The sequence below is a fragment of the Hemiscyllium ocellatum genome, chromosome 1 (assembly GCF_020745735.1).
Source record: "Hemiscyllium ocellatum isolate sHemOce1 chromosome 1, sHemOce1.pat.X.cur, whole genome shotgun sequence".
Taxonomy (NCBI): domain Eukaryota; kingdom Metazoa; phylum Chordata; class Chondrichthyes; order Orectolobiformes; family Hemiscylliidae; genus Hemiscyllium; species Hemiscyllium ocellatum.
In genome coordinates, this window is record NC_083401.1 from 20,506,813 (window position 1) to 20,578,901 (window position 72,089).

General features: G+C 44.3%; 1 protein-coding gene across 1 annotated transcript; it reads right to left on the reverse strand.

Moving 5' to 3' along the window:
- Positions 1 to 11,276: 11,276 nt before the first annotated feature.
- On the reverse strand, positions 11,277 to 52,697 carry LOC132820879 (5-hydroxytryptamine receptor 7-like). The gene is made up of 2 exons (XM_060833241.1): positions 52,234 to 52,697; positions 11,277 to 12,048 (listed from the first exon to the last, which is right to left on the reverse strand). Exons 1-2 carry the CDS (start codon positions 52,695 to 52,697, stop codon positions 11,277 to 11,279), a joined length of 1,236 nt encoding a protein of 411 aa, XP_060689224.1.
- Positions 52,698 to 72,089: the final 19,392 nt, after the last annotated feature.

Here is a 72,089-nt window from a genome sequence, read left to right on the forward strand (position 1 = left end):
CAGACAAAGCATTGCAAACGTTACTTGCCACACATAAGCCCAAGACTGAAAGTTGTCCTGACCTTGTTGTATTTTGACAAGGACTGCTTTAGTACGTGGAGTCTGAAATGGTGCTGAACATTGTACAGTCATTGGTGAACGTCCCTACTTCTGACCATATGGTGGAGTGAAGGTCTTGATGAAGCAGCTGAAGATGGTTGACCCTAAGACACTTCCCTGAGGGACGCCTGCAGAGATGTCATGGAGTGAGATAACTAGCCTCCAACAACCGCAATCATCTTCCTTTGTGCCAGGTGTACTGTAACCATCAGAGAGATTTCCCCCTGATTCCAGTTTTCCAAGGGTTCTTTAATGGCTCATTCAGTCAAACACCACCTGATGTCAAGGGTTGTCCCTCTCATCTCACCTCCAGAATTCAGCTCTTTTGTCTATGTTTGAACAAAGACTGTAATGATTTGATAGGATTGGATTTATTGTTGTCACATGTACTGAGACACAGTGAAATGTTTTGTTTTGTGTGCTATCCAGGCAAATTACACCCTACATAAGTACATCACAATATAATACAGAATATAGTGTTACAGCTACAGAGAAGATGCAGAGAAAGATCAACTCTAGTATATGAGAGGTCTGTTCAAAAATCTGATAACTCCGGGGAAGAAGCTGTTCTTAAATCTGTTGACATGTGTTTTCAAACTTTTATATCTTCTGATGGATGGAAGAGGGTGGACTAGAGTATAGCTGGGGTGGGAGGGGTCCTTGATTATATTGGCTGCCTTTCTGAGGCAGTGAGACATGTATATGGAGTCAATGGTTTGAAGGCTAGTGATGGACTGGGCTGCATTCACAACTCTCTGCAATTTCTTGCCGTCTCAGGCAGAGCAGTTTCCATACTAAGCTTAAGTTTCTGGATAGGATGCTTTCTATGGTGCATCTGTTGGTAAGACTCATTGTGGACACACCCAATTTCCTTAGCCCTCTGAGGCAGTAGGGGCATTGGTGTGCTTTCTTAACTGCAGCATTGACATGGATGGACAAGGATAAATTGTTGAGGCCAGGAGCTGAGTGGCCCTGGAGGAACCTAAACTGAGCACTGAGGTTATTGCTGAGCAGGTGCTGCTTGATAGCCCTATTGATAACACCTTCCATCACTTTACTGATGATGGAGAGTAGGCGGATGGGGTAGTTAATAGATGTGTTGGGTCTGTCCTGCATTTATGTGTTCAGGATATAGCTGGGTAGTTTTTCATTTTATTGGTTAGCTGTCAGTGTTGTAGCTGTATTGAAAGAGCTCGGCGAGGGGAGAGGCAAGTTCTGGAATACAAGTCGTCAGTTCTCATGCCAGAAAACTGTCATAGCAGTATCTAGTGCTGCCAACTGTTTCTTGATGTTGCATACCTTGAGCTCAAGGCTTCATGGTAAGTTGTTCTGGGAACCGCATAAAATAAAACATTTTTTTAAAAATTAATTCACACTAAAGGTAGCATTTATCACCCATTCCTAATTGCCCAGAGGGCAGTAAAGATTCTACGACATTGCTGCGGGCCTTGAATCACATGTAGGGCAGACCAGGTAAGGAGTGCATATGTCCTTCCCTACAGGACATTGGTGAACCAGATGAGTTTCTCCTGATAATAAAAAATGGTTTGATGTTCATATCAGAATCTTAGTTCCAGATTTTGTTTTAAATTGATTCAAGTTCCAGCAGCTTCCACGGCCGAATTCAAATCCAGATCCCCAAACCATTAACCACTGGATGAACAGTCTGATGACAATACCACTGGACCATCATCCGCCTGCCATAACTGGACTTGAAAGACATCACAGGGGTGGGGGAAAGTAACTAATGAAGTGAGTTTGATACAAAGCAAGATCTCATTGGTCGCCATGGTAAAAGCCACTCCAAAAATTTCAACACAGCAGACCCTTACCCAAGAAAATCTGAGACAAGTTGAGGGCAGCTAGGGGTTCTGCATTAATCCTTATGTTACCCCACAGGTCATATTCTGCCAACCCTGAATGACTATCTCTATTCTTTTCTTTCTGCCTGTTAATCAATACTCATTCTATTCCAGTATATGATCCATAATCCAATGCGATTAATTTTGTTTACTAACCTCTTCTATGACACTTTATCAAAAGCCCATTGGAAATCCAAATACATCACATTTATTGGGTCCCCTTATCGATTCTGCTGGTAATATCATCATAAAGCTCTATCAGGTTTACCAACATGATTTCCCTTTCATAAATACAATTATGACATTTAAAAGGCATCTGAATGGGTACATGAATAGGAAGGGTTTAGAGAGAAAAGGGGCCAAATGTTGGCAAATGGGACTAGATTAATTTAGGATATCTGGCTGGCATGGATGAGGTGGACCAAATAGCCTGGACCATGCTGCCCAAAACTATGACTCTAAATTCAAGTTGACTCTGCCCAATCAAACAATTATTTCTAAATATCCAGTATCCACATTCATGAAAATAAATTCTAGCATTTTGCCTACTACTAAGAAAAAGGCTGGGATGGCCTAACGATATTATCACTAGACTAGTACTCCAGAAACCCCGCTAATGTTCTGGGGTTTAATCTCTCCCATGACAGATAGTGGAATTTGAATTCAATTTTTTTTTCTTAAAAATACCTGGAATTAAGATTCTACTATTGACCATGCAACCATTAACAATTGTCAGAAAAACCTATCTGGCTCACTAAAGCCTTTTTAAGAGAGAAATCTGCCATCCTCACCTAGACTAGCCTACCCATTGCTCCAGACCCACAGCAATGTAGTTCATTTTCCACTGCTCTCTGAAATGGCCAAGGAAGCCATTCAGTTCCAGGGCGGGTAAGGACAGGCAATAAATGCTGGCCAGCCAGAGACAGGCACATTCAACAAGTGAACAAAACAACTTAGGCTAACAGGTCTGTACTTCCCTAATTTCTCTGTCACCCATTTTATTTTTAATCTGTAACCTTCCAATCTGCACATACCATTGCAGAATAGATAGAATGTCAAAGATGATCATCAATGCAGTGACCATCTCTGCAGCCAACTCTTTCATTGTTCCAGAACAAAGGTCAGGACATCAGGTCCGAGGGAATTGTCACCTTTCAGCCCCACTAATTTCTCCAAACAATTAATTTCTCCAATAATATTTGCTTTTATTAATATTAATTTCTTTCAGTTCTATGATCTCACTAGATCCTTCAATCTTAATTACTTCAGGGAGACTTTTTTGAGTTATCCTCTATGAAAGCAAATGCAAAATATTTATTTTATCTCTGCCAATTCGCCATTAAGATTATAAATTCTCCTCCTCTCTCTGCCTGTAAAAAATATTTTTGCATAGCTATAAAAGATTTTGCAATCCATTTTTGTGCTTCTTGCCAATTTATGTTCATATTCTACTCTTTCTTTCCTTGTTAAGTTGTTGAGCCACCTTTACTGAAATATATAATTCTCCCAGGTTTATGGCTTTTTTTGCAACTTTATATACCTCTCCTTTGTTCTAATACTATCTTTAACTTTCTTGTTAGCCATGGCTCTCTCATTTTTCCTTTTCTATATTTTTATGCTTATAAAATGTATGGTTTTTGAAAACCAAGGATTAATTCTTTAAATTCTAACTTTAACCTACCTACTGTCAAAGCTTTTAAAATATTGTACCAATCCACCACAGCCAATTCCCTTTTCGTACCTTTATACTTCCCTAGTTTAGATTTAAGATCTATGTTTCAGACTGAAATACATCTTTTTTCAAATTTGATGCAAAATTCCATCATGCTATTGGCACTGTTAAAGGTTATTTTATAATACTATTAATTGGCCTTTGATCATTGCATAACACTAGATAGATAGATATTCGAGTTGGTTCCTCATCAGAAACTATCTCAAACACGTTCTAGGAACTCTCCGTCAGTGAGGTATTGGAAAAGGTGATCAAACGTGCTTTAAAACTGTCATTATTCAGCAATAACCTGCTCATCCATACAGAGTTTGGGCTCTTCCAGGACCACTCAAGTCCCAGCCTCATTTCAACCTTGGTTCAAAAGTGCATAAAAGACCTGAACTCCAGATGTGAGGTGAGTCACAGCTCTTGACAGCAAGACAGCATTGACTAAATGAGGCATCAAGGATTCTACCAAAACTAGAATCAATGGGAATTAGGGGGAAACTCTCCACTGGTTGGAGTTATACTTAATACAAAGGAAGGTGACGCAGTTGTTGTCATCAGTCATCTGTGTCAGTCATCTGAGATCCAAACCATCCCTACAGGAGTTCCTCCAGGTAGTGTCCAAGTAAAAAGAAACACCAAGATAGTGAATTAGCAGCACTGAGAGAATTGGGTGAGAGGAGACAGTAAGACAATAATGTTAGCATCAACTAGAGGAGAAGGCAAGGAAAAGACTTCAAGATTAGTAGTCCAGACAGTCCAAGACAGACTTCAGGATAGGCAGCAATGCAAAGTGACCGAGCAGAGGCTGATATCCAAGATCACTACTCATGGGGATGGCCTCAACCAGGACCTTGGGTTCATGTCACACTACAGGTGACCCTACTACACTATACACTCTGTCACACACACAAGCACAAATACATACACACTCTTACATACTCACACACTCGCGTAAACTCTTTCTCATACACATGCTCTCTCTCATACATACATATGCACCCCCCACACTCACACCCACGCAAATACCCTCTATCACATCTACACACACACTTTACCAAACTTTCACACATGCAAACACCCTCTCTCATGTTCATTCACACTTATATGGGCATATTCACATGCATACACTTTCTCTCTCTCTCATGTATCTGCACACACATATAAGTCTACGGGGTGAACTTGCATTTGCAGAATTATATTTGCAGACGCATTCTATTTTGCTCAAAAAACACACAATCTGCAGGCAGTTAATGCAGGCAGTTAATCCATCTAATACCTTGTAAATTCCACTTTGGAAATAGAACCAGTCTGACTCAGGATTGGGATACAGATAGACTCTAACCTAAGCTGAAAATGTGTTGCTGGTCAAAGCACAGCAGGCCAGGCAGCATCTCAGGAATAGGGAATTCGACGTTTCGAGCATAAGCCCTTCATCAGGAATGAGAGAGAGTAGCCAAGCAGGCTAAGATAAAAGGTAGGGAGGAGGGACTTGGGGGAGGGGCGATGGAGGTGGGATAGGTGGAAGGAGGTCAAGGTGAGGGTGATAGGCCGGAGTGGGGTGGGGGCGGAGAGGTCAAGAAGGAGATTACAGGTTAGGAGGGTGGTGCTGAGTTGAGGGAACCAACTGAGACAAGGTGGGGGGAGGGGAAATGAGGAAACTGGAGAAATCTGAAATCATACCTTGTGGTTGGAGGGTTCCCAGGCGGAAGATGAGGTGCTCCTCCTCCAGCCGTCGTGTTGTTATGTTCTACCGGTGGAGTCCAAGGACCTGCATGTCCTCGGTGGAGTGGGAGGGAGAGTTAAAGTGTTGAGCCACGGGGTGGTTGGGTTGGTTGGTCCGGGCGGCCCAGAGGTGTTCTCTGAAGCGTTCCGCAAGTAAGCGGCCTGTCTCCCCAATATAGAGGAGGCCACATCGGGTGCAGCGGATGCAATAGATGATGTGTGTGGAGGTACAGGTGAACTTGTGGCGGATATGGAAGGATCCCTTGGGGCCTTGGAGGGAAGTGAGTGTGGAGGTGTGGGCGCAAGTTTTACATTTCCTGCGGTCGCAGGGGAAAGTGCCGGGTGTGGAGGTTGGGTTGGTGGGGGATGTGGATCTGACGAGGGAGTCACAAAGGGAGTGGTCCTTGCGGAACGCTGATAGGGGAGGGGAGGGAAATATATCCTTGGTGGTGGGGTCCGTTTGGAGGTGGCGGAAATGACGGCGGATGATATGTTGTATGCGGAGGTTGGTGGGGTGGTAGGTGAGAACCAGTGGGGTTCTGTCTTGGTGGCGGTTGGAGGAGCGGGGCTCAAGGGCGGAGGAGCGGGAAGTGGAGGAGATGCGGTGGAGGGCATCGTCGATCACGTCTGGGGGGAATCTGCGGTCCTTGAAGAAGGAGGCCATCTGGGCTGTGCGGTGTTGGAACTGGTCCTCCTGGGAGCAGATGCGGCGGAGACGAAGGAATTGGGAATATGGGATGGAGTTTTTGCAGGGGGCAGGGTGGGAGGAGGTGTAGTCCAGGTAGCTGTGGGAGTCAGTTGGTTGATAGTAGATGTCTGTGTTGAGTCGGTCGCCCGAGATAGAGATGGAAAGGTCTAGGAAGGGGAGGGAGGAGTCTGAGACAGTCCAGGTGAATTTAAGGTCAGGATGGAAGGTGTTAGTAAAGTTGATGAACTGTTCAACTTCCTCGTGGGAGCACGAGGCAGCGCCGATACAGTCATCGATGTAGCGGAGGAAAAGGTGGGGGGTGGTGCCAGTGTAGTTGCGGAAGATGGACTGTTCCACATATCCTACGAAGATACAGGCATAGCTGAGGCCCATGCGGGTGCCCATGGCAACTCCTTTAGTTTGGAGGAAGTGGGAGGATTGAAAAGAGAAGTTATTCAGGGTGAGGACCAGTTCAGTCAGTCGAAGGAGGGTGTCAGTGGAAGGGTACTGGTTGGTGCGGCAGGAAAGGAAGAAGCGGAGGGCTTTGAGTCCTTCGTGATGGGGGATGGAGGTGTACAGGGACTGGATGTCCATAGTGAAAATAAGGCGTTGGGGACCGGGGAAGCGAAAATCCTGGAGGAGGTGGAGGGCGTGGGTGGTGTCCCGAACGTAGGTGGGGAGTTCTTGGACTAAAGGGCACAGGACCGTGTCGAGGTATTGGGACTAAAGGGGACAGGACCAACCTAACCCTTTTACTGCATTGGCTGAGCTGAGCTGAGTCCTTTTGTTATAAAACCTTAAGTTTTCTTGAGAATGTGACTTAAAAGAAGTTCTGGGATTTACATATTAATGAACTGAAACCTGCAACCCATTCTAAAAGATGAAAGAACGGCAATTTAGCTTTGTTCAATATATCATGTCAGTTGCATGATACTGTGATCTTTTGCTACAAATTCTGTGTCTAATGATCCTGCTCCACAACCACCTGATGAAGGTGCAGCGCTCTGAAAGCTAGTGCTTCTAAATAAACCTTTTGGACTATAACCTGGTGTTGTGTGATTTGTAACTTGGGGACAATAGGTATAAGGTAAAAGGAGGTAAGTTTAGAGGAGGGTGGTAAGTGACTGGAATGCATTGCCAGACGAGATGGTGGGGGCAGATACGACAGCAATGTGTAAGATGCAACTTGACAGATACATGAATAGGTAGGTAATAGAGGGATACATATCACATAGAGGCAAAAGGTTTTTAGGTGAGAAAGGTGTCACATGTCAGCACAATCTTGGTGGGCCAAATGGGACATTTCTGTGCTATATTCTTCTTTGTTCTAACAAATAGAACCTATTCCCGCTAATTTAGGAGTCTAACACTGAAGGGTGAAAACTATAATGATAATGACACTGGACTAGTAACACAGAGGCCAAAACTAATGTTCTAGAGACATCCTTCTAACCTCTGCATGGCAGGTGGCAAAATTTGAATTCAATAAAATCTAGAATTAAATGCTAATGGTGACCATGTAACCAATGTCAATTGTTGTAAAACCCCATCGAGCTCACTGATACCCTTTAGGAAAGAAAATCTGCCATCCTTACCTGTTCTGGCCTACATGTGACTCCACACACTCAACATGGTTGACTCTTCGCTGCCTCTGAAATGGCCGAGCAAGGCCTTCAGTTCAAGGGCAATTAGGGACAGGTAATAAATGGTGACCTTGTCAGCAGCACCAGTATCCCATGAAAGAATTTTTAAAAATCCAAACCTGTCAGGAGTCATGTTCAGAAAGACTTTCACATGCAAAGGGTGTTGTAGAGTTGCAATTTTCTTCCTTGAATGGAAATTGATGATAGATCAATAAGTTTTCAAACTCAGTCAAACAAAGGTAATAAAAGATAAGTTGCCACAGGCTAGTGTAAGGAATTCAATCACAAGTGAACTGTGAACTGAAGAAAAATGTCCTCTACTGTTCTCTATATTTCTCAATGCTCTAAATGGTGCTTCAACCTATTTTCTCTCCAAATTTAAAACGTACTGGAGGTATTTAGGTTCTCTGAGTCTAATCCCAAGTATCTACAGCCTTCCTTCAACTGGAAGTGCTGGTGTCAAGATTGTGAGCTGTAATGCAGCTACAATGCATTCAATTTCCAGGTGTCTTATTGACAGCTCCTAATAAAGATGGGCTTTCTAGATGACCATCCCACAAAGTGGTCAAAGTTCCACAGTGCTGCAACACAACACTATGTATCAAAACAGCAAATGCCTCAATATTTATTCGGCTTGTCTGGTTAATTCCCCGTGCTAAATGATACAGCTAATTCTTTAGAGATTGAGTCTGCTGCATCTGCAGAAGAGTGAATAACCTCACTGCATCATTACAAACTCTCTGTCATGTTCTACATCTGCCTACATCCTCTGAATGAACTTTACAAATCAACTCTCCTCGGCTGCTACTGCAATAATGTGAACAGATACCTCAGAACACTCAACCGTGAGTTTCACAACTGGATTATTAAGTCCACTGAAGTGGAAACAGTGGAAGCAATAAAGAAATACCTTGGGCAAGTTTGTTTTTTTGAGTTGTTAAAACATTGAAGAGTTTTATTTTCAAAAATGGGATTCAGCTTTGCTTTGATTTCCAGCCGGATCAGAGTCACTGAGGCGGACACTCACCTTTACCTGCCCACACATGAAAGTCTTTTGGATTTCCTGATGTATTCACCTCTCCAGCCTCAGCAACTATCAGGTGAGGCTTTCAACATGATATTCCAAATAAGCAAGAGACTGTTTACATACAAAAAAGCAGGGCTCCTACACACGGTATTGAGAGGCTTAGATCGCAGCTTCCATGGGAGCACTGAAGCCTAACTCAAGAAATAAATCATTTCAGTCTCTCCTGTCATTCCAACAGACCTTATCTGCTAGATATGTATGTGATGGTTGGCCAATTATTGTTACAACTAAGTCAATGGCATTTGATTTCACCTGAGGCCTAGCCTGAAAGGTTACAATAGTCATGGAGTCATACAGCATAGAAATAGGCCCTTTGGTCCAACCAGTCCATGAAGACCATGTTCCCAAACTAAACCAGTCACACCTGCCTGCTTCTGGCCCATATCCCTCCAAACCTTTCCTATTTATGTACTTATCCAAATGTCTTTTAAATATTGTAACTGTACCCACATCCATCACTTTCTCAGGAGGTTCATTCCATACGCAAACCACCCTCTGTGTAAAAGATTTTGACTCTCGTCTTTTTTAAAACTCTCTCCTCTCACCTTAAAGATGTGAACCCTAATCTTGAAATCCCCTATCTTAGGGAAAAGACAACTACCATTAACTCTCTCTATACCTTTCATTGTTTTATAACCTCGATAAGGCCACCTCTCAACCTCTACACTCCAGTGAAAAAAATCCCAGCCTATCCAACCTTTCTTTATAACTCAAACTCTCCAAGCTTGGTGAACCTCTAGCTGGGCATTGCTGATACACTTGGTGTTGTATCTATTTAACGCCCAGCACAAATATTTCCTCCCACTGTAATGAATGAGAGACAGTCTTAGGGAGACAAAGGCTTCAACTGAACCACTGAACAGCAAGGGGTTCTGTTCAAGATTCTCTTCATGGTTTTATTGAGAAATGAATTGTACAAGTTTTTACAATAGCGGAAAACATCAACCTGTCTTACAGGGATTCTGGAACCAAGATCAGCTGTTCAATGCATGTTTTACTATTGCTCAGCTTTGCTGATGTGTGAGATGCAGCTAGTGGGTAGTACAGTTGCATCCAATTCAGAAGGTTGGTTACTTAAAGCCCTAACTCAATGGCTGGAGCACTCCAGTGCATTACTGAGGGAGTGCCACACTATAAGAGATTACATCTTTCAGATGGTCCAATAAACCAAGAGGCTGGCTGGCTGGCTTCTCAGGTGGACATGAAAGATCTCAAGGTCACTCAATTCTGGCAAAACACAGGACTGATTTCAAGTCCTGTCCAATATTGCTCCCTCAACCAGCATTACTATAATGAAAATAAACATGTGGCCTTTATAATGTTTACACAGCAATTTGGCTGCCACACACTTCTGCATTACAACACTGACTCCACTTTAAAATAAAAGGTACTTGACGGGCAGTAAAGCATGTTGGGACATCCTGAAGTTATGAAAGGTACTATGTGAATGTTCATCTTTCCCGTCCAATGGACAGTGTCAATTAGTTCCTAATCCTATGCTCATGCAATGTTTCCTAAAGCCTTGTGATGTATTAACAGCGGCCAAAGCTTTAGCAAGGATCTGACAGCACAGTGTATGCTCTTATGGCATCCAACACTTCTGTGTCCAAACATTAAAAAAGCGCAACAAAATATACATTGTCTTGACATACTGGTCATCATTTTGTGACTGTGAATAGCAAAACAAAAGTAGATGCTAACATCAGTTTGTTCAATAGCAAATATTCAATGGCATCCCAGTCCAAGACCCTAACACCTTTGAAGACCATGAATTTGTCCATAAGGCTATGCTCTAACTTCTGTGGTTTTGATCACTTTTCATAAATAAATCTATGTTTATTTAATACAAGGCATCCTGGTTTTGTATTTTAGAACATTACAAAGTCCCCAAAAAGAAAACTATCAGCTTAGTTCAACAGTCAGATCTTCGTGTTGCTCTCCTGATTTCAATTGCTTTCTAAGCCATGTTCCTCTATCGGTTTTCTCTATCATTCAGTCTCACATTCTTTAAAAGTCAACGATCATGATAATTTGTTAGCAGTTCAGAACGATTCCATTTTTTGCACGGTGTTCTAAACAATTGGCTGATTCACTCGGTCGCTGATTTTGAGCTCCACATTTTCAGACCCTGGCCTTAGAGTCCTGATGGCACTTCCCCCCCCAATCCTCAGATGCCGTTTTGATGCAATTACACTTTCTGGACCGCCGCTCTGTTCCACTCACTTGGCCAGATTTTTGATGTGAAAAGACTTGCCTCAGCTTTCTCGAAGCCTGGTATTGCCTGGAGGACTAACAGCAATGACCGCAGTTCCATTCTGCAGGTATCTACCTCAATAGGGGAATCAAATATTTTGTAATGTCTCCCGGAGAGATATCTGGTCCTGATTTTGCTCTCAAGCATGCTCCTTCTTGGGCTGGCTACTATTTTCCTACAGTGCAATGATTGGGGTTGAAGTTACAATATGCAATCATGTCTCTCAGTGGCCTTGAGTGCCTCATGCATGCTCGCAGCTGAAAGCCTCCTGTTGATGTTTCTGTACTTGCAACGCAGCAGGCTCCAGAAAGTAGTCCTCAGGTCTCGGTTGAAAAAGGCGTAGATGAGTGGGTTGATGAGGGAGTTGGTGTATCCCAACCACAGCAACGTTCTCTCCAACCTCAGCGGCATGCAACTGCATTCGATCCCGCAAATGAAGGGCCGGGCGGCAGAGAGCAGGAAAAAAGGCAGCCAGCAGAAGGTGAAGGCTCCAACAATGATCCCCAGGGTCCGGGCAGCCTTCTGCTCCCTCTTGAAGATAGAAATGTTCTTGCGATCGTGCCTGAGGAGCTTAGATAAGGTGGCACACTCCTCTGCGGCCTTGAACCTCTTGGTGGCATGGTGGGCTCGAATGTCCTCCTCCATGTTGTAGACTCCATCCTGCTCATATTGACGGGGGATACTCATGAACTTGTGCTTTTCCGCACTTACCTTAGCAGCTTTGTATATCCGGTAATACATAATCAGCATGACCGTCATGGGAATATAAAAAGCTACTCCCGTGGAGTAGACAGTGTAGCCAAAGTCTTGGCTGATGAGACACATCCGGTCCACCGTGACATTTTTAGCCCAACCAAACAATGGCGGGAGGGTTATGGATGCTGAAAGGAGCCAAACGGTGATCACCATCTTGGCCATTGATCTTCCATTCTGTCTCACTGGGTATGTCAAAGGGCGTGTTATTCCCAGGTATCTGAAACATACAATTAGCGAAAATGATTTATCAATTCTAACTGCTCTTTAATGTAAAACAGAAGCTGCTGCTTATTTCACATTGTCACTCTTTAAATCACGAACCGATCACTTTTTTTATCGATACCATTCTCTTACATATCTTGTCATTAAACAATGGAATTTGATTAATGCAACAAGCTTTGAGCCTCAGAGTTCATTGAAGGATGGCATGGTGGCTCAGTGGTTAGCACTGCTGCCTGCCTTACAGTGCCAGGCACCTGGGTTCGCTTCCATTCTCATGCAACTGTGTGTGTGGAGTTTGTACATTCTCCCTGTGTCTGTGCGGGCTTCCTCTGGGTGCTCCAGTTACCTCCCACAATCAAAATATGTGCAGATTATGTGAATATGTAGGTTAGGTGCCTAAGTCAGTGGTTAAATAATGTGGCTGGGTAGATTACTCTTCGGAGGGTCAATATGGACCTGTTGGGTCGAAGGGCCTGTTTCCACACTGTAGGGATTCTACGATTCTAACTGCTTGCTTCCATGTTGTTCACAGAAGTTCTGAACTAGATTACTGCTTTCATCTTGCACTCATCAGGACATCTTGCAAGATCTTGCTATCCATGAAAACTGATTGATAGCTAACAGACAGCCTTTGTTAAACTTTCATCCAGACAGGTTGACTCTGATTGGACAGGGCATTCCCTTAGAAATGAACCAGCAAAATAGATGGTATCTATTTTGTTGAAAAAGACATTGATTTGCAGAATATGGAAAGTGGGGTGCTACAAGAGTCAATGCTGTTCCCTAAATGTTTTACAATTTATATCAATGACTCAAATAAAGAGATCAAAGGAATGATAGTTAAATTCACAGACGTCACCAAGAAAGACAGGAAAGCATGTACAAAAAGGCATAAGGAGGCTGCAAGCGCACACACACACGCACAGACACGCACACATAAACACGCATGCACATACACACGCACAGACACACACACACACACACACACACACACGCACACATAAACACGCATGCACACACGGAAAGACACACACACACACACACACACACAAACATGCATGCACACACACACACAAACATGCATACACACACACATGCACAAACACACACACACAAACACATGCACATACACACGCACAGACACACACACACACAGGCGCGCGCACACACACACACATGCACACACAAACACGCATGCACACACACACGCACAGACACACACACATAAACACGCATGCACACACACACAGAGGCGCACACACTCACACACAGGCACAAACACACACGCATACGCATTTAGGTTGAGTGAGTGGGTTAAAATCAATCACATCGAGTATCATTTTTGGAAAATATGAGTTTTATTTTATATTAGCCAGAAGAACGAACGAATAGCGTATTGTTTAAATGAAGAATAGCTGCAGAATGCAGATACACAAAGGGGCAGAGGTGTTCTGATGTATGAGCCACAAGACTTTGCTATGTGCAGCATATAATCAAGAAGCTGGTGGCACGCTATCCTTTATTACAAGAATTGAACATACAAACAGGATGTTCTGCTTCAATAACATATGACACTGGTGAGACCACATCTTGAATAGTCTGGTCACCTTAGACTAGATTGCCTACAGTGTGGAAACAGGCCGTTCGGCCCAACAAGTCCACACAGACCCATTTCCCTCTGAATAATGCACCTAATATGATGGGCAATTTGTATGGCCAAGTCACCTGACCTGCACATTTTAGGATTGTGGGAGTATTCCAGAGCTAGATTAAAGTGGTGCTGAAAAAGCACAGCAGTTCAGGCAGCATCCGAGGAGCAGGAAAATCGACGTTTCGGGCAAAAGCCCTTCAAAGCACCTGGAGGAAACCCACAGTCACCCGAGGCTGGAATCAAACCTGGGTTGCTGGCACTGTGAGGCAGCAATGCTAATCACTGAGCCACCGTGATCACCTTTCAGAAAGGAGAGGTATATGAGAATACAAAAATGAGAAGCAGGAGTAAGCCAGTCAGCCCCTCAAATCTGCTCCATCATTCAATACAATCATGACTGACTGCATCTCAGCCCCAATTCCACTTTCCTGCCTGCTCTCCATAACTCTTTAATCCATTAATAAGTCTATCTCTTTCTTAAACTCACTCACACCTGAGTCCACCACACCCTGGGGTAATGAATTTCACAGATTCTCAACCCTTTGAAGGAAGTCATAGAGTCGTAGACATGTACGGCATGGAAACAGATCCTTCGGTCCAACTTGTCCATGCCAACCAGATATCCTAAATTAATCTAGTCGCATTTGCCAGCATTTGGCCCATTTTCCTCTAAACCCTTCCTACTCACATATCCATCCAAATGCCTTTTAAATGTTGTAATTGTACCAGCCTCTACCACTTCCTCTGGCAGCTCATTCCATATACGCACCACCCTCTGCGTAAAAAGGTTGTCCTTAGGTCCCTTTTATATCTTTCCACTCTCATCCTAAACCTATGCCCTCTAATTCTGGACACCCCATGCCAGGGAAAAGACATTTTCTATTTATCCTATTCATGCCCCTCATGATTTTATAAGGTCACTCCTCAGCCTCTAACACCTCAGCCTATTCAGCCTCAAATTGTCCAATCCTGGCAACTTCCTTGTAAATCTTTTCCTAACCCTTTCAAGTTTCACAACATCCTTCCAATAGGAAGGAGACCAGAATTGCATGTAATATTCCAAAAGCAGCCTAACCAGTGTCCTGAACAGCTTCAATTTGACCTCCCAACTCCTGTACTCAGTGCCCTGACCAATAAAGGAAAGCATACCAAACACCTTCTTCATTATCCTATCTACCTGCAACTCCACTTTCAAGGAACTATGAACCAGCACTCCAAGGTCTCTTTGTTCAGCAACATTCCCTAGGACCTTACCATGAAATGTATAAATCCTGCTCTGACTTGTTTTTCCAAAATGCAGCACCTCGCATTTATCTAAATTAAACTCCATCTGCCACTCCTTAGCCCAGTGGTGCACCTGATCAAGATCCCATTGTATTCCGAGGTAACCTTCTTCACTGTCCACTAGACCTCCAATTTTGGTGTAATCAGTAAACTTACTAACTATACCTCCTATGTTCACATCCAAATCATTAACATAAATGACGAAAAGTAATGGATCCAGTACTGATTCATCCTTCTCATCTCCAGATTGCTCCACAAGATATTATAAGGGAATTGTTTGGTCACCCAGACCAACATCTACGATGAAGTAAACTAGTTGACTGATCATTGGATGTCATGTAGGACTCTTCCATCATTGTGGCAGAAGCAAATCCTGACTGGTGTGTTTTTAAATATGGAGCTCCAGGAAGGATAAGAGAGTTTTATTAGAGTTTATTATTGGATTATTAGAGTTTCCTGAAGAAAGGGTTATGCCCGAAACGTTAATTCTCCTGCTCCTTGGATGCTGCCTGGCCTGCTATGTTTTTCTAGCACCACATTTTTCAACTCCGGTCTCCAGCATCTGCAGTCCTCACTTTCTCCTAGGATTAGAGAGTTGCCAACACATGCAAGGAGCATGGGTAAGAAAGGCAGCTCTGTATTCTCTCAAATAGCCACCATTTTGATTTTATTGTTACGACACGGGGTAAACCCCTCTGCTGATTTAAACCAGCAATACCGAAAAAATTCAATTCATGCTGTAATCTGTTAAATTTTTAGAGGGAAGAACTATCCCAGAGGTCACTATCTAAAGCAAAAATTAATACTTCTATTCTTTAAGTCCAACAAAGAATATTAAAAGTAACAAAAATTTAGAACTCTTTTCTCTTAAACCTATCTTTTACCTCCCACTCAAATATACTGGCCCAATAAAAATCCCGATTAAGATTTTTTTAAAAATCACATTTCAAAAACCAGTCCACTTTGTTAATTCTCTTTTGTAAATTTTCTTTAGGTCAGTTTCAATGTTCTGCTGAAAAGACTTATGGATTTATACCTCTCAGAGCACTGTTCAGCTGGCAGTCTGTACTTGTTGGTGGCTTGGCAGTTCTCCCATTAAATGTTCAAAATGTCCAGTTTTATACCTCAAAACATCGGAGCACTTCATTAGTTGTAATATTATCAAAGTACTAAATTCAAATTTGATTGGAGTTTGGTATCTTGGGGTATAATTTAAACTGATTGGCCAAATTTGAATTTGTTTTGGTTTCATGGCAACCCAGATGCTGCTATTTGTTTTGACCAATTGTTACATTGGTACTGTGTGCTTTGTCAGTCCTTGCTAGCTTTTCAACTCTCTTAAAAGTGCAGTACACCTCTACACCTTCATAAAATTGTAGAACAACTTTGAAAACAGTAGTGGAATGAAAAAGCATGTTCACCTGCTTTGATAGGTGTAGAGTCAATACCCAAACTAAGCCCAAACTGGGCCTTCACTAAGATCCCAGTTTTGATTGCTGTTTTGTGTTAGGTCACACCATGTTCTACTCAACTCAAGAGAATCTAATCTAAACCCTTCCTATTCATGTGCCCATCCTGATGCCTTTTAAACGTTATAATTGTAACAGCCTTCACCACTTCCTCAGAACATTCCAGGTCTGAAGAAGGGCCACCTCAACTAAGCTGGTTAATCATTTATGAGTCAAAGATCACTCTGCAAACATTTGAGGGCTCTGCAGGTACAGTGATAGTATCTCTACCTGTCAACCAGGAGGACCAGGTTAAGTCCCACCTGCTCCTTTGAACAGATTAATTAGACAATATCCACAAATATTTTCAATTGAGTAATTATTGATGCGGCCTTGTAAATATAAAAAGTTCAATGTAGCCCATGGCATCAGGAAATCTATGGTATTGTCACTAACCTGAATTGAGTGTCACTATCTGGTCTGGATTTCATGAAAACTAGATTATGATTAACTTGCACTAGATTATTACCAAACAGAACTCGACTGTCACTAACTGAGAAAGAGTAGTCACTAACCTGGTCATGCTGTTATTATATTGGCCTGACTGTGACTAACCAGGACTGGATTCTCATTAACCTGGTCTATATCGAAGCTGCAAAAAGGAAATTGCTATAGAAACTCAGCAAGTCTGGCAGTATCTGTGGAGAGAGAAATAGAGGTAACATTTTGGGTCCAGTGACCCTTCTTCAGACCTGGAATGTTCTGAGGAAGTGGTGAAGGCTGTTACAATTATAACGTTTAAAAGGCATCAGGATGGGCACATGAATAGGAAGGGTTTAGATTAGATTCTCTACAGTATGGAAACAGGCTCTTCAGCCCAACAAGTCCACATGGACCCTCTGAAGAGCAATCCACCTCACCCCACCCCCATATTTACCCCTGACTAATGCAACTAACACTGTGGGCAATTTAGCATGACCGATTCACCTGACCTGCACATCTTTGGTCCATGGGAGGAAACCCACACAGACACGGGGAGAATGTGCAAACTCCACACTGATAGTCACCCAAGGTGGGGATTGAACCCAGATCCCTGGTGCTGTAAAGCAGGAGCATGGGCAAAGTGCTGGTAAGTGGAACTAGATTAATTTAGGATACCTAGTCAGCGTGGACGCGTTGAACCAAAGGGTCTGTTCCGTATTGTACATCCCTATGACACAATGATTGTAGTCAGGGTTTTCATTAACATGATCCAGATTGTCAATAATCCCATGGAGGCCAATATTTTTAAAAGTTTATCTGAATTCTCAGTGATTAATTGAAATGAATTTCCATGATGAAATTTCAACTTTTAAGCTAATTACTGTAACAAGCAAACTAAATACTACATGAACTGAAAATGATTTACTAGGTAGACTATAAACTGGGGAAAAGATATTTCTGGGTTAACATTTTTAAATAACTGAAAACCCCAAGCCACAGATGTATTCCAGTGCCTGCTATCAGTGGTTTTTACAGGAAATCCATCCAACATTACCCTTAGTGAAAAACTTTCATTTTATTTGTTAATGGGATGCAAATGTCACCAGCTAATGGCACTGATGAGGCAATCACAAGGTTGCACGGTAATTTCTTACACATAGAATCTTAATCTGTTCATTCATAGAATTCCTACATTGTGGAAACAGACCATTTGGCCCATCGAGTCCATTCTGCCCCTCTGAAGACAATCCCACCAAGACCCATGCTCCTCCCATATCCCTGTAATCCAGCATTTCCCATGGCTACTCAACCTAAACTACCCATCCTTGGACACAATGAGCAATACAGCATGGCCAATCCACCCTAACCTGCACATCTTTGGACTATGGGAGGAAACCAGATATCTGGAGGAAACCCACACAGACACGGGGAGAATCTGCAAAATCTGCATCGTCACCCAAGGGTGGAATTGAAACCTAGTGGTGTGACAAAGCAGTGCTGACCATTGAGTCAAAATTCCTGATGAAGGGCTTATGCCCGAAACGTCGAATTTCCTATTCCTTGGATGCTGCCTAACCTGCTGTGCTTTAACCAGCAACACATTTTCAGCTCTGATCTCCAGCATCTGCAGACCTCATTTTTTACCTGACCATTGAGTCACCATGCTGCCCAAGGTCAATTGATCAAGGATCTGGACCTGTAGCTATGTGGTGCTGCCTTCTTACATCTTTAATACTTCAGAACAATTTTTATTTAGGTCCATTCTAATGAAGCAGACCACAGGTCTGGTAGGCCATGAAAAGTGCAGGCAAATCTATTACTAGCATCTATTTTATTTCTTTAAGATTTCTAGGGCAGATATCATCTGCCAGCTCAAACATTTCTCATTTTATGTGAGACACTATTCTAATCTAACGATAACAATTTTAATGGCAACCTCATCTCTTCATGCTGCCATTGACAATCAGTTTCAAGATGGATGCAATACACTTGCTTAGTATTTGAGACTTGATATTCATTTCATCTGTCCTCAAACACTTTGCAAAGATTCAATGTGGGCTTTGATAGTCCTATCTCTTAATATAGCAGATAAAAGCTTTTCATATTACTCCCAGGCACACCATCCTTTTTTCCATTAACCTTTTAGCTGATCTAATAGCAGCCTTGGTTTTCTTTGACTGATTTGCATTTCTTTTTTTATTTTCCTCACTGCCATTTGCTTTCATTCCATGAAAACATTTTTCTTTTCATCCTTATTCGTCATAATACATGACCTCTCAGTCACCTTGGCTTATTTTCGGCATGATTCCTTCAGTTGTCATTTGTATCATACACTTCAGTATGAGAAATCAAAACTCAGTTATTCTAATGTGGGATCCTGTGAATGTAACTATGAAACTTTAACTATCAAATATCAGCGTTCACATTGTCCGCCAACTAGCCTTTCAAAAGCATATCTTATTAAACTGGCGAGGTTTCAAAAACTATTTACCAGGACGCTACCGGGAATGGAAGATTTGAGATCTAATTACAGGCTGGAGAGGCTGGGACTTTTTTTCATTGGAGAGTAGGAGGCTGAAGGGTGACTTTATAAAGGTTTATGAAATCATGAGAAGTATAGATAACATGAGAAAACCTGAGGGTAGTGGATTTCAAGTCTAGGGGGCATATTTTTGAGGTGAAAGGAGAAAGATTTTAAAAAAGACATGAGGGGCAAATATTTTATACAGAGGGTGGTTCTTGCGTGGAACAAACTCCCAGAGGTACGGTGGCACAGTGGTTAGCACTGCTGCCTCACAGCACCTGAGACCCGGGTTCAATTCCCAACTCAGGCGACTGACTGTGTGGAGTTTGCATGTTCTCCCCGTGTCTGCGTGGGTTTCCTCTGGGTGCTCTGGCTTCCTCCCACAGTCCAAAGATGTGCGGGTCAGGTGAATTGGCCATGCTAAATTGCCCGTAGTGTTAGGTAAGGGGTAAATGTAGGGGTATGGGTGGGTTGCGCTTCGGCGGGTCGGTGTGGACTTGTTGGGCCGAAGGGCCTGTTTCTACACTGTAAGTAATCTAATCTAATCTAAAAGGTAGTGGTGGATGCGGGTATAGTTAAAGCATTGAAAAGATATTTGAAAAAATACATGAATAAGAAACGCTTGGAGTGGTATGGGCCAGGCACAGGCAGGTGGGAGTAGTTTAATTTGGGATTATGGTCGTTATGGACTGGTTGGATTGACGGGTCTGTTTCCATGCTGTATGACTCTTTATCACAAGCTAACAAGCAGGATACACACAGGAATATCTCTTTTGCTACATTTTAGATTATGTTAAGAACTTCTAAATCATTTTAAACTTTGAGAGCTGTTCCCTCAGTATAGGGTTGAATTCACCTTCAAATATAATCAGAGCCACAGCTTTTTTAATAAAAAATTGTTCATGGGATGTGGCATTGTTCGTTTCATAGAATCAGAGATCCCTACAGAGGGGAAGCAGGCCATTCAGCCCATCGAGTCCACACCGTCCCTCCAAAAAGCATCCCACCCAGACCCATCCCCTACACTCTCCCTGTAACCTTGCACTCTCCCATGGCTAATCCACCTAATTTACACACATCTGCACACTGTGGGCAATTTAGCATGACCAATCCACCTAAGCTGCACATTTTTGAATATAAAAGGTCAATTATGTTGTAGAGTTGCATGAATAATGCAGATTACCTTCCCTAAGGGGCATTCATGAACCAGATAGGTTATTACATCCAGGGAAGTTATTTGGGTGGAACTGAGGAATAAGAAAGGGATGATCACCTTATTGGGATTGTATTATTTTTCCCCTAATAGTCAGGGGGAAATTGAGAAACAAATTGTAAGGAGATCTTAGCTATCTGAAAGAGTAATAGGGTAGTTAAGGTAGGGGATTTTAACTTTCCAAACATAGACTGGGACTGCCATAGTGTTAAGGGTTTAGATGGAGAGGAATTTCTTAAGTGTGTACAAGACAATTTTCTGATTCAATATGTGGATATACCTATTAGAGAAGGTGCAAAACTTGACCTACTCTTGGGAAATAAGGCAGGGCAGGTGACTGAGGTATCAGTGGGGGAGCACTTTAGGGACAGTGACTATAATTCTATTAGATTTAAAATAGTGTTAGAAAAGGATAGACCAGATCTAAAAGTTGAAGTTCTAAATTGGAGAAAGGTCAATTTTGATGGTATTAGGCAAGAACTTTCAAAAGCTGATTGGGGGCAGATGTTCGTAGGTAAAGGGACAGCTGGAAAATGGGAAACATTCAAAAATGAGATAATGAGAATCCAGAGAAAGTATATTCCTGTTAGGTGAGACAGCATCCAAGGAACAGGAAATTTGAAGTTTCGGGCCAGAGCCCTTCATCAGGACTCTGGCCCGAAACGTCGAATTTCCTGTTCCTTGGATGCTGCCTAACCTGCTGTGCTTTAACCAGCAACACATTTTCAGCTCTGATCTCCAGCATCTGCAGACCTCACTTTTTATTCCTGTTAGGTGAAAGGAAAGGCTAGTAAGTGTAGGGAATGCTGGATAACAAAAGAAATTGAGGATTTGGTTAAGAAAAAGACCCCACCACCAAGGATATATTTCCCTCCCCTCCCCTATCAGCGTTCCGCAAGGACCACTCCCTTCGTGACTCCCTTGTCAGATCCACACCCCCCACCAACCCAACCTCCACCCCCGGCACCTTCCCCTGCAACCGCAGGAAATGTAAAACTTGCACCCACACCTCCACACTCACTTCCCTCCAAGGCCCCAAGGGATCCTTCCATATCCGCCACAAGTTCACCTGTACCTCCACACACATCATCTATTGCATCCGCTGCACCCGATGTGGCCTCCTCTATATTGGTGAGACAGGCCGCTTACTTGCGGAACGCTTCAGAGAACACCTCTGGGCCGCCCGAACCAACCAACCCAATCACCCCATGGCTCAACACTTTAACTCTCCCTCCCACTCCACCGAGGACATGCAGGTCCTTGGACTCCTCCACCGGCAGAACACAACTACACGACGGCTGGAGGAGGAGCGCCTCATCTTCCGCCTGGGAACCCTCCAACCACAAGGTATGAATTCAGATTTCTCCAGCTTCCTCATTTCCCCTCCCCCCACCTTGTCTCAGTCGGTTCCCTCAACTCAGCACCGCCCTCCTAACCTGCAATCCTCTTCCTGACCTCTCCGCCCCCACCCCACTCCGGCCTATCACCCTCACCTTGACCTCCTTCCACCTATCCCACCTCCATCGCCCCTCCCCCTAGTCCCTCCTCCCTACCTTTTATCTCAGCCTGCTTGGCTCTCTCTCTCTTATTCCTGATGAAGGGCTTATGCTCAAAACGTCGAATTCTCTATTCCTGAGATGCTGCCTAACCTGCTGTGCTTTGACCAGCAACACATTTGCAGTTAAGAAAAAGAAAGAAGCATATGTAAGGTATAGACAGGATAGATCGAGTGAATGCTTAGAAGAGTATAAAGGCAGTAGGAGTATACTTAAGAGGGAAATCAGGAGGGCAAAAAGGGGACATGAGATAGCTTTGGCAAATAGAATTAAGGAGAATCCAAAGGGTTTTTCCAAATACATTAAGGACAAAAGGGTAACTAGGGACAGAATAGGGCCCCTCAAAGGTGGCCTTTGTGTGGAGCCGCAGAAAATGGAGGAGATATTAAATGAGTATTTTGCATCAGTATTTACTGTGGAAAAGGATATGGAAGATATAGACAGTAGGGAAATAGATGATGACACCTTGCAAAATGTCCATATTACAGAGGAGGAAGTGCTGGATGTCTTGAAACAGTTAAAGGTGGATAAATCCCCAGGACCTGATCAGGTGTACCCTAGAAATCTGTGGGAAGCTAGAGAAGTGATTGCTGGGCTCTTGCTGAGATATTGTAACATCGATAGTCATAGGTGAGGTGCCAGAAGACTGCAGGTTGGCTAACATGGTGCCATTGTTTAAAAAGGATGGTAAGGACAAGAGCTTAAAAATATGTTGCTGGAAAAGCGCAGCAGGTCAGGCAGCGTCAAAGGAGCAGGAGAATCGACGTTTCGGGCATAAGTCCTTCTTCAGAACAAGCCAAGGAACTATAGACCAGTGAGCCCGATCTCGGTGGTGAGCAAGTTGTTGGAGGGAATCCTGAGGGACAGGATTTATACGTATTTGGAAAGGCAAGGACTGATTCGGGATAGCCAACATGGCTTTGTGCGTGGGCAATCATGTCTCACAAACTTGATTGAGTTTTTTGAAGAAGTAACAAAGAGGATTGATGAGGGCAGAGCAGTAGATGTGATCTACATGGACTTCAGTAAGGCATTCGACAAGGTTCCCCATGTGACACTGGTTAGCAAGGTTAGATCACATGGGAAGACAGTTAGAACCAGCCATTTGGATAAAGGACTGGCTCAAAGGTAGAAGATAGTGGGTGGTGGTGGAGGGTTGTTTTTCAGACTGGAGGCTTGTGACCAGTGGAGTGCCACAAGGATCGGTGCTGGGTCCTCTAATTTTTGTCATTTACATAAATAATTTTGATGTGAGCATAAGAGATACAGTTAGTAAGTTTGCAGGTGACACCAAAATTGGAGGTGTAGCAGACAGCAAAGAGAGTTACCTCAGATTACAACAGGATCTTGATCAGATGAGCCAATGGGCTGAGAAGTGGCAGATGGAATTTAATTCAGATAAATGTGAGGTGCTACATTTTGGGAAAGCAAATCTTAGCAGAACTTATACACTTAATGATAAGGTCATAGGGCGTGTTGCTGAACAAAGAGACCATGGAGTGCAGGTTCATAGCTCCTTGAAAGTGGAGTTGCAGGTAGCTAGGATAGTGAAGAAGGCATTTGGTATACTTTCTTTGAGTTGGGAATTCATGATGCGGCTGTATGGGACATTGGTTAGGCCACTTTGGAATATTGCGTGCAATTCTGGTCTCCTTTCTATTGGAAAGATGTTGTGAAACTTGAAAGAGTACAGAAAAGATTTACAAGTATGTTGCCAGGGTTGGAGGATCTGAACTACAGGGAGAGGGTGAACAGGCTGGGGCTGTTTTTCCTGGAGTGTCGGAGGCTGAGGTATGACGTTATAGAGGTTACAAAATTATGAGGGGCATGGATAGGATAAATAGACAAAGTCTTTTCCCTGGGGTCGGGGAGTTCAGAACTAGAGGGAATAAGTTTAGGGTAGAGGGGAAAGATATAAAAGAGACCTCAGGGGCAACTTTTTCACACGTGTGTGGAATGAGCGGCCAGAGGAAGTGGTGGAGGCTGATACAATTGCAACATTTAAAAGGCGTTTGGATGGGTATAAGAATAGGGAGGGTTTGGAGGGATATGGGCCGTGTGCTGGCAGGTGGGACTAGATTATGTTGGGATATCTGGTCGGCATGGACGGGTTGGACTGAAGGGTCTGTTTCCATGCTGTACATCTCTCAGACTCTTTGACTCTACAACAATTTACAGTGGCTACATGGCCTCCATTCAGCTAACTATTTGTTCCGGATCTTTGAATTGACATTGAATACAAATATCACCATCTATCATGGTGGGAATTAAACCAATGTCCTTGGAACATTATCCCAGGGTCCAAAGCCTGCCTTGGAAAGGTGTGAATCCTTTATTTTCTTAAGCATAAAGTCACATCAACTGGGGTGCTTCTGCACCTCGTGTAATCATTGTATTCTGTATCAACAGCAATGTGTCAAAAAGTGTTATTCTCGGTCTAACGGTTTCAAAGGCCTTTTTCAATATGAATTGTCAACACTTTGATTAAAATTTAAAAAATGATGGGTTAGGTGGAATGGCCACACAAAATTGCTCCATCGTGTTGAGGGAGATGTAGCTTAGCTGGATTAGCTGTGGGAAATGCAGGGCAACAGGGATAAGCTAGGGGTGTGAGTCTGTGTGGAACGCTCTTCGGAGGGTCGCTGTGGACTTGATGGGCCAAATGGCCTGTTTCCACACTGTAGGGATTCTATTCTAGGGGATTCTGCTGGGATTGCATGTGGAGGAGGATGTGTCATTAGGACAGGCCAATGAGGTGAGAGGGGATTTTGAGGGGGGTTAGGAGGATATGCTGGGTCCTTTGTTGGAATTTGGGGAGGTTGGTGAGGGCAACAGGATGATTGACATGGGCCAATTGCCCCCTTCTGATATCTCCATCAGAGGAATCAGTTTTCTCAATTCTTAATGCATCCTAAGCATCTCAGATAGATCACCCCTAATCTATTATACTCGATTGAATACAATGACTTTCTACCATTTTCAGAATTTTCTCAGTCCCATTCATGGAATCATAGAACATCACAGCGGGAGAGCAATAATGCTTGTGCTGACAAAGTGTCAAATGGAACTGTCAGGAAGACCTGTCAAAAGCACTTCTTATGGAGGTGTCAAACTATCAATGCATTTAACAGTCTGAGCTCCATAATCACTGAAAAATGCCAAGAGCCTTAAAAAAAGTGATTGCTTCATATTTCATGGTCTAACACAAACCTGAGGGTTTCCACTACTGAATTATTGCTGCACAACCAAGTTCACAGCTATCTATCATTACAGTTGGATGCCTGCAATTTCTCAATTTGATTGACAGCTGTAATTGGACATAGGCTCTTTCATGTGGGACCATGGCTGCTCATTGTTACAGAGGCGAACAAAAGGGCAGGTTTTAGGGATGGAAACATTGGGTACAAAAGTCGATGAAAAATGGAAGACCTCCAAAAGAGAGATGGATGGGATTAGCAAGGTACATTGAGAAATAAATACAGGGTATCCAAAGCTAGACTACCTGGGATTGCCGATTATGATTATGGCCTGATTGACTAAGGACACCGATGAGAAAATGAGGAAGAAAAGGGAAAGGCATATGATGCACAACAAAATAATAATAGCAATACGAAACAGGAAGAGTGCCTCAACTGCTAGGGATGAGCATTCTCAGATTGTAGACAGGTTAAAAATGATATTCCTAAGGGATCAATGTTGGGACTTTTCCTCTTTCTGATTTATATAAACAATGTGAAGATGGATGCTGAGGGCAAAATCTCTAAATTTGCAATAATACTAAGTTAGGGGGAATAGTGACTTGTGAAGATGATGCTCAGAGAGACATTGGCAAGTTGGCAAAATGGGCAGACATATTAGCAGATGAATCTCAATACAGAGAAATGTGAGGCAATGCATTTTGGTAGAAATGACAGTGGAAGATAGTAGATGATGATATGTTCCTCCCAGACCGTCTCAACACCTTCTATGCTCACTTTGAGCAGAATTTCAGCGGAGAGGCAACACTTATTCCAATAAGTCCTAATGAACCTATTCCAACAGTTACTGCATCAGAGGTCAGATCAGTTTTCCTTCGTGTGAATCCAAGGAAAGCGATGGGACCAGACAGAGTACCAGGCCATACACTCAGAGCATGCGCAGATTAACTGGTAGAGGTCTTTTTGGACATCTTCAACCTCTCCCTGCAGCAGGCCACTGTGCCTGCCTGTTCCAAGAGGACCAACATCATCCCTGTGCCTCAGAAGGCTCATGCAGCATGTCTCAATTACTTCTGGCCAGTGGCCCTAACTTCGGTGGTCATGAAGTGCTTTGAAAGGCTGGTCATAGTATTAATCAACTTCAGCCTCCCCACTACTCTTGACCCACTCCAATTTGCCTATTGCACCACAGATCCACGTCAAATGCCATATCACTTGCCCTTCACTCTTCCCAAGAACATCTTGACACCAAGAACAGCTACGTAAGAATCCTACGCATTGACTACAGTTCAGCCTTCAACACTATTATCCCCTCGAGACTGATTACTAAACTTAATGATCTCACTAAATGCCACTCACTGCAACTGGATCCTCAGTGTTCTGACCCACAGGCCACAATCAGTGAAGATTAGGGACAATATTTCATCCTCACTAACACTCAACACTGGAGACCCCTATTGTACTCACAGTATACCCATGACTGCGTCGCCAAATACCAGACTAATGCCATTTACAAGTTCGCTGATGACACCACCATAGTCGGTCAAATCTCAGATTGTGACAAAATAGACTACAGATGGGAGGTGGAAGATCTGGAAATTTGGTGCACTAAAAACAGCCTAGCTCTCAATGCCAGCAAAACCAATGAACTCATTATTGACTTTCGGCGGGATGTTACTCATGCCCCCCTACACATTAACAGCACAGAGGTGGAACGAGTGGAGAGGGTCAAGCTCCTGGGATTGGTCATCCATAGCAAGCTTTCTTGGACTCTTCATGTGGACACACTGGCTACAAAGGCCCAAAAACGTCTCTTCTTCCTTAGTTAGCTGAGGAAATTTGGCATGATGGCAAATACCCTTTGCCAACTTTTATAGGTTCACCATCAAGAGCATTCTGTCTGGCTATATCACCAGTGGATATGGCAGCTGTACCATTCAAAACCAGAGACGGTTACAGAGAGTGGTGAACTTGGCCCGGACAATCATAAAATCCAAACTCCCATCTATAGAATCCAACTACGAGGAAAGGCCACCAACATTCTCAAAGATCCATCCCACCCTGGCAATGTTTTTCTACAACCTCTACCATCGGGGAGAAGGTACAGAAGCCTGAACATACGCACCAGCTGGTTTCAAAACAGTTTCTACCCTCCTGTTGTTGGAATACTGAATGGACTCACAAACTGTTAACATTCGCCTGTACCTGTGTTTTGGTTTTTGCGGCTGTTTACCCATTATTTACTTATCTATGCGACTTAACTCTGTGATCTGCCTGTATTGCTCGCAAGACAAAGCTTTTCACTGTGCCTTGGTACACGTGACAATAAATTCAATTCAATTCAATTCAGAAGAAACTTGTAGAGACAATACAGGCCTCAATGGTACAACTTTGACGGGAGAACGGTGCAGACGGCCCTTTTGCATAATTTTCTAAAGGGTTCATGTGCGTAATTCTCTGAAGGTGGCCAAGCACATTATTAAGAAGACTTAGAACATCTTGGGATTATAAATAGACGCATAGATTATAAAATTAAGAAAAAGTGCAAGAGGGCATGCCAAGAGCAATGGCAGGCATATCTAAAGAGAAGAAATGAGGTGCCAGCCTGGTGGCAGAACTACTCACATGCCAAACAGAATATGCAGCAACCGGGAGACAGATCTAAGCAATCCCACAACCAATGGATCAGCTCTAAACTCTGCCACATCCAATGTGAATAGTGGTGGGCAATTAAAACTCACATTAGGCCCACATTGGGGTTAGGCCATAGATCAGTCATGATCTCATTGAATAGTGGAACAAACTGAAGGGATGAGTGGCCTATTCCTATTCCTATGTTACAATGTAAAGGAGTGGTGTTGGACTGGGGTGGACAAAGTTAAACATCACACAATAACATGACCCCATTTCAGTTGCATGACCCTTTAATCTTTTGCTATACATTCTGTATCTTAAGATCCTGCTCCACAGCTACCTTATGAAGGAGCTCCCAAATAAACCTGTTGGACTATAACCTGGTATTGTGTGATTTTTCAACTTTGTTCCTATGTTGCTACTTGAGATGGAAACTCCACAAATATCTCCATCCTTGATGATGGAAGAGCCCAACATATCAGTGCAAAAGATAAGACTGAAGCATTTGCAATAATCTTCAGCCACAAGTGTCAAGTAGATGATCCATATTGGCCTCCTCTAAGTGGTCCCCAGCATCACAGATACCAGTCTTCAGCCAATTCGGTTCACTCCACGCGATATCAAGAAACAGTTGGAAGAACTGGATGCTGCAAAGGTTATGGGTCCTGACAACATTCCAGCAATAGTACTGAAGACTAGCTTGCCAAAATGTACACTCCCTAGACAAGCTCTTCCAGTGCAACTACAAGGATCATCCAATTACAGAAGAATAATTGTGATGCAGTGGTTGTGTCCCTGCCTCCTAGCTAGGCGGCCTAGGTTCAAGTCCCATCTGTTACAAAGGTTGATAATGACAGCTCTGAGCAGATATTGGGAACATGCCGATAAGAAATAATTGGGTGCCACGGGTGATTAGTGGGGAGGGATGGTTTGTCCTTTTGCAGCAACTATTTGCTTTCCGATGGCTTCATGGAGGAAGAAGCATTAAAAGTCAAATTCGATAACTGTCTGGCTGGATTACAGAGTCGGAGTGAGAAATATTGATGAGAACAGCCCAAAGTTAAATGTGACCTCACATTGCTTGCTATGGTTAACTTCTTTGTAATCACCATTGCAGAGTCAGATTGTGTTCAATTGATTGCAATGGCATTTGCAAAAACATTAACCATGGAACGCACTACAAGGTCACTTTTCATATTGGGCTGTTCTTTTTCAGGATGACCAACTCTCGGAAGCTATTGGACAGCAGGTAGTTACTGCCAAGGACGACCCCTCCCAACTAGTTATCTGGGAAATTACATCTCCTGATGACATGAAGATTGGTGGAGTAGCAGAAAGCATAAGGGACTGTCAGAGAATACAGGAGGATATACATAGACTGGAGAGTTGAGCAGAAAAGTGGCAGATGGTTTTCAATGCAGACAAATGTGAGGTGATGCATTTAGGCAAGACTAATTCTAGAGCAAATTATACAATGAACGGAAGAGCCTTGGGAAAAGTTGATGGGCAGAGAGATCTGGGAGCGCAGGTCCATTGTACCCTGAAGGTTGCTGTACAGGTGGATAGAGTGGTCAAGAAGGCATATAGTACGCTTGCCTTCATTGGACTGGGTATTGAGTATAAGAGCTGGCAAGTCAAGTTAACATTGTACAAGACATTGGGCGGGCCGCATTTAGAATACCGTGTATAGTTCTGGTTGCCACATTACCAAAAGGACGTAGATGCTTTGGAGAGGGTGCAGAGTAGGTTTACGAGGATGTTGCCTGGTATGGAAGGTGCTAGCTATGAAGAGAGATTGAGTAGGTTAGGTTTATTTTCATTAGAGAAAAGGAGATTGAGGGGGGACCTGATTGAGGTTTACAAAATCATTAAGGTTATAGACAGGGTGGATAGAGACAAACTTTTCCCCAGGGTGAAGGATTTAATAATGAGAGGTCACTCTTTCAAGATGAGAGGTGAAAAGTTTAAGGGGGATACACGCGGCAAGATACACAGAGGGCGGTGGGTGACTGGAACGCATTGCCAGCAGATGTGGTAGAGGCAGGCACAGTAGATTCATTTTCGAGGCGTCTGGACAAATGCATGGGTAGGTGGGGAGTAGAGGGATACAGATGCTTAGAAATTGGGTGACAGGTTTAGAGTGTTAATTTGGATCGGCTCAGGCTTGGAGGGCTGAAGGGCCTGTAAATTTTCCTTGTTCTTTGTTCTATAACTTGCTGTCTTACATCAGGATATCACTGAGATCTCATAATGTCAATGAATTAGATCGCTGTCAATTAAGCCTTGTGGCTAAAATGTCTACTGGGTCACTAATTGGGTCAAAAGACAGGGCAAAATTTGTACAGACACCCATCTGTCTGCTCAGATGGATAGTATTTTGAATGAGAGTTCTGCTTGGTCGACTGGTCAAAATTTCTCCCTCAAGCGACGTCAAAGGAAACAGAAGATCTAGTCACTATCAGATTGCTGTTGGTAGGAGTACGCGGTGCACAAATTTGCTGCCGTATTTACTGAAGTATAAAGTGCTACACTTCAAACGTATTTCCATGAAATTCCTTGAGACATACGGTGGTCAAGAATAGCATTATATAAATACAAATCTGTCTCTTTTTTTTCTATCTGCACAGATACTACTCAATCTAGCAAGAGTTTGCAGATTTTCTTTAATACCAGCATCATCTTCAAAGTTGTGCCTTATGAATCTTTACTTCCACATGTAAAAGAACAGAAAATGAGTTTGCTGGCATCTCAGACAGGGCTTTTGATTTTGCTGCTCCTCGGATGCTGCCTGAACTGCTGTGTCTTCCAGCACCACTAATCCAAAATCTGGTTTCCGGCATCTGCAGTCATTGTTTTTACCCTTTCAGTCCTGTACTGGACTGTCGCTCTTGCGTTTCCTGTGCTCAGGTACTGGAGTAGGATTTGAGCCCACAACCTTCTGACGCAAAAGCAAGAGGGCTACCAGCTGAGCCGCAGCTGACACCAAATGGACAGTGGAGCTCCGAGTGAGAGTCAGTGCCTTCTCAGGGGAACAGGTTGAGAAGAGAGAAAGCAGACAAGCATTTATCAAAAAACACTTAGGCAAGTGTAATCAGTGGAGTACCCAAAAAAAGAGTCCAAGTTCAACATGTCCACCAGTGACTACATAGTAAGTTGTTTCAATGTATTTTATTACTTGGGAGTATGCATTTTAAGCACTAATGTGCTGTCGATGTGACTGAACCCAACTGTGTTGTCTATTCCAATAATCATCTCAGTCGCAATCTAAAACTGCAGGAGTTCCTCACTTTATGTCCTAGGCTCCATTATCTGCAGCTGCTTGGCCTCCTCCATCGCCAAATCCAAGCCACCTGGAGGATGAGCGCCTCATCTTCCACTTTGGGATCCTCCAACCACACGACATCAATGTCAATTTCACCAGCTTCCTCATCTCCCCTCCCCCAGCTTATCCCAGATCCAACCCTCCAACTCGGCACCGCCCTCTTGAACTGTCTGACCTGTCCATCTTCCTTCCCACCTATCCACTCCACCCTCCTCTCTGACCTATCACCTTCTCCCTCACCTCCATATACCTATCGCATTCCCAGCTACCTTTTACCCAGCCATAACCCCCCCCCCCAAAGTTAGACCATTGCATTAGGGACAAGGTACTGGCATGGATAGAAGATTGGTTAACTGACAGAGAGTAAAGATAAAGAGGTATTTTTCAGGATAGCAGCCTGTGACTAGTGGAGTTCCGCTGGAGCCCGTGTCAGAACCACAATTATTCACATTTTACATTATCGTTCTGGATGAAGGAATTGAAGGCATTGTTGCTAAGTTTGCAGATGACAGAGAGATAGGTGGAGGAACAGATACTGTTGAGAAAGTGGGGAGGCTGTACAGGGACTTGGACAGGCTGGGAGAGTGGGCAAAGGAGTAGTAGATGGAATACAATGTGGGGAAGTGTGAGGTCATGCACTTTGGTAGGACGAATAGAGGCATAGACTAGTTTCCAAATGGGGAAAGGCTTCAGAAATCCGAAGCATAAAGGGACTTGGGAATCCTCATTCAGGATTGTCTTAAGGTTAATATTCAGGTTCAGATGGCAGCTAGGAAAGCAAATGAAATGTTTGCATTCATTTCAAAAGGGCCAGACTACAAAAGCAGAGATGTACTACTGAGGCTGTGTGAGGCTCTCGTCACACCACATTTTGAATATTGTAAGCAGTTTTGGGCCCAGTACCGAACGAAGGATGTGTTGCATTGGAGGAGTTCCAAAGCAGGTTTACAAGAATGAAGGACTTGTCCTGTGATGAGCAGCTGAGGACTCTGGGTCTGTATTTGATGGGGTTTACAAGGATGAGAGGGGATCTGACTGAAACTTATAGAATACTGAGAAGCCTGGATAGAGTGGACATGCAAAAGATGTTTCCATAAATAGCAGAGAGTAGGACCTTTGGGAAAGACCTCAGAGTGAAGGGATAAGACCATAAGACATAGAAGCAGAAATAAGGCCATTCAGCCCATCAAGTTTGCTCTACCATTCAAGTATGGCTGATGAGTCTCTCTTTCCAATTCTGACGCTTACTCCCCTTAACCCTTGATCCTGTTGACAATCAAGAACCTATCTATTCCAGTCTTAAATAAACTCAATGACCTGGCCTCCACTGCCTTCTGTGGCAATGAATTCCATAGATTCACCACTCTCTGGCTGAAGAAGTTTCTCCTTATTTCCATTCTAAAAGATCTTCTCTTTACTTTAAGGCTGTGCCCTCAGGTCCTAGTCTCTCCTACAAATGGAAACATCTTCCCAATATCCACTCTGTCCAAGCCATTCAGTATGCTGCATGTGTCAATTAGATTCCTCTCTCATCCTTCTCAACTCCATACAGTATAGATCTAGGGTCCTCCAATGTTCCTCATGTGTTAAGCTTTTCATTCCTGGGACCATTCTCATGAACCTCCTCTGAATACGCTCCAGGGCCAGTACATCCCTCCTGAGATATGGGGTCTTTACATATGGACATGGGTGACCCTTCACAATGGAGATGAGGAGGAAGTTCTTCAGCCAGAGGATGGTGAAGCTGTGGAATTCATTGTCACAGAAGGCAGTAGAAGACAAGTCATTGAGAATTGGTGGTTCCGCTGTCTTTTTGGGGGATTGGCCGGCAAAATATAGCAGATCTTACAAAGAAAGTATTCTGTTTCACCACACAGCTTTTCACAAATTCAAGGCCTTTTTTCCAAATAAGGTGCAATGTTTATATTAGTTCCATATTTTGAGTTTTGGGTTAAAATCCCTGAAGTCCACCGACTCAATTTTTATTTCCATTTGTTCACAGGCCATTGACAAGGTCAACATTGATCACCCATCGCTCACTGTCCAGCGGACATTGCTGTGGATCTGGAGTCACATGGAGACCAGACCAAGTAAGGATGGCTGATTTCCTTCCCTAAAAGGGATTAGCGAACAAGATATTAGGCCAAGTCTTTAATGAATTCAAATTCAACTAATGAATTCTGCAAAAAAGCCCCAGAGCTTCCAGCTGCCGGCCACTTTAACACATGAACCTGTTCCCTGACCAATACCTCTGTCTCAGGTATGCTGCAGTGCTCCAGCGAAGCTCAGAGCAAGCACCTCATTTTCCACTTGCGAACCCTGTAGCGTCCAGGACTCAATACTGGGTTCAATAATTTTAGGGCCTGAGGTACCTTCTCCCATGTCCTTAGTCCAACCCCAAAATTCCAGGCATTGTCATCACATTGACTGCTACCACACACAAGTCCCAATTAGCAGCGATCCATTTCCTCAGGTTAACCTTTACCCAGTCCTTTGTCCATCCAACAGTTCTTGTCTGTCTTTGGACTCTATCTCCACCGATTGTTTACTCTCCCTCCCCTCCCTCTACCCCTTCTTCTGCATAAGTACCAACCCAATCTGAGCTCCAATCAGTCCTGAAGAAAGATCACTGGACCCAAAACGTTAACACTGCTTCCTCCCCACAGATGCTGCCAGACCTGCTGAGCTTTTGCAGCAATTTCTGTTTTTGTTTCTGATTCCCAGTATCCACAGTTCTTCCAGTTTATTGTTTTCCATCTGTCTGATTGCTTCCTGCAGCTCTCCCTTCAATGGTATTTTAGAATCATAGAATGCTTAATTTACAGATAGAGGACATTCAGCCTATTGAATCCGCACTGACCTTCTGAAGTGCATCCCAGCCAAACTCACTGCTCCACTTTACCTCCATAACCCAGCATTTGCCATGGCTAATCCAACTAACCTGCAGATCTCTGGGAGGAAACCACCACACCCAATGGAAACCCACGCAAACACAGGGAGAATATGCAAACTCCATGCAGACAGTTGTGCAAGGCTGGAATTCCCTGCATAACAGCATCATGTGTGAATCCGCACTACATGAGCTGCACTGGCTTAATCAGTCTATTCACCACCACCTTCTCAAGGGCAATTAGGGATGGGTCCATTTGGGTGAATGAATCTGTCTAAAGAATGCAAGGAGATCGAACTACTGCTATGTTTATGTATGAGAGAGTACAATGCAAGCAGAGAAATTCATTCAATTCCAAAAGGGGTTAATTCCACAGAAAGGAAACCAACAGCTGAAATAAGTTGTGAAGTTCCTCAAATGTGAGCCCATTATGCTAAGGAATATGCTGCCACCTAGAGCACTCAGTGCTGATACGACTGAAGAAATGACATTTTTCCAAGAGAAGGAAACAATGGGATAGAGATCCAAATGATAAGTGACACTCTTGGTGGTAATAGGTCCTTTTTGTCTCTGCAACTAAATGCTTAGCCCAGCCAGATTGATTGAATATAATTCATCTATTTCTAACAGGTTCAAAAGAAAAACTCAATAATACAGAACTAATTGACACAGAAATAACAGCCCTGCAAAGCCTTTGTAAATTAATGTTTTCATAGTGCAAATGTCAGACTGGTGCATGAAGGGTTATTCCATTGATGCTGTGATTAGAAGCATTACTGTGACACAGAAGGACCTTTTCCATTCAATGTATCTCATGTACCTACGTGGGAGTAGTTGATGCTGGGACCAGCTTCCTAAAGTGCTCCAATAATTAATCAACAATTGCATCCCTAACCTTGATGAGAATGAGCAATGGCATAATTTGTGTTATTATCTGAAAATTTTAAAAAAACACAAAATGGGCATAATCTTAACATAACAGCCTGAAGTCTGTCAGTGGGGCAATGAATGAAGCCAGACCCTGCTGATGGTTCAATTATTCAAGGCACAGTCATGTAACGAACTGTAGGATAAAGAACCTCACCTGAAGGTCACGCTATTCAAGAAGAACTCTTGAAAACAATGGTACGATTCTATATTGAGCATCAGTGTTCCTGTTGTAATTGAAGGTGGCGGATGGTGAATGCATCGAAAAGGCTCCCAGTTACCAAGGTAAAGATACTGTGATGCAGGAGATCTGATATTTTTATTTCTGCTTTATCTCATTTATAATTCCTTGTTTGTGTTGTCAATCACTGATTCACGCTAAACAGTACATCTAGGTGAGTGTTGTGTCAAGACCAAATCAGACTGAGTAATGAGGTCCTCTATTCTCAACAGAAGATTCCATAGCAGATAGCACCTCAAGCTAAACGTCGAATTCCCTATTCCTGAGATGCTGCCTAACCTGCTGTGCTTTAACCAGCAACACATTTTCAGCTGTGATCTCCAGCATCTGCAGACCTCATTTTTTACTCTTCTGAATGAAACTAACAAAGACATGCAGCTGAAGGTGAGGGCTAAGATTGTAAAGGAGCACAAGCTGATAGACCTGGGGGTACACATTAAGGCAGATTAATAAAGCATTTTATCATGAGAAGGTGAGATTTCAAAAGCATGGAGGTTATGATAAACCTTCGTAAACACTAATTCAGCATTAAATGGAGTTTACATCCAATTGCTAACAGTGTTGAGTACAAGAGTTGGGAGGTCATGTTGCGGCTCTCCAGGATTTTTAGGCCACTGTTGGAATATTGCATGCAATTCTGATCTCCTTCCTATCAGAAAGATGTTGTGAAACTTGAATGGGTTCAGAAAAGATTTACAAATATGTTGCCAGGGTTGGAGGATTTGAGCTGTAGGGAGAGGTTGAATAGGCTGGGGCTGTTTTCCCTGGAGCATCAGAGGCTGAGGGGTGACCTTATAGTGGTTTATAAAATCATGAGGGGCATGGATAGGATAAATAGATAAAGTATTTTCCCTGGGGTGAGGGAATCCAGAATTAGAGGGCATAGGTTTAGGGTGAGAAGGGAAAGATATAAAAGAGACCTAAGGGGCAACTATTTCACACAGAGGGTGGTACGTGTAAGAAGTGAGCTGCCAGAGGAAATGTTGGGGGCCGGTACAATTGCAACATTTAAAAGGAATCTGGATGGGTATACGAATGGGAAGGGTTTGGAGGGATATGGGCTGGGTGCTGGCAGGTGGGACTAGATTGGTTTGGGATATCTGGTTGGCATGGACGGGTTGGACCAAAGGATCTGTTTCTGTGCTGTACATCTCTATGACTCTATGTTTGGAACTTTCTTGCACAAATAGCAGTAGATAATGGACCAGTTATTAACTTTAAACCTGAATTAGATAAATACTTGTTAAGCAACAATATTAGGGATAAGGGGTCAAAAGCCATATGGAATTAGGCCACAGATCAGCCATGATCTCCCTAACTGGTGGAACAGGCTTGAGGGACCAAATGGCATACTCCTGCTCCAGTTTCCCTATGGTCCAGGCACCATATTCTGAAGAAGACATTAGAGAGAGGGCATAAAAGATTTATGGGAATGATTCCAGGGATAAGGAACGTCAATCGCATCGATAAACTGAACAATATTCAGCAAGAGGTGTTCAGTAGATGATTCATCTCAACCTCTTCCAGTGGTCCCAACATTACACATACCAGTCTTCAGCCAATTTGATTCACTCCATGTGATATCAAGAAACAGTTGGAGGCATTTGATACTGCAAAGGCTACAGGCCCTGACAACATTCCAAGAATAATACTGCAGACTGGTGTTCCAGAATTTGCCACTGCCTGGAAAAGCTTTGGCATCAACATTGGCATCTACCCAACAATGCGAAAAATTGCCCAAGTATGTCCCGTACATAAAAAGCAGGACAAATCCAACCCAGCCAATCCCATCAGTCTACTCTTGACCATCAGTAAAGTGATAGAAGGTGTCATCAACAGTGCTATCAAGTAGTACCTGCTCAGCATTAACCTGCTCAGTGATGTCCAGTTTGGGTTCTGCCAGGGCCACTCAGTTCCTGACTTCATTACATCCTTGGTTCAACCATGGACAAAAGAGCTGGATTCCAGAGGGAAGGTGAGAGTGATAGTGCTTGATATCAAGGCTGCATTTGACCAAGTGTGGCATCAAGGAGCCCTGGCAAAACTGGAATCAATGGGTATTGGGGCAAACTCTCTTTTGATTAGAGTCACACTGGCACAAAGGAAGATGGTGGTGGATGTTGGAGGTCAGTCATCTCAGCTCCACAACAGCTCTGGAGGAGTTCCTCAGGATAGTGTCCGAAGTCCAACCATTTTCAGCTGCTTCATCAATGACCTTCCCTTCATCATAAGGTCAGAAGCGGGGATTTTTGTTGATGATTGTACAATGTTCAACAACATGGGGCAGCACAATGGCTCAGTGGTTAGCACTGCTGCCTCACAGCGCCAGGGGCCCGGGTTCGATTTTCAGCATCAGGAATGTGTGAAGTTTACACATTCTCACTGTGTTTGTGTGGGTTTCCTCCCACAATCCAAAGACGTGCAAGCCAGGTGAATTAGCTATGCCAAATTGCCAATAGTGTTGCGTTCATTAGTCAGAGAGAAATGGGTCTGGGTGGGTGACTCTTCAGAGGGTCAGTGTGGACTTGTTGGGCCAAATGGCCTGTTTCTACATTGTAGGGAATCTAATCTAAAAAAGCATTAGTGACTCGTCAGATCCTGAAGTAGTCCATGTTCAAATGCACACAATCTCCAGAGTTTGGTTGAGAAGAGGCAAGTAATATTTATGCCACACAATGCCAGGCTATGACCATCATCAATGAGACAATTTAACCACCGCCCCGTGGCATTCAATTGTGTTACCATCACTGAATCCCTCACTATCAACCTCTTGAGGGTTACTATTGACCAGAACATCTCACCATGTAAACACAGCAGCTACAACAACAGGTCAGAGGCTAGGAATATTGCGGGCACATAACTCACTTCCTGACACCCCAAAGCCTGTCCACCATCTACAAGGCACAAGTCAGGAGTACAATGGAAGACTCCATACTTGCCTGAATGGGAGCAGCTCCAACAACACTCAAGAAGCTTGACACCATCCAGGACAAAGCAAACTGCTTGATTAGTACCACATCTACAAACATCCACTCTCTCCACCACCCAAGCTCAGTGTGTCCTATCTACAAGATGCACTGCAGAAATTCACCAAAGATCCTCAGACAGTAACTTCCAAATTCACGACCATCTAGAACAGCAAGGGTGGCAGATACATGGAAACGCTACCATCTCAAGTTTCCCTCCAAGCCACTCACCAGTCTAACCTGGAAATATGTTGCCATTCCTTCACTCTCACTGCATCAAAATTCTGGAATTCCCTGCCTAACAGCATTGTGGGTCGATCTATAGCACATGAACTGCAGCAGTTCAAGAAGGCAGCTGACTACCATCTTCTCAAGGGCAACTAGGGATGGACAATAATTTGTGGCCAGCCAGCGATGCCCACATCTATGAATGATTTTTTTTTAAATGCTCAGGAAATGTTTACTTAGAGAAGAAAAGGTGAAGAAGGGATTTGAAAGAGTTGTCCAATTCTGACGGTTTTGGACATAGCAGACAGAGAGAAACTATTCCCAAGGGCATAAGGATTGAGAACAATAGGACACTGATTTGAGGTGAAGAGGGTGGTGCATGTATTGAATGAGCTGCCAAAGTGGTGGAGGCTGGTACAATTACAATGTTTTTAAAGCATCTGGATGGACAGATGAATGGGCCAAATGTTGATGAATGGGAGACATAGAAAACATTCATAGGGCCACAGGGAGGAAGGCAGAGTGATTGAGACTGGGTTAGGTATTCTAGCAGAGAACCAACACAGGGCTGAATGGCTTCCTTCAGTGCTGTAACTGTTCCATTACTCAGTGAGATTGTGGCTGACTACCATATCTCCAACTTCTTGCCATATCCCCATGTCCATTGGTTCCCTGTCAAACTCAGCTTTGGATGCACTTATTGACTAAGCATTTGCTGCACCTTGGGGCAGAGGATTCCAATGATTGACAACCGCCTGGGTAAAGAAATTCCTCCTCATCTCAGTCAAGAACAAAGAATGAAGAAAATTACAGCACAGGAATAGGCCCTTCGGCCCTCCTAGCCCACAATAATCCAGATCCTCTACCTAAACCTATAGCCTATTTTCTAAGGGCCTGCATCCCTCTGCTCCCTGCCATTCATGTATCTGTCTGGACACATCTTAAATGACGCTACTGTGCCCACCTCTACCACCTCCACTGGCAACATGTTCCAGGCACCCACCACCCTCTGCATAAAGAACTTTCCACACATATCTCCCTTAAACTTTTCCGCTCTCACCTTGAACTCGTGATCCCTAGTAATTGAGTCCCCCACTCTGGGAAAAAGCTTCTTGCTATCCATCCTGTCTATACCTCTCACAATTTTATAGACCTCAATCAGGTCCCGCCCTCAACCTCCACCTTTCTAATGAAAATAATCCTAATCCAGTTAACCTCTTCATAGCCAGCTCCCTCCATATGAGGCAGCATCCTGGTGAACCTCCTCTGCGCCTCTCCAAAGCATCCACATCCTTTTGGTCTCATGCGGCCTATCTCTTATCACGAGATTAAATCCCCTGATTCTGACATATGCAGCCGAGTTTTCTCCTTTTTCAGTCAGTCCAAGCCCATAAAGAATTATCAATTCAGCAAAACACACCAAAAAGCCATCATGGAGAAACATACCTACGTAGAGTCAAGGAGGAAACGAGTGGAAAGTTTGGTGGAGAATGCAGATCGCAGTTTTAAATTGTAAGCTCAAACTCAATCCTCTCTCAGCCTTTAATCATCCTGTTTTCATGGATTTTGCATCATTTTCTTTCTTTTCAAACTGACTAAAATAAAAACGCACTACCACCATCATTAAATTTAGGCAACATCAAATCGCCTGAACAAAACTTCACCACTGCTGACATCTCATGAACTCCTCAACTCAATACCAGTCTTCTTATTGACTCTCAGCCATTTTAGCTCTTGCTTTTGCTATCAGGCAATGCTGCAAGGAAACACGTAACTCACTTAAGTTAATTTATTGATAGTGTGAGTCAACTTACAGCCAAAATAAGAAACAAATGATCATCACAGGGCTGAAACCAACCAGTCATTTCCACGTCAGATTGTTCTTGAGCAATTCCAATTGCTGATGGAACAGAACCACTTGAAGGAAAGATACAAAAATGCCAGAGCAGAGGGTAAAAGACAGGAGCTTCCACTAAGAATGCTAAAGTACTCGATATAGTAACTGTTTGCCTGCTAGTACTGCTGAAGGGTAATTCCTTCCCTGCTTCTCAAATTGATTTTTACAATCAATTTACAAATGGCGATCAGCCACCAAAACACTTCAGAATCGATTGGGATAGATGCCATCTTTGGAAATGGAAGGTTCAAACATAATTATTGTGTGGGTGGAGAATCACTGGTCAGGTTGCAGAGTGTAGCATTGAAAAAGTACCCTCAGTTGGATTGCATAGATCGGAGTACTGCTTACATCAGAGAAGTTCTGCGCTGGCTATCTGATTTAGACTTTAACATTTGATTTGGGCTTCTTTTCCCACTATCTCCAGAAAGAAGGAAATTACTACAAATACAGGGAATGTGTCAGCAGTATCCTAGCCACATATGTGGAAGGAGAAATAGAGCTAACTTTCCGAGTTGGACATGATTCTTCTTCCGAAGGAGATGAGTAACTTTATTAAATATCCTCTTCAGCAAGGACTCGGATTTATATTAGAATCATTGACTCATAGAATCACTATAGTGCAGATGGAGGCCATTCAACCTATTGAGCCTGCACTGACCTTCCAAAGAGCATCCCAACCAGCAGACACACCAACCAACCACCCGATCGCCATAACCCTACACTTACCATGGTTAATCGACCTAGCCTACACAACTCCAGATGCTATGGGACAATTTAGCATGGCCAAGCCACCTAACCTACACATTTTTTTTATTATTCTCCATACATTGGGTAGTATGGGGGCTCAGTGGTTAGCATTACTGCCTCAGGTGACTGTTTGTGTGGAGTTTACGGGTTCTCCTTGTGTCTGCGTGGGTCTCTTCCAAGTGCTCTGGTTTCCTCACACAGATCAATGATTAGCCATGCTGACTTGTCCTTAGTGCCCTGGGATGTGCAGGCTAGGTGGATTAGCCATGGGGAAATACAGGGATACAGTAGGGAGATGGGTTTGGTTTGGATGGTCTTTGGAGGGGCAGTATGGGCTGAAAGGCCTGTTTTCACAGTGCAAGGATTCTAGGGCTTTTTTTTAATTGGATATGGCCACCGCTGGCTGGGCCAGCACGAATTGCCCAGAGAGCAGTTAAGAGTCAAACATATTGCTGTGAGTCTGGAGTCACGTATAGACCAGATAAGAATGGCAGAATTTCTTCCCCTAAAGGACATCAAATGTGTCTTTACAACAGCAATTACATGTTTACCATTAGGCCAGCTTTATCTTTCTTTCTAGATTTTTATTTTTAAAACGGAATTCAATTTCACAATCTGCAATGACTCCCAAAGCTCTGAATTACTAAATTACTAGCACACCATTGTCTTCTGCCAGTGCTTTCACTGTGGTAAAACTCTAAGGTGCTTTATGGGTGGGTAACCCAATAACTTGGCATTGCTAGTAGGACAAGTGGCCAAAAGATTAGTCAAAGTGCCAGGTTTCAAGGGCTATTTTAAAAGAAATAAACTTCAATTGTTATTGAGTTGCATTTTTATTTGCTTTCAGTCCAAGTTTTCCTGATTTGCTTCCCCCTGCTGACGTTTTGTATTCAGGAGGTGGTAACTGGGGAGGGAGAGTGAAGAAGGTCACTCCACTCATCCTGCCATAACTCAGGCAATTGGACATCTGCAAACCAGGAAGGTGGGCAAACCCTGTTACCAGAACAAAGAAGGATTTGTGTTTATACTGCAGCCTTCCTGACCACTGAACATCTCAAAGAGTTTTGCACCGAATGGAGCACAGCTGAAGTGTGGGAATCTAGGAAGCAGTCAATATGAACACAGCGAGACCCCAAAGGCAACAATATGGCATAGACTAAATAATTTATTTCTTGTGATGTGGATTGAGAGATAAACGTTGGCCAGGACACCACAGAACAACTCCACACAGCACAAAAGTTTTACAGCCACTAAGAGAGCCTTCTCTGTAGAACTCATTGCCACAGAGGGCTGTACAGACCAAGTCACTGAGTGTATTTAAGACAGATATTGATAGGCTCTTGATTAGTAAGGGGATCAAGGGTGACACGGACAAGGCAGGAGAATGGGATTGAGACATCATGATCAAATGTTGGAGCAGATCCAATGGGCTGAATGGCCTAATTCTGCTACTATATTTTGGTCTGTTGGGTTAACACAAAGCCTCAGCTTAATACTTCATTCAACAGACAGTTCAGTACAGCCTTTTTGTTATTCACTCCTGGGATATGGACCTCACTAGATGATTCACATTTATTAGGCGAAAGTGGGTACTGCAGATGCTGGAGATTAGATGCCCTGATGAAGAGCTTTGACCCGAACCATCAATTTTCCTGCTCCTCAGATGTTGCCTGACCTGCTGTGCTTTTCCAGCACTACTCTAATCTTGACCAATATTTATTGCCTGTCCTTGAGAAGGACTTAGTAATAGTAAAGGAACAGCGATGTATTCCATGTCAGAATGGTGAGTGGCTTGGAGGAAAACCTGCAGCTGGTGGTGTTTCCATGTATTTGCTGTCCTTGTCCTGGTTGTGGGATTGGAAGGTGCTATCTGAGGATCTTTGGTGAATTTCTGCAGTGTATCTTGCAGATAGTATATACTGCTGCTACGAAGCATTGATGTTTGTGCTGTTGGGTCCTGGAGTCAGGGAAATAGTCACTGGGCTATTAATCCAGAGAGCAATAGGAGAGTGGAGGTGGGCTGGGAGGAAGGTAGCTGAGGAAGATTGCCTTCGCAGCCCCAACCCCACCCTCCTATGTATCTCTCAGTTCCCTCCCTGCTCCCTCTCCCCTACATTCCTGATGAAGGGCTTATGCCCGAAACATCGACTGTTTTGCTCCTCGGATGCTGCCTGACCTGCTGTGCTTTTCCAGCACCACACTTTATAGCTCTGATCTCCAGCATCTGCAGTGCTCACTTTCTCCTATTAATTCAGAGACCCAGGTAATGTTCTAGGGACCCGAGTTTGAATCCTGCTATGGCAGATGGTGGAATTTGAATTCAATGAAAACAAATCTAGAATTCAGAGTCTAATGATAGCCACGAATCTATTGGCAATTGTCAGGAAAATCACATCTAGTTCACTAATGACCTGTAGGGAAGGAAACAGCCATCCTTACCCAGTCTGGCCTACACGTGACTCCAGACCCACAGCAATGTGGTTGATGCTTAACTGCCCTTAGGGCAATTAGGGATGGACAATAAATGCCGGCCTGGCATACCCACATTCCATGAATAGATTTTAAAATCCTGGAATAGGGATTTGAACCCAGTCCACTTCACTTCAGAAGTGAGTGTTAGCAATGCAACTGACATAGATGGGATCAGAATTAAAGTCCAGCTCAGTCACCAGGCGGCACGGTGGCTCAGTGGCTCAGTGGTTAGCACTGCTACCTCACAGCACCAGGGTCCCAGGTTTGATTCCAGCCTCAGGTGACTGTGTGGAGTTGATGCATTTTTCCCCATGTCTACTCTGATTCCTTATTTAGATATATAGTTGATAAAGTTTATGGATAACAAAATTACACAAGCCACATAATCTCCTAGAGGCTGCTGAATCATAGAATCCCTACAGCGTGGAAGCAGACCATTCGGCCCATCGAGTCCACAAAGCAACCCTTTGAAAAGCATCCTATCCAGACCCATCCCCCTATTCTATCTCTGCAACCCTGCATTTCCCATGGGCTTATCCACCTCACCTGTATAACCAGGGATGCTATGGACAATTTAGCATGGTTAATCCACTTAACCTGCACATCTTTGGACTGCGGAAGTGTTTCAGTGCCTAAGGGTTACATGGTAGATAGATTAGATTCCCAACAGTGTGGAAACAGGCCCTTTGGCCCAACCCGTCCACACCAACCCTCCAAAGAGCAACCCACCCAGATCTATTTCCCTCTGACTAATGCACCTAACACTATGGGCAATTTAGCATGGCCAATTCACCTAACCTGCACATCCTTGGACTGTGGGAGGAAATCGGAGCACCCGGAGGAAACCCACGCAGACACCAGGAGAATGTGCAAACTCCACGCGGACAGTCACCCGAGGCTGGAATCGAACCTGGGAGCGTTGGCACTGTGAGGCAGCAATGCTAACCCCTGAGCCACTGTGCCACCCAGATATTGTCATCAGCACTTTATCCATTGCCTTTCTCTTTAAATGTGGGCAACACTAATAAGACATCAGATTCTACCCATCACAAGATGCCCCAAGACCATGAAGAGTCAACCACCAAGAATGGGACTGGAATCATGTGTAAGCTGGACCTCGTAATGGCAAGCAGCTTTGGCTTTGACAGACAATACGAATTAATTTGGTTTTCAACACAATTCACAATGTTTATACTTATTAAAACAAGCAGATCCACCTGTACATTCACAATCAATGGAATTGTGAACTTAATATCTCTGTGTTGACATCCAAGTATCCAAAATAGTCACCTACCACAGCTATAAATGTTTCAAGCTTGTTTTCTTATTAAACAAAAAGATTTCAATAAATAATGGAAAAGAATTAAAAACCAAAAGAACTGCAGAAGCTGTAAATCAGAGATAAAAACAGAGATTGCTGGAAAAGCTCAGCAGGTCTGGCAGCATCCAGCCAGAGAAATCAGAGTTAACGTTTTGGGGTCGAGTGACCCTTCCTCAGAACGCTGAGTAGTTTTGAAGAAGGATCATGGGACCCAAAACGTTAACTCTGGTTTCTCTGATTTTGTAAATCATTTGACTTTCAGTCGTGTGCCAATTGTTCAGCATTCCCTTTCAAGAGACATTGCTGCGTCCAAGTTTGACAAAAGAGATACCAGGACGAGAGGTTTGTGAAGACGAGAGCAGCAAGTAGTTTTCTGCTTCAAGCAGCAAAGGTTAAGAGGAGATGTTCAAAATCAAGAGGGATTTATTATAAAAGCAGAGAGTACAAGAACTACTCAGCATGTCTGGCTGTATCTGTGAAGAGAGAAGCAGAATTAGCATTTAAGAAGAGAAGGATCACATCTGACTTGAATCATTAACGGAGTTACTCTCTCTACGGACCCTGAGAGACTCACTGATTGTGACCGGCCATTTCTGTTTTAATTTCAGATTTCTAGCATGTAACAGTATTTCACTTTTCATTTGAGGATTTTAATTGTCTTCACTTGCAAGAAGGGGCAGTCACCATAAGACAAAGATTTAAGGTAATTGACAGAGAAACTGGAGGGGAAATGAGAATTCGTTTTTTTGCAGCGAGCTGGAACATGCTGCCTTGAAGGGTGGTGGAAGGAGATTCATTAGTAACTTTCAAAAGGGAATTAAATGTAATCTTGGAAAGGAAAAGGCTTACCATGAAATGTGGAAAGAGCTGAGCAGAGGCATTAATTGGATAGCTCCTTCAAATGGTCTACCATTGTGCTGGGTAATTCTGTGATTAGATGGTAAGACTTAAAATACAAGCCTTTCCTTTTTATTGTGGGAATGCTTAATAACGCAAGTCACGTCATAAAAATTATTTCCTTCACCACCAACTCCCCTCTCCCACCCCCCCACCCCACCCACCATCCTAACAGCCCCCGCCCAATCGACTGCCAAAACAAATCTGTCGGTGATTGCATAGTCTGCTGCGTCTCTGTTCTGGAAGATGTTAAACACTGCAAGCTGCCTTTGAGAAAGAGCAGGGGAGTTTTCCCCAGTCTCCTGGTAAATATTTATCCAGCAATCAACATTAGAAGAACAAAATTATCTGGTCATTATCACATTACTCCTGTAAGAGATTACTGTGTACAAGACTGAATGCCTGTATTATAATTGGGATCAAATTTCAAATAAAGCATTTCATTGGCTGTAAAGTGATTTGAGACATCCAAGTAGTACAATAAGTTCTAAATAAATGCATGCCCTTTCTCTATTTCTTTTTGAAGAAGTCTATATGCTTCCACATCTAAATGATCTGGTCATAATTCTCAGACTATGCCACCCCACCCCCCACCTCCCCCACGCTCCCTGATACTTTTACATACATGGTGAGTCAGAAAGTATATGGGTTTATGACATGAAAGATGTGATATTATCTGTCACACAAACATCATCAATTCAATTAAAAGACTCAAAGAAAAATGACAAAATAGAATAGGACAAATTTACTCTGAATAAAAAGTAGGAAACATCCTAATCTCACAGTGAGTTCTTTGCTTTTGTTATTCTTTGTATGGGAATGTGAGCATTGCCAACTAAGCTGGCAATCTGTTACCCATTTCTAGTTGTCCTTAAATTAATTGGCTCTCCTGGTCCTTTCAGAGGGCAGTCAAGAGTCAACCTCTTTGCCATGAATGTGTAATCTTCAAGGAGAAAGTGAGGACTGCAGATGCTGGAGATCAGAGCTGAAAATGTGTTGCTGGAAAAGTGCAGCAGGTCAGGCAGCATCCAAGGAGCAGGAGAATCGATTTCCCCTCCCCCCACCTTGTCTCAGTCAAATCCCTCGAACTCAGCACCGCCTTCCTAACCTGCAATCTTGTTCCTGACCTCTCCGACCCCACCCCCACTCTGGCCTATCACCCTCACCTTAACCTCCTTCCACCTATCGCATTTCCAACGCCCCTCCTCAAGTCCCTCCTCCCTACCTTTTATCTTAGCCTGCTTGGCACACTCTCCTCATTCCTGAAGAAGGGCTCATGCCCGAAACATTGATTCTCCTGCTCCTCGGATGCTGCCTGACCTGCTGCGCTTTTCCAGCAACACATTTTCATGAACATGGAATCCCATGTAAACCAGACTGGGAAAGATAACAAGCTATTTCCTTCTCTAAGGGATTTAAGTGAACCAGATGACTTTAATATGAAAATGAACAATCACTATTTGACCAGCCTTGTTGTAATTCCAGATTTTACCAAATTCTCTTTTACCTTCTGCCGTGGTGAGTTACAAACCCATGTCTCCAGGGGAGTAGCTGAGACTCTGGATCACTCATCCAGTGAAACTGATAGTGTTATCCACTGAACCAATATCCCATGGAATACTGTAGTTCAAGACTGCAGCTCAACACCAGCTTTTCAAGGGCATTGAGGGATAGGCAATAAATGACTAGCCCAGCCAACAGTACCAACAGCCCAGAACAAGGCTTGCATCTTTGAGCTGAAAATGTGCTGCTGGAAAAGCGCAGCAGGTCAGGCAGTATCCAAGGGGCAGGAGAATTGACGTTTCAGGCATGATCCCTTCTTCAGGAATGCATCTATGAGTCAAAGTTAGAGTGGTGCTGGAAAAACACAGCAGGTCAGGCAGCATCCGAGGAGCAGGAACATTGACATTTCAGGCAAAGCCCTTCATCAGGAAGGACTTCTTGACTCTAATCTCCGGCACCTGCAGTACCCACTTCCACCTTGCAGCTATGAGTCAGCTAAGACCCAAATGGGCAGCCCTCTCACCCCTGTGTTGAAAAGTTATACACGTCTCAATACAGCGGCCCCAGCACAAAAATCAAGGCTAACACTCCACTGCAGTGCTGAGCAAGTGCTGCATGTCAGAGACTCTGGTGTTTATGTGAAACATTAAAGTGAGATACGTCTGCTCTTTTAGATGGATGTGAAAATTTCTCAGGATGCTGTTTCAAAGAAGAGAAGACCACAAAATGTATCCAGCTCACTGAAGATCTCATTCAAGGAGATCATGGCTGATCTGATCATCTTCACCCACATATTCCCCATATCCCTCGATTCTCCTACTGATTAACTATCTCAGCCTTGAATATTCACAATGATCCTGCCTTGACAGCACTTTGCAGTAAAGAATGCCAAAAATTCACGACACACTGGAAGAAGAAATTCCTCTTCATTTCTGGGAGACCTGTTGCTTTGAGATTATGTCCTCTGGTCCTCCGGTCTCCCAAAGGGAAACAACCTTTCAACATTTACCCCATCCAGTCCTCTAATTCTTCTAAACACCAGTGGGTGCAAGCCCAAACTACTCAACGTATCCTCATAAGAAAATCCCTCCGTCTCTGGGATCAAACTAGTGAACATTCTCTGACTGCCTTCAATTCCAAGTCTATCCTTCCTTAGGTAAGGGGACCAAAACTGTTGACAATATTCTATGTATGGACTTATAGTTTTGTATAGTTTTAGCAAAAGCTCCCTATTCTTACACTCCATTCCCTTTGAAATAAAGACCAAGGAAGAATTATTCCTAGTGATATTTATCCCTGAATCAACATCAAATACATGGTCATTCTCAAAATTTGCAGAGGTTGAATTTACTCTCATGGGTTCTACATTATAACAGTGACGAGACTTTAAAAATACTCAATTGACTGCTAAGTGTTTCAGACAGACTGAGGTAGTGGAAGACACTATATAAATGCATTATTTTCCTTTGTAGAATGTCTTTTTTCTAAAGCAGGACATGCCAAGATCCTTCTGAATTGTAAACAGTGCTGTAATAAAGAAACATGCAGCAGCTAATTTGCAGACAGCAATGAAATGATGAGTAGATAACATATCTTGAGTGGTGTTGTTTCAAGGATATGTATGCTGCCAGCCACCGGGGAAAACTGTACCAGAGAGGGCAAGGAGAACTATAGCTTAACATCTTATGTAAAAGCTGGCAGCTCAGACAGTGCAGCACCCCCTCAGTACCGTGTTATAATGTCAGCCTGGATTATCTGCTCAAGTCTCCAGAACAGGACTTGACCCCACCACCTTCTGATTCAGAAGTGAGAGTGTTACCAACTGAGTCATGGCTGACACCTCAAAAAAAAACCAGATTTGATACCAAAAGTGTGACATTTAAAGGAACTGAATGTTTTCATTAAATGGTGTTTACTGTCATAGCAACAGAGTGCAGCATGCAGCAGCGACTATGAGATACCACAAGTTTCGGCTGATGGTTCGACTCACAGGAAGACTTAGAAAAACCGTACTAGAGAGCAAGGAGCAAATCCCTAATTTCAGGCAATCCAGCTTGTATTCCAGAAATCATCTCAGCTTTATCTCCAAGATTCCCTGTGCTTTACTTGGACTTTACAACTGGAAGTGAAACATTCAGTCACTCTATTCAATTGATCAGATTCCTTTCTGTTTACAGTCACTGTAGTCACTCTCAGATTGTCAAAACTAACAATATACAGAATATACATAGAATTTGTCATAAAAATCAGTTCTATTTCCTTTCCCTAGTCCTCTAAAATTGATATGGTGGATAATGAAGAAGGTTATCTAAGGGTACAAAGAGATCTTGATCAATTGGGTCAATGGGCTGAGAAATGGCAGATGGAGTTTAATTTGGATAAATGTGAGGTGGTGCATTTTTGATAAAACAAACAGGGGCAGGAATTATGTAATCAATGATAAGGCCCGGGTAGTGTTGTAGAACAGAAAGACCTAGGGGTTCAAGTACATAATTCTTTGAAATTTGGGTCACATGTCGACAGGGTGATTAAGAGGCATTTAGCACACTTGTCTTTTTTGCTCAGACCTTTATGTTGGGACGTCATTTTGAAGTTGTATAGAATGTTGGTGAGATCTCTTTTGAAATACTGTGTACAGTTCTGGTTCCCCCGCAATAGGAAGGATATTATTAAATTGGAGAGAATTCAGAGAAGAACCAGGCTGTTGCTGGGAATGGACAGTTTGGATTATAAAGATAGGCTGGATAGTCTGGGTCATTTTCATTGGAGTGTAGGACATTGAGGGGTGACATTACAAAGGTTTATGAAATCATAAGGGACACAGATAAGATGAATAGCAAAGGTCTTTTCCCTAGAATCAGGGAGTTCAAAACTAGGGGGCATATTTTTAAGATGAGAGGAGAAAGATTTTAAAAGAATATGAAAGGCAACTTTTTTACACAGAGGGTGGTTCATATATGGAATGAAACGCCAGAGGAAGTGCTGACTGTGGGTACATTAAAACATTTAAAAAACATTTAGTTAAGTACATGAATAGGAAAGCTTTGGGGAAATTTGGGTCAGTCACAGGCAAATGGGACTAATTTGCTTTGAGAACATAGTCAGCATGGACTAATAGGACTGAAGGGTCTGTTTCCACACTGTATGACTCTGAATCTATGAGTAGCTAATGTCACGGTTCTGCAGTAGGAGAACAAGCTATGTCTTAGAACAGTCAGGATGCTATGTAGTTGCACATAAAGAACAACACAGGTGAAGTGATTCTGTCACAGTAGGGAGTGGGAAGAACAAACCTGGGATGAGCATTCTCCCATTGTCCCCTCACAGCAAATCACCCAAATTTTGAAACTCATAGAAACCAAACCCTTGACCATATCACTGGGCAGTACTCCATAATATTTCAGTTCCACCCAGCTCAGGACTGACTGAAATAGCTATAGGATCATCTGGTTGCTCAGATGGTATAAAGTAAATACAATACATTCAGCGTAGGCTGTGTGCTCCACTGAAAACTAACAGATGGTATACCTCTATGATTGACGAAGATCTTTGTAATGCATTTATACAATTGTGTTTACGCGTAGGTATGCCTGCATCAGTATATATGTTTTTGCATACGTACATGTACGCATGCATTTGTAGACATGTCTGTTTGCATCTGTGTGTTTGCATATGTGTGTGTTTGTGTCTGTGTTTTGGATATCTGTGTTTCTACATGTTTATGTATGTGTGTCTGCTTGAGTTATGTGTTTATAACTGCCTGTGTGCGCGTTTATATCTGTGTTTGTCATGCCTGTGCTTAATCCTGTATCTGTATGTATGTCTATGTGTGTATGTGTCCACATTTGTGTTTGTCTGTGTATCTATGTATTTATATCAGTGATGTATGTGCATATGATTACATTTGTGCTTGAGTCTGTGTGTATGTGTCTATATTTGTGTCTGTGTGTGTGTGCGTTCCTGTATTTATGTCTGTGTCTGTGTGTTTAGCTGTGTATTTATGTGTTTAAATCTGTGTCTTTCTGTGTCTAAGTGTGTTTATGTGTGTATATCGGTATCTGTGTGTTTATGTCATTATATCTGTGTCTGTCTGTATTCATATGCATATATCTGAATCTCTGTGTGTTTATGTGTATATATTTGTGTCTTGTGTGTATTTCTGCATTTATATCTGTGTCTGTGTATGCCTATGTGTGTATATCTGTGTCTGTTTGTGTTTATGCATGCATACCTGTCTCTGTGTGTATATCTGTCTCTGTGTGTGTATTTATGTGTGCATGTCTGTGTCTGCGTGTGCTTATGTGCATATCTGTGTATGTGCATGTGTTATGTGTGTATATCCGTGTCTCTTTGTGTTTATATGTGCATCTGTGTCTGTGTGTATTTGTGTGTGCATGTCTCTGTCTGTATGTGTTTATGTGTGTATATCTGTGCCTGTGTGTTTACGTGTGCATATCTGTGTCTATGTGTGTCTTTATGTGCATCTATCTGTGACTATGTGTATTTATGTGTGTCTGTGTCTGTATGTGTTGACATATATATATATCTGTCTGTGTGTATTTATGTGTATATCATTGTTTGTGTGTGCATATCTGTGTCTGTGTGTGCATTTACGTGTGTATATCTCTGTGTTGATATCTGCGCCTGTGTGTGTTCTTATCTGTGTCTGTATGTGTTTATATCTGTGTATGTTTATAACTGCGTGCGTTTATATCTGTGTGTGTGTGTGTGTGTTTTGTGTGTCATTATGTGGAGATGTTGAAGATGAGGACTCACCTGTCCACACTGATCACACACAGGGTCATGATCGACGCTGTGCAGCACATTACATCCATGGCGATGAAAACGTTGCAGAAAACTTTCCCAAAGAGCCACTCTCCGCCGACCAAGTCGGTGATGATCACGAACGGCATGACAGCCAAGGCGACCGAGAGGTCAGCGGCAGCCAGGGACACCACCAGATAGTTGGAGGGCTGCCGCAGCTTCTTGACGATGCAGACCGAGATGATGACCAGCGAGTTACCGGCGATGGTCCACACGGTGATGATGGACAGCACGATGCCGATGATAACTTTCTCCACGTCGCCGTACAGCAGGATGTCCTCGCCGCAGTCGGTGGAGTTGGTGAGGTTGAGGAGCTCGGGGAAGGAGCCGAGGGGCAGCTCCTGCCATTGGCCGCCGCTGTCCGGCTCTCCCAGGGAGCGGTGGCTGAGCAGGATGGGCTGGCTACGGAGCACCATCCCGGCTGGCTATGGTAGGGGCCAGGCTGGTCCATGCAGCACCAAGTATCCGGAGGATCCAGGAGACTCAGGAGCTATCCCTCTGCCTCGCCATCCTTCAGCGGAGTCTCAATGCTCCCTGGCGCAGAGAGAGAGAGAGAGACACATACACACCACTCCTCCAACCCACGGTATAATCCCCCCGCCCCAACCTCAGCAACAGCTTATATGCTCCCTTTGCAAAGCCAGAAGCAATCAGGAGACTAAACCAAATCATTGCATTTCCTGGCTTGAATCTGCACTGAAAGGTGAATTCATCCAATATTTTCAACACAAACTCTGGCTACATATAGAAATGAGAATAGGAGTTCCGAGCACAATTAAAGCATCAACTAAAATACAAACTCCTAAAGCTTCCCCACTCCCCCCAAAAAAAACAAAGAAAAACTTGGCGGGCAGCTTTCCAACAATTTCCATTTGTTCCTGACTTTCTCCAACTCATCTCCCTCGATTTATTGAGGAAATAAAAAGACTGTCATAAAATGACAGACATAAAACGCTCATAAAATCAGGTTTTGGGTATAACTCTCCCCCTCGCCCCCAATATTTACTTCAAGCTGTCTCCTGGGGGAAAGGGTCTCACTCACACGGAATCTGCTACCCCCCCCTCCCCATCACCACATTCGGTATTTCCCCCACCCCCCGGGGACGCATTGGAGGAATTTCATGGGCAGTCGTTAAATTCAGCGGACGCACGGGAAACTCGGCGTTTCTTTAAAGATGTCAACACCCCTAATGTGAAAAGGTTCAGGGGGTGTTTATATTAAGAAAATGCGGCCCAGGACCAGCAATCTGTCAGTGTGCCTGACAGAGCCGTCCCAAACAAACAAAAAGCAGAAATATTAGCTCCTCTTTCCCCACCCACCCCCCTCACACACAAACCGTGTAGGGCAGACAAAACATCTATTTTGTTATCAAATAATTTTCTTTCAACCAGTATCTGGGTTGGTGACAAAATAAATACAATTTCTGAACTGTTGTAAAACGCCTCACATTTGAACCGTCGATAAATGCAGGTGCAGGCAGACGAAGGAAAAACACTTTATTTTCTTTTATGACTGCCTATTTTTAAAGAATTTTCAACTGTGCGTGTTTCATCCACTCTGACCTAAATGTCAGAAGTGATCGGGTTTGCTTTTTTTCTCCCCCTAGCAGACTGTTCGAATACCCAATAAGCTGTGACACTCACTCGGCAGGGCTTTCCAAACGCTACCGCGAGTTACTTCGGTGGATCTCACGCTGCACCTCGAATTGAACACCACCTCCCCACTGTTTATAGATCCCCACTTGCTTCTTTTCTGTCTGTCTCCCACCGTCGGGAAATAATGTGGAGGCTTGCTCCTGGTTTTCAAGTGTCTTTGAGGGGTTCCAGAGGCAACCCGATGAGACTGTGGCTGTTGACTGGAGGATGAGTTGCACGCTCCCCACTTCAGATGTGGACTTATCCATTTTAAGACTTTAGCCCCACGGAGTTGCTGGTACTTCACTGCAAGAACTCGGTGCAGGCCCTTCGGCTCACAATGTCTGTGCCCACCATGACGCCATTCTAAGCTAATCTCATCTTCCTGCACTTGGTCCATATCCCTTTATCCCCTGCCTGTCCATGTGTCTGTCTAAATTTGTGGGCGGCACGGTGGCACAGTGGTTAGCACTGCTGTCTCACAGCGCCTGAGACCCGGGTTCAATTCCCGACTGCGCGTTCAATTGCGCGTTCTCCCTGTGTCTGCGTGGGTTTCCTCTGGGTGCTCCGGTTTCCTCCCACAGTCCAAAGATGTGTGGGTCAGGTGAATTGGCCATGCTAAATTGCCCGTAGTGTTAGGTAAGGGGTAAATGTAGGGGTATGGGTGGGTTGCGCTTCGGCGGGTCGGTGTGGACTTGTTGGGCCGAAGGGCCTGTTTCCACATTGTATGTAATCTAATCTAAATGCTTTTTAAATGTTGATGTTCATCTGCTTAAACCACCACCACTATGCAGTGTGTTCCAGGTACCTGCCACTCTATATGTAAAAAAACAACTTACCTCTCCTTTACATCATCGAATCCTTATAGTGTGGAAGCAGGCCATTCAGAACACTGAGTCCACACCACCACTCGGGAGAGCTTCCCACCCAGACCCAACCCATCTCTGTAACCCCACATTTCCCATAGTCAATCCACCTAATCTGCACACCCCTGAACACTATGGGGCAATTTAACATGGCCAATCCACCTAACCCGCACATCTTTGGACTGTGGGAGGAAACCAGAGGAAACACAGGCGGACACAGGGAGAATATAGCAAGCTCCATGTAGCCAGTCACCTGAGGCTGGAATCAATCTTGGGGCCCTGGTGCTGTGAGGTAGCAGTGCTAACACTGAGCCACCAAACCTTTCTCCTCTCCCCTTACACATAATACCCCTAGTATTTGACATTTCCACCCTGGGAAAAAGACTCCCAACTATCCATCCTGTCCATGCCTCTCATAAATTCAGACATTCATTTTATCCAAACCAGGGACAATGCCATCAAGGTAAAAGTAAGTAGCCACCATAGTCTCACTCTCTCATTAGAAACTGGCTGGTCAGCTGAACCTCCAGCTCACCACTCCTTAGGCAACAGACAAGGTTGAGAAAGCAAGACTGCCATGCAACCTCAGCTGGTTGGTTTCACTCTGTATCAGAGACCAGCCATCCATCCAAATGAGCTAACTGAGCGCCATCAAGGATAGTGTTAAAAACAGATAACAGTTGACAATTAAAACATGCAAGAAACATTTGGATAAGTACATGAATAGAAAAAGTTTGAAGGGATATGGGCCAGGAGCAGGCAGGTGGGACTAGTTTAGTTTGGGATTATGTTCAGCGTGGATTGGTTAGACCGAAGGGTCTGTTTCCGTGCTGTATGACTCTATGACTCTACAATGCCAAGTTACTCTATGCTACTTTCTCCCCACCCCCACCCTCCTCTAGCTTATCTCTCTATGCTTCAGGCTCACTGCCTTTATTCCTGATGAAGGGCTTTTGCCCAAAACATCGATTTCGATGCTCCTTGGATGCTGCCTGAACTGCTGTGCTCTTCCAGCACCACTAATCCAGAATCTGGTTTCCAGCATCTGCAGTCATTGTTTTTACCTCGTTAAAAACAAAGTCAACCTATCTAATATGTTGTTTGTTGCTGTTTGGGTAACAGAAAGAATTTGGCTATACTTACCTGTATGCTTTCATGGGATATGGAGATCATTTGTTGTCTATCTCTACTTTCCCTTGAACTGCATGATTTCAGAGGACAGGTCAGAGTCAGTCACACATTATGGCTTTGGAGTCACACAGTATAGAAGCATAGAATCCCATTTGGCCCATCAAGTCTACACTGACCCTCCAACTAAGTCCCTTACCCTATCCCACATTTACATTGGCTAATCCACTGAACGTACATACCCCTGGAGCCTATGAGGGAAATGTAACATGGCCAATCCACCCTAACCTGCACATCTTTGGACTGTGGGAGGAAACCAGCAGAAACCCACATAGACACAGGGAGAATGCACGAACTCCACACAGTCACCCAAGGCTAGAATTGAACCTGGGTCCCTTGTGCTATGAGGTAGCAATGTTAACCACTGAGTCATCATGCTGCTTCTTGGTGGGCCAGAGCAGCTAGAGACAGCAGAGTTCCTCCCTTAAGGTATATTAATGAGTCAGATAGATATTTTTACAACAACTAATTCAGTCATCATACTGAAACAAACTTTGAATTCCAGATTTTTATTAATTGAACTTAAATTCCCTGCACTGCCTGGTAGGATTCAAACCCATGTCTTGCTGGTTAAGTGATAATAAAACTGTCCCATTATATTTACGAATGCAATGTATCTAAAACTAGTGGCAGTGCTCATTCTTATGAAAACTACTCTGTCATTGCAGATGTTAAGAACTTAAAATATTCCTGTGGCTACTCTTTGATATTCAGCCTATTTTACTTCGGTATCAGTGCCAAAGTGAATGGGATTTCTATTTGTTCACAGAGAAAGTTACAATTATTTTTGCAGTGCATGTTTACCTTTCCTTTTTAATCAATTTCTTTGTTCCGAGACACTTTCAGTCTGAGATATTGTCCCGGTGATCAATAATGAGAAGTAAACAGCTTTCTTGTTGCTGTCACCAGTGTCCTATCACCACTTGATACAAGAACCAATGCAGGCAATGTACGAGATTCTAATTACTGATAGAGCCAGAGTGTGAGTTTCTTTTTCTCTTCAGATAATGCCTGCCATCTTTGTGGCATTGTATGTGGGAACCAAGAACAGTATAGCTGAGCTGACACATCAAAGCTATGTTGTCCAGACCTGTCCATTGACCAGACAGCAGATGAGTGTTACAACAGCACTGCAGTGCAATGACAGAAATACCACCAAGCTTTCAATGTGATGAGAGCTTGTCAGTAAATATAGCCTTGCTGTCACCAAATGCTTACTGAGTACAAATGTTTTAAAATATGATTTAAGAAAGTGTCCAGGAATGCTGGTCACCATACTCGCTTAGTTCAGATGAGGAAAGCCTGACACTTGGTTTTTAAAAGAGAACCTGGCTGTTGCTGGCATTTGACTATCCCTAATTGCCCTTGGATCGAGTGGCTTGCATGGTCATTTCAGAGGGCAGCTAAGAGTCACCAACATTGCATTGGTCTGCACTCAGGAGAGGTGAGTGGCATTATCACTGGACTGTTAATCCAGTGACCCCAAGTAATCGGAGAATCAATGTTTCGGGCGTGAGCTCTTCTTCAGGAATGAGGAAAGTGTGCCAAGCAGGCTAAGATAAAAAGTAGGGAGGAGGGACTTGGGGGAGGGGCGTTGGAAATGCGATAGGTGGAAGGAGGTCAAGGTGAGGGCAATAGGCCAGAATGGGAATGGGGGCGGAGAGGTCAGGAAGAAGATTGCAGGTTAGGAAGGCGGTGCTGAGTTCGAGGGATTTGACTGAGACAAGGAGGGGGGAGGGGAAATGAGGAAACTGGAGAAATCTGAGTTCATCCCTTGTGGTTGGAGGGTTCCTAGGCGGAAGATGAGGTGCTCTTCCTCCAGCCATCGTGTTGCTATGGTCTGGCAATGGAGGAGTCCAAGGACCTGCATGTCTTTGGTGGAGTGGGAGGGGGAGTTGAAGTGTTGAGCCACGGGATGGTTGGATTGGTTGGTCCGGGTGTCCCAGAGGTGTTACCTAAAACATTCTGCAAGTAGGCCTGTCTCCCCAGTATAAAGGAGGCCACATCGGATGCAGCGGATACAGTAAATGATGTGTGTGAAGGTGCAGGGAACACCTCTGGGGCACCCAGACCAACCAACCCAACCACCCTGTGGCTCAACACTTCAACTCCCCCTCCCACTCCGCCAAAGACATGCAGGTCCTTGGACTCCTCCATCACCACACCATAGCAACACGATGGCTGGAGGAAGAGCGCCTTATCTTCCGCGTAGGAACCCTCCAAAAACAAGGGATGAACCTAGATTTCTCCAGTTTCCTCATTTCCCCTCCCCCCACCTTGTTTTAGTCAAATCCCTCGAACTCAGCACCATCTTCCTAACCTGCAATCTTCTTCCTGACCTCTCCGCCCCCACCCCCACTCCAGTCTATCACCCTCACCTTGACCTCCTTCCATCTATCGCATTTCCAACGCCCCTCCCCCAAGTCCCTCCTCCCTACTTTTTCTCTTAGCCTGCTGGACACACTTTCCTCATTCCTGAAGAAGGGCTCATGCCCGAAACGTCGATTCTCTTGCTCTTTGGATGCTGCCTGACGTGCTGCGCTTTTCCAGCAACACATTTTCAGCTCTGATCGCCAGCATCTGCAGTCCTCCCTTTCACCCCAGGTAATCGCCCAGGGACCTGAGTTTGTAACCAGCCATGGTAGATGGTGGAATTTGAATTCAATAAGCTTCTGGGATTAAGAGTCTAAAGGTCTGGCCTACAATGTGACTCCAGACCCACAGTGATATGGTTAGCTCTTTAACTGCACTCTGGGCAACTAGGTGATAATTAGCTGGCCGAATGATGCCCTCATCCCTTTAGTTAATTAAAAAAAAACACACACATAAGTCAGACCAGGTAAGGATGGCAGATTTCCTTTCCTAAAAGACATGAGTGAACCAAATGGGTTTTTATGACACACTGTTGCCATTGGACCAATTCCCTTTTTCCTGAACTCAAATTTCACCATTTGTCTCAGTGGACTTGAACTCATGTCTGGGATTCTGGATGACTAGTCCAGTGATATTTGTCCAGAACAAAGGACCCAACACCCAGCATGAGCCAAACTAACGTAGTTTACAAAATACCATGCAAGGACTGCACAAAACACTATATAGGACAAACAGGAAGACAGCTAACAATCCGCATCCATGAACATCAGCTAGCCACAAAACGCCACGACCAGCTATCTCTAGTAGCCATACACTCAGACAACCAGCAACATGAATTTGACTGGGAAAACACCACTATCATAGGACAAGCCAGACAGAGAACAGCCAGAGAATTCCTAGAAGCATGGCATTCATCCCCAAACTCCATCAACAGACACATTGACCTGGACACCATATACAAACCACTACAGCTGAAACTGACACCCGGAAACGGCAAGAACATCCATCAACAGACACATCAACCTGGACCCCACATACAAATCACTGCAGCTGAAACTGACACCCGGAAGCGGCAAGAACAAACCAATATAAATACCGGAAGAAACATCAAAGCAGCGCTTCACACGAGGCTCCAACAGCACTGATGATGTTCCCTAGCCAGGGAACGAAACGTTTGCAGCAAAAACTTCCAGCTCGGCGAGCAGAACCACAACAACGGATACCCGAGCTACAAATCTTCAATCAGATTTTAAACCAGTGATATTATCATTACACCAGCACCTCTTTTGGATTGGGTACTATGATAGAACCTGAATGCCAGTAAGGACAACATGTGGCTCTGGGTCCAGTTATTGCTCTCAAATTAAGATTTCACATTTCCATCATGTAATGGAATACATGTTGCTGTAGAAATGAGACTGGCACTGCTCCTTATGAATTCCTGGTATGTATTATCCAGCAGTTAAATGCTCAACATACTCTGTCAGTCCACCGATGACTGCCTAGTGACCATCCACCTTTCAGAGCAAACAGTAAGGAAGGAGAACAAGCCAGGAGTATGGTGGGATGTTACTTGTCTGGATGAGCAACAGAGTGGGCTGTCGACAAGATGGACTGCCTTCAGCTTCAAAATATGCAACCTCTACCATCGGAAGAATAAGAAACATATGGGAACACCAACAACTACAAGTTATACATTTTAAGGATATCAAGGGGTTATGGAGACAATGTGGCATTGAGGTAGAGGATAAGCCATGATCTGATTGAAGCGTAGACCAGGCTAGAAGGGTTGAATGGCCTACTCCTGCTCCTAGTTTCTACATTTCTATCTTGACTTGGATCCCTAAAGCCATTCCTTCAAAGATGCTGAATCCAAGCATTGAACTGCCTCACTACCGCACGGTTGGTGTACGAACACCATGAGAGGTACAGACGTTCGAAAAAATGGCACCTTCTCCAAGACAATTAAAGATGGACAATAAATGCTGGAGTTGTCAGCATCACTGACAATTGGCAAAAGAATGATTAGATAAAATCATTCTATGTCTCAGTAGCTCCACCTGGCAAGAAAACCTTCAAGCCAAAATCACTGGTTGATTCAGTAATCTCATACCTGGGTGAGAAATGACAGGACAATTTTCACTATGATTTAAAACAGGATGTAGGTGATGTTAGAGAGGTGACAATTACTGACCATGCCTGGCTCTCCTGGAAGGTTGGCTGTGGCTCCTGTAAGGTTGGCTGTGCTTGGTAAGGATTGCCACAGCATGGATCGAGCAACAATGAAGGACCAGAAGAATCAGTCCTTATTTTATCATATCATGGGATGTGAGCACCAAGTCCAACATTAGTTGTCCACTCCTCGCTCTTGAACTGAGTGATTTGTTAGGCCATTTCAGGAGGCAGCTAAAAACATTGTTATGGGTCTGGAGTCACCAGACCTGGTAAGGATTGCAGCTCTACCTCCATAAAAGACATCAGCGAACTATCTTTCACGGAGACTAATTTTAGATTAGACTTACAGTGTGGAAACAGGCCCTTCGGCCCAACAAGTCCACACCGACCCGCCGAAGCGAAACCCACCCATACCCCTACATTTACCCCTTACCTAACACTACGGGCAATTTAGCATGGCCAATTCACCTGACCCGCACATCTTTGGACTGTGGGAGGAAACCGGAGCACCCAGAGGAAACCCACGCAGACACGGGGAGAACTTGCAAACTCCACACAGTCAGTCACCTGAGTCGGGAATTGAACCTGGGTCTCAGGTGCTGTGAGGCAGTAGTGCTAACCACTGTGCCACCGTGCCGCCCACAAATTTTCAAGCGAATTTAAATTTTACTAGGTGCCATATATCATAGAAACATAGAAAATAGGAGCAGGAATAAGTCATTCAGCCCTACAGTTTATCCAATTCAGTTCCCTGTTTAAACTCCCTACTCTTTGATCCTTTTAATTTAAAGAATCTAGTGCTTCTTTAAACATATTCAATGGTTTGGCCTCAACTGCTCTCTATGGCAGAGAATTCCACAGGTTCACCACTCTCTAAGTGAAGGAATTTGTCCTTATTAAGTCACAGAGTCATCCAACATGGAAACAGACCCTTCCATTCAACCAGTCCAGGCTGACCATCCAATTGTTTTTACCTCGTTACCTCCTCTAGCTTATCTCTCCACGCTTCAGGCTCACTGCCTTTATTCCTGATGAAGGGCTTTTGCCCAAAACGTCGATTTCACTGCTCCTTGGATGCTGCCTGAACTGCTGTACTCTTCCAGCACCACTGATCTAGAATCTCGTTTCCAGCATCTGCAGTCATTGTTTTTACCAAACTAAACCAGACCCACTTGCTTCCGTTTGACCCATATCCCTCCAAACCTTTCCTATTCAAGTACTTATTCAAATGATTGTTAAATATTGTAAATGTATCTGCATCCAGCCCTTCCCCTAACAGTTCATTCCACTCTCTGTGGAAAAATATGGCCCCTCATCTCCTTTTTACAACTTTCTTGTCTCACCTTAAATATATCCTTCCCAGTTTTGCACTCCCCTACCCGAGGAAAAAGACCTTTGCTATTCACCTTATCTATACCCTTCATGATTTTATCAACCTCCTATGGTCCAATGAAAAAAAAGTCACAGCCGATCCAATCAGTTTTATAACTCAAACCCTCCATTCCAGGGAACATTTCAGCCATCCTTTTCTCAACTCTTTCCAATTTATTAATAACCTTCCAGCAGCAGGGCGACCAGAAGTGTGCATAGTACTCCAGAGGTGGCCTCAACAACATCCTGTACATCCTGTACGACCTCAACATGGTCCCAACTCCTATACTCAAAGGTCTGAGCAATGAGAGCAAGGATGCTACACACCTTCCTAACCCTATCTAACGTGTCATGCAAATTTCAAAGGGTTATGTATCTGAACCCCTATGCCTCTCTGTTTTGCAATACTGCCCATTGCTATACCATTAAATATATAAGTGCTGCCCTTGTTTGTTTTACCAAAATGCAATACCCCACCTTTATCCAAATTAAGCTCCATCTGCCACGCCTCAGCCCATTGACCCAATTGATCAAGGTCGCTTTGTAATCTTGTAATATCTCCCCTCATTCTTCTAAATGGAATCATAGAATTTTTTGGTAAGAATGTTACCTTTCCAAATCAGTCCTGCCATCCCATTTGGCATTTGTTGCACTCCCTCCAGAACCAGAATATCCTTCATCAGATAAGAAGACCAAAACGGCACATAGTGCCTCAGATGTGGTCTCACTGAGGCCCTGTATTACTGCAGCAAGACATCCCTACTCCTGCACTTGAATCCTCTTGTACCATTTGCCATCTTCACCACCTGCTGCACTTACATGCTTATATACAGTGACTTGTGTAAAAGGACACCCAGGTCTCATTACACCTTCCTCTTTCCCAATATGACTCCATTCAGATAATAACTGTCCATCCTGAATTTGCTACCAAAGTGGATAACATCACATTTAATACACTATATTTCATCTGCTACTTTTTTCTCCTCACTCAATGTGTCCAAATCACAATGAAGCACTTCTGCATCCTTCTCATAGCTCACCCTCCCACCCAGATTTGAGCAAGTTTTGAACTTGTGTCTCGGAGCATGAGCTTGGATTTCTGGATGAATCCAGTAACAGCATTGCTAAACCATTTCACCCATGATAGCACAATCCCCGAAGGGGAACCTGCAGCGATGAAATCCCCGCAAAACTGAAGGGATTCATGTTGGATGTGGTGGAAAAGCTTGTGGATTTGGGGTTGGGAGGAGCAGGGAGGTGGTTGTTGAACAAGTTCAGTAAGTTATTACAATACCTCCAGTGTATAATGCAGCCACAACTTACCAGAATTGGAGGGAGTGGATGTTGAATTTAGCAGCAGGATGCTGAGCATCTGTGGTGTTGGTTTTGCAGTCATTACCTGGCATTACACTAGTGTAAATGTTGCCTGGTACTTGAGAATCAGAGATGGATTGCTATCCAAGTCCTGCATTTGGCAGCAACACGAGGTATCATTATCGAAGGAGTGATGAAGCAATCTCTACAATCAACAGCTAAGACCACCAGCGTGGAACGTATGTTTGGGAAGAAGTCATTGCTAAAATAAATGAAGATCATTGAAATAAGGACACTACCTTAAACAACTTTGGTAATGATATCTTAAGGCTGTGATGATCAACACAGTGATGCTAGACCATGAGAGATAGGAGCAGGAATAGACCATTCAGCCCACCAAGTCTGCTCTGCCATTCAATATATGTCAGATTTGATGACAGCCACTGGAGTGCTTTGCTACTGACCTCAAAACCATTTGCTAGGATTTTGAAGTGATTGAGAAGCTGGTCTGAAAATCTCCACTCTGTCCTTGTTTGTCAGCCATCGGTCCAAAGTAACCCAATGAAAAATTTCACAGTAAGTCACCTTTCACAATTGCAGAACATTGGAAAAGATGGTTTGATGTTGTAAATCTTCCAGAATCCCAGTGAACAAAAATAAAATTTTCTGAAGTAAGGGTCACTGGATCTGGAACATTAACTCTGCTTTCTTTACACAGATGTTGCCAGATCGGCTGAGTTTCTCCAGCAATTTCTGGTCTAGTTTCGTATTTCTCGCATTCCTAGTTATTTGTTCCATTGTAATTTTTGACTGTTGACTGTAAGCATAACTTAAGAATAACTGTTCATTTTTATAATCTGCATTTTTCAAAAATTAATGTATGGCTAGATATTCTCTCGCAGACTTATTCGATCATTGGAGTGTCTCAGATTCTTGTCAGTTTTCAGCTAATGGTTGAAGTAAACCTGCCAGAACAACAGTCAGACATCCTCAGGAAATTATGACTCAGTACCTTCCAGATAATGTATGCCAAAACTCAGCAGAAGAATTTCAGTTTATGAAGATTAGTAAAGATAGCTTCCCACTGCAGCTCGTAATGCCATCACTCAGAACCAACAGTAATAGACAATCTATGTGTTGTCCATGGCTTGTGCTTTTCCGTTTCTCGTTTGGTTACGGACCTTAGGGGCAAGTTCCAAACAGGCCAGCATGTGGAAGAATGCAGGACTGTTTCAAGATGCTGAGGACTTTGGACCCAGCAATGTTTCTTCACTGCCAACAGTACAACTACCTGGAAAGAAATGAAGAGACAATAAAAAAAAACTGCAGATGCTGGAATCCAAACTAGACAGGCAAGACAATGGGGTAAAAACAATGACTGCAGATGCTGGAAACCAGATTCTGGATTAGTGGTGCTGGAAGAGCACAGCAGTTCAGGCAGCATCCAACGAGCAGAGAAATTGATATTTCGGGCAAAAGCCTTTCATCAGGAAAGAACTCAGCAAGTCATGCAGCATCATGAGGTGGGGAAGTTTATTTTTTCAGGTGTAACCCTTCTTCGGGACTGGGGGTGGGTCCAACCAACTTGTGCCCTCTGTCTGTCTTCATCTATCCCCCCCTTCACCACCCGCCCCCCCCCCCCCCCCACCCCCGCTTTATCTGCAGGTCCGTCCACACACACCTCAGTCCTGAAGAAGGGCTATACCTGAAACATTGACTTCCCTGCCTCCTGATGCTGCCTGGCTTGCCTATTTCTTCCAGCCTCCTGCCTGTCTACTTTGGAAAGAAATGTCTTTCTGGGCTTCTAGCAATAACTGCTCATCATGGATAAGCTCCACTGGCTGCATGGGGAAATTGCACATTGATTCTGCAGACAAAGCTTCTGTTTTATGAAGCCCGTATTGTCAGCATGGCTCTGAAGCTGTACAGACAACCTACAGTTGTGAAAAAGGAGGCACAACAATTTTTATCTTTGGTGCTTGTTCTTCTCATGGTTTTCACCCATTGAATACATTTTTCCTTCTCACAGCCTTGGGAAGGCAACCAATGTCATCAAAGACCCCTCCCATCCCGGTTATAATCTCTTCCAACCTCTTCCATCAGGCAGAAGACACAAGAGCTTAAGCACCCGTACCAACAGATTCAAGAACAGCTTCTTCCCCGCTGTTATTAGACTTCTCAATGGACTTCTCAAATTTTGAACTTAATGTTGATCTCATTGCTTGTGAACTTTCTCTGCAGCCGTATCATTGTATTCCTCACTCTGTTCTGTTACCCTAATGCACTTTGTATGGTATGATCTGCCTGTGCTGCACACAAAACAAAACTTTTCACTGTAATTAGGTTCATGTGACAATAATAAATCAAATTGTAGAAGGGCAAAATCATGAATGTGACAGTTCTGTCAAGCTCAAGCCTCCGAACACACTGAACACTGGAATCTTCACTGGCACAGCCATCTTCATAAGATGGAAAACAGATCTATTCCCAAGGATTCTTTGGATGGCAAACCAGCTGGAGCTGGAAGATCAGGAAAATGACCAAAGCCAGGCTCCAGTATTCAGTGTGACATGAAAGTCTAAACATTGATTTGGGAGACAATAGACAATGATATCAGGAACTGACAATATTATCTGTGAATTGGTGTGCACCTCATGGTAATTAATGACTATCATAGGTTTCCCGTTGGCTTCAGCACTGAAAACAACAACCCACATCCACACCTGCTGACTGCCTTATTTGCAGGATGCCTTATTCATGATGAAGGGCTTTTGCCCAAAATATTGATTTTCCTGCTCCTCTGATGCTGCCTGACCTGGTGTGCTTTTCCAGCACCACTCTGATCTTGCCTTATTTGCAGCACTGTGTCAGAGCCTGCATCTCACTGGTCTCTCCAGCCCCATCAAAAAATATACACTAAGCTAAGCTATCCCATTCCCAATCGATTTTCTGCATGGTCATCATCTCTTACATATCAAAGGACACTGACACACACTTAAGGCAAATCTGTCTTTTCTCTCTGCCTCCATAGAGGTATCAACAGGGAGCATTCTTCCTATCAATGGATAAAGTTAAAAATCACACAATATCAGTGTCGGAGAAAGTCAACCCAATGAATCAGAGACCACAAATGAGGACGGTGGTGAAATTGACAAACAGCCTATTAAAGTTGAAAATGTGTTGCTGGAAAAGCGCAGCAGGTCAGGCAGCATCCAAGGAACAGAATTTCCTGTTCCTTGGATGCTGCCTGACCTGCTGCGCTTTTCCAGCAACACATTTTCTGCTCTGATCTCCAGCATCTGCAGACCTCACTTTCTCCTCAAACAGTCTATTAAACAAAGCAACATCATGGCAGATAAATAGACCAGGCTGACCCTGAACTAATCCTCTGTGCAGATGGCCAGAATGCTCTTCCCAGAACAGAAGCGGCAGGCAGGCTTTATAGGGGCACAACACCAAGGGGATCATTGTAAAGCAGTTACACTACAATGGTGAAAATTGTAAAGGGATTAAAACAAGAATAAACTGAATGGAAGTTAATCAAGCATCTGGCAGTAGCAATTCATTTGTAATTGGCACAGGAGATTCCACCTTCCCCATGAGTCCAGCCATGAGAAATTCTTACTTCTAGAGAATTCTTCATTGTATTTCCCGCCTGCGTAAATATGTGTGAATGTCCCTTCTCCTGGCATTCAGGTGTATCCTTGTGTTCCTCCTGCAAGCGAAGTCTTCCGGGGTCTCCAGGCCTGCCTGTTTGTTTATGCGGTATCAGCTTCAATGGGAAATGAGCTCGCCCATAGGATATTGGGACCGCATTGTTAATCGGGGCTGGGAGCTTTACCGGGAAGGTTGTTTGGGAAGTGTACTCTCTGGTCTGGGAATAGTTTGGCCATGTATGATTTCTTTGTTAGTCTGTTTGGCCAAGACTGGGGCATTGTGGGTGTGTTCTGTATGTGTTGGCAGGTAAAAAGGTAGTCTGTCAGTGTCTGAATCTAACAGAACGGAGCTGTGTCAGGGGTGGAGATGTCACTCCAGCGAACTCCTACTAGCTGGGTGGGGTGAGGGGGGCAGGGGGGTAACAATACTGTACACAACTGGGAGCAGCACATACGGACGGCATGGCCATGACGACGATAACCATAAGAATGGCAATAAGGGACATTGGACCCTGCAGCTTGGCCATGCCCCATGAGCCAAGTAGGAGGTTATCAAGCTCCACAAGTCCCAGTGGGACTCCCGTCCATGTAAGATGGCATCAGCCTGTGAGATGTAGTGCATCAGGCCGGTTATATTATCGCTGGGGTCAGGGATGTAGGTACAGCAGTCATGCCAGTGAGAACACAAAATGCCCCTTTTTTCAGCAAGCAGGTAGCCCAGGGCCAATCTATTTTGTTGGGCGACAGTGCGAATGGTGACAGCCTCTTCATTCAGCTGGGCAAGCGTTTCAGCCATGGCATTCTCTATCTCCTCTAGCATAGTTTCCAGCTACTGTGCCTCTATGCCCAGGTGCAGGGTTGGGTAAGTGAGCACAAATAGGGAGAGTACCTCGTCGAAGGGCAGTGAGGGTGCATTTGCTGCAGGTGGCAATCTTCCAGAAGGGAGAGGACTGGGTGTTGTATATAAGTGGTAACATGTACCCGATGAAACAGCTCCCAGTCCATGAAAATGGCAGCCAGGGATATGCCTTGTGGCTGCCAACAAAATAATTGCCATTGTACGTTTTTAGGTGGTGGGTTTGGGTTCCTGTCCAAAAGGTATTGGAAGTGGAATTGTGGGCAGACTTGCAGAGGGCAGGTAAATTGAGGATGTTGCCCTCTGCTGGGGACCGGTGCACTGCGGGAGTCAGGAGCAGGGAGTTGGTGCACCGTCTCCAGCAGCCTCCCACGCAGACGGCTGGCTTCTCGTCAGACAGATGGTTCCTACGGGCGGTCCCCGTCCGATGGTGTCAGTGATGGTCAAGGCTGTGGGTTCGTGTAAGAGATTCTAGGCTGGGTATAACCATCCTGTGAATTTGTCAAGGCGGTACCCTGCGGACTTCCAGTGGTCCGGGCTATTAGCTATGTGAATGGCCCATCTGGTTGGCAGCATGAGGTTTGTGATCTCGGGTGACCCGTCCAGGTCCAGCCACCACTCTGCCATCTCTGCGGTATTAAAAGGGATTGCAGCTAAGGGAATATCCCCATGGGATTGGGCAGGGACATGGGCACAGAGCCAACAGCTGGTCTGGTTCACCCTCTGGGCATATCCATGGGTCATATGAAGGAAAGTGTTCACCCGCAGCTCACGGTGGATTCAGTGTGTGCCCCTTTACTGATCGCTGGGATGTACAGGTCAGACCGAGGGTGATGGCTGCAGCTGGATCCCTCTGCGGTGTCCGGAGCTGTATCCGGTCCTGATTTGTCATCCTTCTGTAGAGGTGGAACCCTCTTGCACTGGGACACAGACGTCCATTCCGATCTCCCTTGGAGCTAGACAGCTGTCCTGGTCTAGACCAAGACCAGGTATGGTCCTTTCCACCTTGGGGAGAGAGAAACTTTGGGCAGTGATCGTGTCATTACCTAGCCCCCAGGTTTAAGTGGGTGAAGTGGGGTTCCTGCTGTGGTGTGATCAATGCAGTTTTTACCAAATCATGGTTTAAAGTGATCCTTCTACTAAGGGCTTGAAGGTAATTTAAGAGAGCCTCCTGTTTTAGGAGCAGCGTTGTGTCAGTGGATTGTGTTGGGGGTCTGGTGGCTGTGGGCATGGGCCATCCCATTAGCATCTCAACGGGTGTAAGTCCCATCATTTGGTTTCCCTGTCCTCGTGTTGTCTACAGCGCCAGTGGCAGGGTGTCTGGCCAACTCAGTCCTGTGTCCTGAGTGATTTCGGTCAGGGTGGTTTGGAGGGTTCATTTTTTTCCACCATTCCCGATGACTGGGGCTGGGAGAGGATGCGGTGTTTCCAGGGTATCCAGGGCTTTACTGACTGCAGTAATATAGTGTCGCAGTGATATGGGTCCCCCTGTCTGTCTCTATGTTCTGCGGGACCCCAAATCTTGGAATAACATCTTGCAGGAGACACTTTACCACTGTCCAGGTGCACCTTTTTTTGGTGGGGAATGCCTCTACCCATTTCAAAAGCATGCCTACAATAACTCGGACGTATTTGTATCCCTGTTTCTGAGACATGTGGGCAAAATCAATCTGGAGGTGGGTGAAGGGCCCCTCTGGAACTGGTAATTGGTCATATTTGGCCACGGGCTTCCCTGCATGGTTCTGCAGACAGATGAGGCACTGTGACAGCAGGACTTGGGCAGCTGCAGCGAATCCCAGTGTGTACCAGGAATGCCTGACAGCATATACCATGACTCTCTTGCCTGAGTATCTGATTCCGTGTGCCGCCAGAGCCAGTAAGTGTAGGTAGGCTTTCAGGCAGATGATGCGGCCATCAGGGTGGGTAAGAACCTGGGGAGAGGGTGACTGTACGGTCCCAATGCGGGCCCATGTGGCCTTGCCTTCTGATGGGGTAGCTTGCTGAGCTGTTTGGATGCTTCAAGAGAGTCAAGGGACTCTGGAGGTTTTCTAACCTTGGGGATCTGCAGGACATAAGTGGCTGGGTGTAGTGCAGCTTCCTGGGCTGCTGCATCAGTTGAGGCATCTCCTTGGGTGATGGGATCAGTGACAGTGCTGTGGGTGGCACATTTTGTAATCGCTACAGCGGAGGGGAGCAGGACTGCTCCTGGCAGGTTAACAATGAGTGCAGCATGTTGGAGTGGTCTCCCTGCCGAGGTGATGAGCCCCCTCTGCTTCCATATTGTGCCAAAGTCATGAATGACTCCAAAGGCATATCTGGAGTCTGTGTAGATGTTGGCTGGACTACCCTTTACCAGGATGCAGGCTCTGGTGAGAACGAAGAGCTCTGCAGTCTGTGCTGACGTCCCGTCTGGTAATGTAGCTGATTCCAGGGTGGTGAAGGTGGTGCAGATGGCATACCCTGCTAATGTGCCGGAAGAAAGAGCTATCAGTGAAAAGAATCAGATCAGGGTTTTCTAATGGTGTCTTGGACAGATCAGGATATGGGGTAATGACCTGCTGAACCAGGTCTAAACAGTCATGGTCGTCCGCAACATCATGCTGGGTGAGTGGGAGTAGGGTGGCGGGGTTCAAGGCTGGGGCACGCTGTAGGGAGAGGTTTGCCTTTGATAGCCAGTTCTCCGAGTTGCAGTAAAACGTTGGGTTGCTGCTGAATTAAGCGGCAGGGAAGCCGAATGGAGAAACCATAACAGTACACGGGTGATCCAGCATCATGGGGGTGGCCTTTCCCACTGTTCCCACGGCTGCTGCCACCGCGCACAAACATGTCGGCATTCCCTTCACAACAGGTGGGAAATGTACAGAGTAAAAGGCAATAGGACCACAGAGATCCTCATCAAGCTGTGTTAAAATGGTGGATGCGAATCCTTCTGACTCAGTTACATAAAGACAGAAGGGCTGTAAGTAACTTGGGATTCCCAGAGCAGGAGCGGAGATTAGTTGTTACCTCAGTTCAGTGAACGCCCGTTGCATATCAAGTATCCCCTTCACTTTGGCTGGCTGTTTAGGCGAAGCTGCCTACCACAGGGCTGCATCTATGGCAGGGTGATCAAGGATCCAGTACCTGCAGTTGTTTACCAGCCCCAGAGAAGCATGCAGCGACGTCCTTGTAGCAGGTGGGGGAATGTTGGATGATGGCAGCCACCCGTTCCTTGGATAATGCTCTGAGACCAAAGTGAAAGGTCATTGCCCAGGTATTGAACTTTGTGCTGACAGCGATGCACTTTTTCGGTCGACACACTGCCCATCCTCTGCCAGACAGCAGAGCAAGGTCACCACATTCTGCATGCAGCAGCGGCAAAGGTGGAAGCCAATAGCAGATCACCCACATACTGGAGGAGGGTGCTGTGACATGGTAGGTGGAGAAGGGACAGGGTGCAGTGTACTGCAGCGGCATGAACTGTGGCTTGGGGAAGCCGGCTCCATGCATATTGGCTGCCGACAGTTGAATGGTGAAGAAGGCTGAGTGTAGAGAAGCAGGCGGTGGAGGCGGGGATACTGGTCAGGATAGCATTTGTGTCTGGGACTACTGGGGAGCAGGGAACAATAATGGCATTGGCACCCCTAAGTGCCATTTTCCTGGTCACCTGGGGTTTGGGATATGTAAGTTGGGCATGTTGCACAGGCTGGCTGTAAGCACTAGGATTCCCTGTTGCAGAAGTGAGTCAATGACTGGTTTGATTCCCCCTACTGCTGCGGGTGATAACGGGTATTGTCATATTGATAGTAGGATGGCTCCCTGTATGTGGTGAGGCTGACAAAACCTGGCCTGCATGGTTCGAGTGCTGTGCCCACAGGGAGAATGGGAGATCAGCTCATCATAGAATGGGGCAGTGCCTGGGCTCTGTTTTGTAAAAGTGGCTTGTAGTAATGTGGGAGCGCAGCACACACAGAACTTGTCCTACTAAGGGGTCTGTGTCTCGCCCAAGGGGTGTGAAATGTAATGATGGCTGCACTAGCTGCACTTTCATGGTTGCTAGATCTTTGGGAAGCCACTGGGTTTTAGTAATAAGGGGAAAGTGCAGGACCGCTGCTGGGGCATTGTAGGCCAGCGCAGCCTGCTCTCCGCTGAGTTGCACTTAAGGCCATATGACATAGGAGTGGAAGTAAGGCCATTCGGCCCATCGAGTCCACTCCGCCATTCAATCATAGCTGATGGACATTTCAACACCACTTACCAGCATTCTCCCTGTAGCCCTTAATTCCTTGTGACATCAAGAATTTATCAATCTCTACCTTGAAGACATTTAGCGTCCCGGCCTCCACTGCACCCTGTGGCAATGAATTCCACAGGCCCACCACTCTCTGGCTGAAG

Coding starts and splice junctions, on each gene's coding strand:
- LOC132820879 (XM_060833241.1), bottom strand. CDS start 52,697: ATGGTGCTCCGTAGCCAGCCCATCCTGCTCAGCCACCGCTCCCTGGGA. Junction 12,049..52,233: donor TGTGTGATCAGTGTGGACAG/GTGAGTCCTCAT, acceptor TGTATGTTTCAG/ATACCTGGGAATAACACGCC.